Source organism: Erpetoichthys calabaricus, chromosome 2, assembly GCF_900747795.2.
Source record: "Erpetoichthys calabaricus chromosome 2, fErpCal1.3, whole genome shotgun sequence".
NCBI classification, from domain to species: Eukaryota; Metazoa; Chordata; class Cladistia; order Polypteriformes; family Polypteridae; genus Erpetoichthys; species Erpetoichthys calabaricus.
Genome location: NC_041395.2, coordinates 268,033,551 through 268,094,593, shown reverse-complemented (window position 1 = coordinate 268,094,593; position 61,043 = coordinate 268,033,551). Strand labels below are relative to the sequence as shown.

Below are 61,043 nucleotides of genomic sequence, written 5' to 3'. Positions count from 1 at the left end.
TGACTTGTGCACGTAGTGTTTTTAACGCGTGTAAGACGTGCCTTGAGACATGTAAGCCGCAGACCACCGATCTAATTGCAGACTTCCGTATAGCACTGTCAGAACAACTACACGTGATCTGTTGTGATTGGCTAGTATGTTTACGGGTAAGCGTAGTAAACTAAAGCTGGATAAATGTCAGCTGCATCATGAGTATTTGTGTGCCTGGGATTTAGATCACAAACCTCACCAAGACGATACCATAAAATGCACTTTAAAAACGTTTTATAGCTTGCGTTAAATAACACATCACACGTTAAATGTTGGGCCCGTTTACATTAAAATACAGCCTGATTACACTGAAGGGCAAAAGTGAACACAAAGCCTCACTGACAATGCAAGATGTTTATTTATGAACATGAATGCAACGTTGAAAGTGTAGGCCTTTAGATATTTGTTATCTAACAAAAAATTCGTTTTATCCAGTTGATGTTCAATCTTTAAACATTTATTACATCGTTGCATTCGGCATAGATTCTCATTCAGGTCTTCTAAGACAAACGTTATATTTAAGCGACACATCACAAGTTAAATGTTGGGGACATTACACTGAAACACAGCTTGATTACACTGAAGTGTATAAGTGAACACAAAGCCTCACTGACAATGCAAAATGTTAATTTATGAACATGAATGCAACGTTGAAAGTGCGGGCCTTTAGATATTTGTTATCTAACAAAAAATCGTTTCATTCTGTAGATGTCTTTAAACAATTATTACATCGTTGCATTCGGCATAGATTCGGCTTCAAGTCTTAAGACGAAACAGACAAACTGTCACCTAAAGAATAACATTTTACCGAATATTTTACTGTCAATAGCAAATGCACTTGAGGAGCACGTCACATCCTTATGACAACAAACGTGTATTCGCTTTCTCATTGGCCAATTAAATGTGACAGATGGCAGTACCAACCAATTAAACACTTCAAATTATTGTACTCCGCCGATTCCGGAATTTGAGCCAATAGGGAGTCCCGTTTTTTCTGGTCGACGGCAAAGAAATATTGATTCCCCCCCTCCAGACAAAATATTAGTCTGAATGTAACCGAATTGTATTGTAGGCTTCTTTCATGACAGGTGAAAATTTAGGCGGCACGCCACGAGTTTGGTGCTGTTAACAATGGAAGGAGGTGAAAGTCGCAGGTATAATTATTTGTTTTTATCAATGTACGTAACCTAGCCGGTAGCTCTGAAATTCGCTGAATGACAACTAAGAAGGCCGAATTGGTCATAGGTTTGGGTTGCCGGTAACAAATGATGCATGCTCTTAACGCTCTTAATCGACTTGTTATTTATTAATGTGTACGTTGAACGTTATGCGTACATTATGTTTATCGTTGTAGTTTCTCTTTTACTTAACGTTGCATTGTTTACATACAGTATTTTGTTATAGCTATTCATTGATATGTTGCAGCGTTGAACTGCTATTAAAGTATTGATAATATTTAATCGTGGGATGCGTTTGATAGCTGTTTCACATAATAACATAGGGACAATAATTTTGAAGACAACAGTACGTTAATTGATAGATGTTTGTCGGTTTATCAAATGCAAACTCGGAAGCCAGGCCGAAGACCACTCGGACTCTCGCAGGTGAAAACACACACACACATCACTGGGGCAATTTAGGGATGCCAGTTCAGAAAACCAGGCTGTGACACTTTTTTTGTGGGTAGGAAAACAAAAGCATTCATGAGGAGAACGCCAAACTCTGTACAGACAGCATTTAAAATGAAGGATTGTGGAGAAGTGAGATAACCGCACGCAACAAAATAAAATATGCATATCCAAGACGCTATAAATTACGAAAATAAGTCGAGGTTTATATTGTGTTGCCTGTTCCATGTCCAGCGTAACATCGCTTTAAGCCTCCTCCGTCAACGATGACATTGTTATTATAGGTTGATCAGACAGATTTATAGCACTGATTTTGTTAGAACGCCTTGAAGTCTCATGAGTTGGCAGAAATCAAACTAAAACAAACATTGAACTTGATTGTATAAATGCTTTTCATTGATTACTACGCAGTATAGTTTTAAATTTAATTACCATGGTGTACCCTGTCATAATTTAAAGGGATCCTTTTCATAATTGTTTTTATAATTCTGTTTTTCTATTCTTTTGTACTTGCATTATTTACAGGATGGCTGATGCTACTAATATTGCTCTGAAGTTTTAAATAATAGAAACGGGGGTGCAATGCAATGAACCGACATCATGCCTTTCATCAAGCACAGTGATAGACTTTGCAAAAGTGAAATGGAATGGACAGATTCAGGTTGATTATGTGTACCAGGAAACTATTTGTTCATATTTTCTGCTGGTATTTTCACATTAATGGCAAATAATCTAAAAAAAAACCCTTTGCATTGATAAAGGTATGGTATGTTCATTCTATGCTTTTAGAGTCATAGCCGAGATGTAACTGAATGGTACAAGTTAAGTGCATTAGGATATGTCCATTTAAGTTACTGCTGTCTTAATATTAACATTTAACAACAATTACAAGAATTTGTAAATTATTAATTTATACTAAAAATATCACTTCAGAGGAACAATTGGTGGATCATGCATAATTGTTATTTAAATTGCTCAACTCAAATAGTTTTTTTGCAATAAGATTGCCAGTTAAGTGTAAATTTAGATACCAGCAGTGCAGTTTTGTTGGAAAAAGTACACAATTTTTTTTTTTTTCACAAAGCTGAAAAGTTTTGAGCACAGCATTGATAGTCAGGGCGAGAGGGTGGGAGCAATCCCTTATTTTGACAGGAGTCTTTCTGGAATTGAAGGGAAAAGTTTATGAAAGCTGTGTGAGGAGTAGTTTGCTCAGTGGGAGTGAGACATGGTCTTTGGAAGTGGAACATGCAGCAGAGCTGGGAAGAACAAATTTGAAAATGATCAGATGGATGGATATCTGGAGTGACTCAGAGCAAGATTAAGATGAGTGTCAGATAAACAGAGTCTTTGTGTGGAGACGACAAGTGTTGTGGTGAGGTGGGTTAGGGATGTGGAATGAAAGGGAGAGGAGGATTGCGTGATGCTATGCATCAAGATGGAGGTAAACGGGATGAGCACAAAAAGTAAATGTCAGTGGAGGTGCTGTCAGTTAATAGGAAAAGAATGGATCTCATACCAAATGATGCCTAGGACTGCAAAGAGTGGAAGAAAAAGATTTGTGGGGCCAATGGCTAAACTGAATAAACCATTTAAAAATGGCCATTAAACCCGGTGAAGATGTTCTTGATCTTCTCCGGTGTCCTCCCTGAGCAGAGCATGCGAAATACACCTCTGGTGGGACAAAACACTTTACCTTGTCCCACTCATTTTCCAGGCATCTATATTACTAAACGACAGTTAATTTATGCACGGCAGATGCACCGAAGCGCATGTGCACTGCGGCGCGGCACCCCAGAGTCAAACGCAGCGGCTTCCCAGAGTCAGTAGGTGGCGCCCAAACAATATGGATAAAAACAATGAACAAAGGCGCCCACACAAAGAAACCGCTTTAGTTCAAATAGGGTTATTGAATTAAATGGAAACTTTACCATGCCTACGACCTGTGAACTAAACCTGAGGTAAAGCGTGCACGCCAGGTTGTACAGCCGCCCGGACACAACCGCGCCACACCACCGCATATACGACAACACAGCCATAAAAAAACAAAAACGAGACTGCATAAAGAAAAACAATAACAGAAGCGCGTTGAAATGAACTGTCCCAGACACACCCACCCTCCATGATATTTCATCACGCAGTGGCTTCCCACCGAGGCGCATACGTACTGCACCGTGGCGCACGCCCCAGAGTCAAACGCAGCGGCTTCCCAGAGTCAGTAGGTGGCGCCCAAACAACACAACCTGTACACTACACTTGCTCTAATCCACTGTACCAGTAATATAGATCACATAACGGTTACAGACTCAAACCCAGCGGCTTCCCAGACACAGTGGCTGGCACACGAACACCGCAACCTGTAAACTAAACTTGCTGTGCTCCACTGTGCCAGCAGTCGGTGTCAGCAAAGGCAACGGAATCATGTCTCCACAAAACGAAACCGCTTTAGTACAGATATGCTTATTGAATTAAATGACATTTCCCCAGACGCACCCACCCTCCATGATATGTCATCCATCCAAATATCGGACGGAACAGAAACTGATTGCCATTCTTGGATTTACGATTCTCTACAGAATCGCGGGCTTACTTGTAATGGTTCTAGACTGAAGTTTTCCCAGTGTGTTGAGAGCAACACTTGCTAATCTGAGGCCATGGTCCTCCTGGAGAAGAGAGACTTCATCTCTGGAGGTGCTGGGAGAGCAGCTGCTTACAGTGCAGGAGACGAAGCACCTCAGAGGTTCTCACATTAGTGAGAGCTTGTAAAATATTTCTGTAATTGAATTTTCGAGGTGTTCTCTTTCATGTTTTCTTTTTAATTCTGAATCATGGGAAGGCATGTAGATTAACTGGGACATGGTTGTGAAAAGTATAGAATTTGCATGTTTTTTTAAAATATGTTCTAAGTGTTTATTTGATAATTTCAATCAAAATTTCAGTGCTTATTTCTTTTTACTTCAAATAATTAAAAATAATACTTTTTTTTTTTCTTAAGACTATATCAAATTTGATTTTTGCTAGAAACATTTACTCCTTATTTAGTTAACTGGATGTTTTTAAAAAGAGCTTCCTGTTTTTATAAAGTATAGCAGGGGTACTCGGTACTAACTGTGGTGTAATAAAATGAAGGTGTAGTCAATAAATATATTCATACCAAAATTTCACTGACTAGTTATCATGGAGGGAAACTTTGCAAAAGTCCCAAAAATGCATCCAGAAGCACATAGCCTATGGTTTTGCCATGTAAAAAAAAAAGGAAATCTGTGCAAACGTTCATGGAGATTGTTTGTCTGGTATGCAGATCCATATCATTGAACCCCACGCACAAATGCACATTCAGCTTTACATAGTAAATTAAGGTGAGCTCCTCAGCGTCAGTGTCAACTACTTTAGATACTTGTGTCTCACTTAAGTTAGCTTGTTACATCAAAGTTCATTTTCTTGAATGTTAGCCTTATCACATGATCTCTGATCTTTAGTCTGGTAGTTTGTACGTGTTTCTATAGAACCAAGAGCAATAAAATCTTGGTCTTCAAAAACCTGATTTGGTCAAAGAAAAAATACAATCATTAAATAATAATATAAAATATAAGTTTGCACCTTCTGTAATTTGAATTAAAATAGTGAGCATACCAGGAGTGCTTTGATAATTAAGAGTTAAACCTGAAATGTTTTTTGCAGCAGTCATACTGGCTGTGTTTATTAACAATTTGTTTTCTGTGTTTTTCGTCTCCAATCTGGTGAACCTGCGTCTGTCTAGGATGCCTGGTGCAGTTACTCAGGCAGCACTCTGGCCTATTGGAAATACTGCATCCACCTTTTCTGTTCCTTCGATTTTTCTCCACACTTACAACCGCCCAGGCAACATTAGTGGAGCTGACATAGTCATGCTTAGAAAGAGCCTTTAGCCTTCGGAAAAAGTTGTGAAATGTCAAATGAAAGTGCTGATTGCTGAACACTGTGATAATTGGCTTGTGCATATTCATTTCTGTTAAATATGAAATCAAAAATTCTATATAATGCCCAGCTCTAGTTACAAGTTATTCTTCCTATATCATTGTTAAAATTTAAAATATAGGATACATCAACCCCTTGAAGGTAGAGGATAGAAAGGCTGTACAATGAAAGTCAAGAAAACTAGATGTGTTTTACTCGTGCACCTTTGATACTGGTTGTATGTGAAGAGATGTAATCTTGTATTCAATGTATTTATTATGTCTTAGTGTGTAGCTGAAATATGTAGCTGATCTGAGTTGTGAATAAGCACAAAACTATGAAGTAGAAAAGAAAGCAATTACAGTTTATATCTGTAACACTTAATGTCCACTTCATATTACAGTGTTTATTAGATATCCTGAGATTTCAAAGTCTGTACCAGTTATGTATACCTCCTCAAAGTGATTATTAGAAATTTTAAAAGAAACCTTATTGAACACTTTATGTTAACATACAAAGAACCATAGGCATATGGGATAAATTAAAGTAGCATGGTAGAACGTAGAACTTTAGGGACCTCCAGATTTTGACCAGATGTTATTTTGGAGAGTACAGTATAGGTGAGTAAGATGGATGACCTTGTTAAACTGAAATTCTTGTTCATGTCAGTAAGTTTCATTGCTTTCTAGTATTTTCTCATCTACCTTATTTTGACATAAACGTAATATTCTTGAACTTGGATAAAATTAGTTAAAATTTGTGCAAAAATTTAATTTTAAATGAAGAGGGTGTTGCTTTACACTTTTGATGGTTTACCGTCGTTTGTTTTCTTCATTCATCCATACATGTTTACACTGTTATCCCAGTGGGTTTGTAAGACATGATCTTGATGAAATGCATGCTCATTGGGGATTGCCCATAAGTTCATTTTTTGTAAACAAGTCAATTCAAGGCTGATAATCAGCCTGTTAGTTAAAAATTGTCTGTTTAAGTAAATGTCAGCTCCAACTAATTCTACAAAATTAAACATAAACACTGTTGATATGTTAAAAAGTGTTTTTCTTTTTTCTATGTGTAGGTTTGAATTTTTAGATTTACCATGGGAGGATATTCTTATTCCTCATGTTTTAAGTTATCTTCCACTGCGCCAACTTCTGAGCTTACAGAGAGTAAGCAAACAATTTCAAACACTTGTCCAGGTCTACCTGGCCAACTGCCGGACATTTGATTTTTCACAGGTAAAAATCTTTAATTTTCTAATAAGTTTAAAGCTTTTAGAATAAATCTGCATGTTCCAAATTATTTTGCGTAGATCGTCTGTCAGTCTATTCATCCATTCATCCATCCACTTTCTAAATCTAACTTTTAAAATTGTGGGATCACAGACAGGTAGAATGTACCTCCATAAAATTGGCCATAACAAATACCAAAATAAATAAGACAGAAGTTTCAGAAAATGAGACAGATAGCTAGATAGAAGTCTGTGGCAGGGCATACTCACCAATTTACTCACACTCACTCATACCTCAGGAAAACTACACCTACAAGCTAACATTACGTTCATGTCTTTTGGAAATAGGAGAAATGGGGAGAGCCTACAGAAAACCCACAAGGAACTACAGTAATCCCTCCTCCATCACGGGGGTTGCGTTCCAGAACCCCCCGCGAAAGATGAAAATCCGCGAAGTAGAAACCATATGTTCATATGGTTTTTTTATATATTTTAAGCCCTTATAAACTCTCCCACACTATTATAAACATTTCCCGCACAATTATACAGCATACACCCTTTGTATTCTCTTAGATATTAGGTAAAATTCGTTGAAATTATGTATGTAAACACAGTTTATATACAGTAAAACCTAAATATTATTTTAAAGATATCGAGCATCTCCGATATCACATATGTTACAGCCATTACGACAGACAGGCCACCAGCAATAAATACGTACAATGCAAGAAAAATTGTATACAGTAAAATGTGTGTACAGTGACACTAAACTATGTACATGTAATAAGTACTGTACGTAGATAATTTATTATGGTTACTCACCAACAATGACACGACGACTTGTCCGATAACGATGAGTTTAATTTTACTGCACAACAAAGGAGAGTGTTACAGCTCTTCTAAAGGAGCCTCTTCAGGCGATTGTGTAGCATCGCCGTTGTTCTTCTTCTGGCAGTTTTCAATCCAAATCCCTAAAGCAGATTCCATCCGGACTACCGCCTTATTACATCCACTTACAACTCGGTTTGCGCCCTGGTTAAAGGACACTGTGGCCGTAGATTTTATATGCTTTTCCTCCTTTTTAAATAAAAAGAATCGTGGACTCATTGATTCCATAATGGTGTCCTGCAGCTGTGTAGCTGTTCCCTTCCTTCAACATATCCAAAACTTTTACCTTTTCTGCAATCATTTGCATCTTCTGTTGGCTCTTGGACACGGCCCCTGAAGCAGTAGCAGGAGCACGTTAATGCTGAATGAGTGAGATGAGACTTCCTGGTTAATGCAGCACTCCGTCGCTGAGCCAATCAGCACACAGGAACTTTAACTGTATGCTCTGATTAGGTATCTTCTCAGTCATCCGCCAATAGCGTCCCTTGTATGAAATCAACTGGGCAGACCAACTGAGGAAGCATGTACCAGAAGTAAAAAGACCCATTGTCCGCAGAAACCCGCGAAGCAGCGAAAAATCCGCGTTATATATTTAGATATGCTTACATATAGAAGCCGCAAAAGTCGAAGCGCGATGTAGCGAGGGATTACTGTATGTGGCTGTGAATGGACTGAATTATTAGCTTTAGCCCCAGCAGTACACACACACACACACACACATATATATATATATATATATATATATATATATATATATATATATATATATATATATAATATAATGATAATGCATTTTATTTATAGGGCACTTTACATTAGCAGTAAATCTCAAAGTGCAACATAAAAAATTTAAACAAAGGCAAAGCAAGATAAAAACAGAGATAAAACAACAATAATTATAGCATTCTTGTTAATAAGCTTTCCTAAATAGAAAAGTCTTTAGCTGTTTTTTAAAACAGCCCACAATCTAAATCTATATACACACTGTATATATAATTTAACATGTAATCATGTCGGTGCTTACTTACTTGAAAATGTTCAAGTTTCTAAACAAACTGAATTTTTCCAGGTTGGTCTTTACCTTCCCAAGCGTGCATTTTGTCACATGGTGAGAGAAAACAAGGTGATTCAAAATCTCAACATCCACAACTGCTCTGAATGGATCACTGATAAGGAATTGCTGCCTGTTATTGGCCAAAACTGTCATCTTCACCGGATAAATATGAAAGGCTGTGTGAGACTGAGCCGCCATTCTCTAGTTACAGTTTGTCTCAGCTGTCCCCATTTGCAACATCTTGGCCTCGCACATTGTGAGTGGGTAGACAGTCTGTCTCTACGCAGCTTGGCAGATCACTGCCCTCATCTGGAGTCCATCGATCTTACTGCCTGCCGCCATCTCAAGGATGAGGCCATCTGCTACCTGGCTAGGAAATGCGCCAAGCTGAAGTCACTCTCGGTGGCTGTTAATGTAAATATCACCGATTTATCTGTGGAGGAGGTAGCCAAGAACTGCCTGGAATTGGAACATCTGGATCTCACCGGATGCCTCAGAGTTAGAAATGAATCAATTAGGTACTATTAAAATTTATTTTCCAACCTCATGGGGTAAGATTTTGTTTTACCAAAGTCATACTAAACCTCATTTTACTAGCATACTAAATACAATAAATGTATTTACAGGTAAGTTAAATAATTTTCCCAACTATTATTGTCTTTTATTTCAAAGCTAATGTTTGAAGTTAAACACAAAATGTATGATTTTTAAATAGCATTTAGGACATGGAGTGTCAATTGGTTATGAGTGAATGAATTATACAGTAGGTGTCTGGAGTGATGTCAGTGTACATAGAACACAAATGGCAGTTAGGATATAAAAGATTTTCAAACCAAGATGGATGCATCAGAGGTATGTTTCAACTTGATTGCTTTTTGCTCTATTGACAGGGCTGGTGACCAGAGATGTACATGAGAGAGTGTTAATGGTGATTTAGTATTAAAAGCTAAAAGTAGAAATGAAGAAAGAAGATATACTGTATATGAAGGCTGGTATGGAGGTAAAGGAACTAAGTGCAAATCCTAAGAAAATCAAGGTTTGAGTAGTGTGGAATAAGATGGTGTAGGGCTGAGAAATGAAAGGGTGTCTGGAGGAACCCCTAATGTCTGGGATGGTGGAAGTGGCTTAATAAAGGATATAGTGTTGTGAGGGATAAGTGGTGAGTTTTTGGGCCACTTAACATCACCAGGGACGTGTTTCAGATTAAGTAGGAAAGTTCTGCCATTTAGATGTCATGCAAAATGCAGATGGAGGAATAAACGCATTCGTGGTAGACAGGAAAGATTTTCCACACTCTGCATCTAATTCTGACCTTTAAAGGAATATCCCTGGCATTGATGAGAAAAATATATGGATGTATATGGTCTTTACTGCCACGTATAGAGGGTACAGAAACATTCTCATTTGCATATGGTAATCACCATGATTTATGCAAGCAGTGCAAAGACACGAATGGGAATAAGACCTGTCTGGCACAGGAAAAACAGGAAGAAGATCGAGAGGAGAAGGATCTAGTGAGTGCAGAGACCGAATTTGTGGTGAGGTGGTAGTCACATGATGAGTAGCTAACAAAACAAAGGAAACTGCTAATTAAGTGAGGGATACAAATTCTGTTGAAAACAGGGGTAGTCAGTGAAATAATTAAGCAGTTAACATCACATAATACTTAAAGATCATGTCATAAATATTGGGCAGACCCATTCACTCATCATGTTGCTGATGAAGAACTGCAGGGATCTCACTGAATTTAATGGTGATTAAGGGCACAGATGGCAGGAGATTCATTCAAAAAGACTACTCGATTTCCTGTGATTTCATGGGGAACTATGATTAGGATGGTTTTGGCAAGGAGGTTATAGAGAGAGACCAACATCTTCAGGTAACTGGATAAAAGCACAGACTCCTTTGCTTGGATAGTTAGGCAAGAAAACACAGATGACTAACTTCAGCTTGTTACACAGCATTAGTCAATACAAGGCAGGAGTAGGATGTTTCATAAGGAACAGCCAATCAAACTTGGCAGAGAGGAATACCATGGGTGAGTTGCATTGTTTATACTTTTTTAGTACTGTTATGAATGTACTTTTGCATGTGAAGTGGTACAAAAACACAAAGGATGAACAGTGGATAAACATTATATAGCCACAATCATTCTACATGTTGTTCTTGAAGAACAGTTGAGCACATTAATGGTGCACACATAAACAAGTCTATAGATGTAAGTGCTCCTTGTGAAGAGATCTGGTGGCTTTTTTGACATGTAAGATGCATTTTTTGCCATATTTTACATATATTGATTCTCTTAGAATGCAAGATAAACTCAAATACAAAACACTTCTGAGAGATCATGTTCATACTAAAATATAGCATTTCTATGCTAATCGACAGGCCACATTCCATAATAGGCCCACATTTTCAACAAAAGGCTTGACAAGCATGACCACTGTAGATAGATAGATACTTTATTAATCCCAAGGGGAAATTCACATTCTCCAGCAGCAGCATACTAATACAAAAACCAATATTAAATTAAGATTGATAATTATGCATGTAGTCGCCAGATCTTAATCCACTTGAACACCTTAAGAGATTCTGGAGGGATTCTCAATACATTTTCTACCATAAAAACTTAAAAGAATTTTTTATTAAAGAATGATACTGCACCCACCCAGCACACTTCCAGACATTTGGTGTATGTGGGCTGAAGTGACTTTAAAATACTTGTTTACCGTTGTCCACAAGTGGAAGTTTGCTTTGATGCAGTCAGCAACATACAAAATCACACTCCTATTTAAAAATTATAATGACATATACTGTATATAAACAGAATTCTATAATAGGCTAAATTCAATTTTGTTGATATAGGTAACTATTTAAAATATGTTGTATAAACCTGGTATAAAACTATATCTACTTATTTGTTTTAAACTTGGTAGCAAGTATCGCTTTCCAGATGGTAAAATTTGGAAACATCTGTTCAAGCAATTCTTTGCCTTTCTTTTTGCTGTTTTGTTATACAGCTCTTGAAGTCCTAATTGCAACTGTGCACAGAAAGCAGACCCCATTTGGACTGTTTTCCAAAGTTTATTTTTCTTAGTCAGACAGACTACCAGACAAGGAGTGAAATATCAGTATGCTCCCAATATGACATGTATAATAGCTCTGTAGGATGCTAGTTGAAATGTTCATTTTCCTCAGCCTTGTTAACAGATAGCTGCACTTGTGACATTTTTTTTTTGTTGATGTATTGCACTCTTTCATTAAAAATTCAAGCTGTTCTCCAAAATGGTTCCCTGGTACTTAAAGCTATTAACAATCTCAATTTGTTCCACATTGAAGACCAATTGGTTCTACTGGTTCAGCATTTTATCTGAAGTCAATGAGCAGCTCTTTTGCATTCCTCACATTGAGTTGAATGTTCTGCTCCTCGCACAGACTGTGCAGCCTCTCCCTCAAAATGTGCCACATTATTAGATGTGTCAGTCAGAACTGAATCATTGGCAAACTTGACAACTAAACACTTGCTGTTCTGTCCTCTCAGGCTGGTAGTATAGATAGAGAAGATGATCACTGTGCATTCTGGAGCTCCTACTGATGAATGATGAACTGCAGAAATATAATTGTCAATCTTCACAAACTGCAAACCTGTTAGGAGAAAGTCCATAATCCATAGGGTGAGATAGGGGTCCACTTGTAACTCCTGTAATTTACTGCAGATGATATCAGGTTTCGTGCAGTAAAAGACTACATTTAGTGCTGTCTTTGTTTTATGAGTTACTTGTACTTTGCCCATGTGAAGGAGAAAACAGATAGATGAAACATGACAGGTGGAGGAGTGCCCTTTTGGATACTAGAAGAAGAATGTGTCTTGCTGTTAAGGATGACAGGATGGTGAAAAGTGAATGTATTAGAATTGTGGGGCAACTAACCAAACTACCAATGATTTTTAAATGTCTTTTGTTTATTTAACAAATTTCCATTATGTTATTTCATTAGCACCCCTTCCAGGATTAGTCCTTGCCTTACACTCAAATCTCTCTGAATAGAATCCCAACAGTAATTTGTAAGTTGTAAAGTGAATGGGTGAATAGTTTGAAGTTAATTTCATGCTATTATTGCACAGAAGATATTATGTACTAAATATACTATGATGTTCCCTTGGTTTTTAGGACTGTCATAGAGTATTGCTCCAACCTTCGTTCACTAAATGTTAACCACTGCCACAATGTCACAGAGTCAAGTTTAGGATTACTTAGAAAAAGAGGTGTGCAAATAGATGTTGAACCACCACTCCAGCGTGCTCTTGTTCTTCTGCAGGATGTCATCGGATTTGCACCCTTTATTAACCTCCAAATCTAAAGCACTTCTTTGAGGTAAATGTTCTTTTTGTCTTGGTGATAAAATATGTATTCATGAGGTGTATTTTCATTACAAATTCAGATCTGGATCCTGTGGTAGTAGTCTTGTTTAAATGCCCATGGTAAAGTCAAAAATGTTTTTTTAAACTGCAGATGGTGAAATTTCCAGTTTATTATTCTTGTTAAAAAAAAAAAAAAAAAGTCCACATTTTGTTAAACTTATTTACAGCATCATAAATGAGTGGCAGTAAGTTTATAAAGATAATCAATTGGAAAATTAATGTTTAAATGTTATTTATAATATGAATTATTTGCTCATCTGTCAGCACTTACTCAAATATGATGTCATGCCCAAATGTATCTGCTTTTTTTTAGTTTCTCAAGCCTATTACAATTGAACAACTAGAATTAAGATACCGAGGAGAAACTAAGTAACTCTATTTTTGTACTCTTTAAGAAGTGTCAGAACATTTTAGATGGCCACGAGAAACTTGTTAAACAACCGTGAAGCAAAAATTATAAAAGCCTACATTTGACCTGTAGAAATAGGAGGGACAGTTGGGAAAATACTTAGTGTAGCATATGAAGGACCACAGAGTAAAGGTGATGAGGAGCCTGGTAAGAAGCAGAGTGACGTTAAGACCCAACCGGACTAAGCAAGTGTTTGCTATTAAACTCCAGTTTTAATTGGATGCCAGCAGAGAAAGCGTAACAGAGGACTAGTGTGGTTTAAGTAAGACTTTACATTAACAAAGTGTGCAGCAGTATTCTATCAGTCTTGCCAGGGGAGTTGTAGCACAGTATAGAGAAATAAAAGCCTGAATATGACGTTGACTTGCATAGATAATGTAAATTAATTATGTGACTGGGTAGATGTCAAAAATGATGATTTAAAGAAGTGGAAATCTTCCAAGATCACAAAAAATTACTGGTAGTAGTCCATCCATCCATTGTCCAACCCGCTGAATCCGAACACAGGGTCACGGGGGTCTGCTGGAGCCAAACCCAGCCAACACAGGGCACAAGGCAGGAAACAATCCTGGGCAGGGTGCCAACCCACCGCAGGACACACACAAACACAGCCACACACCAAGCACACTAGGGCCAATTTAGAATCGCCAATCCACCTAACCCGCATGTCTTTGGACTGTGGGAGGAAACCGGAGCGCCCGGAGGAAACCCACGCAGACACGGGGAGAACATGCAAACTCCACGCAGGGAGGACCCGGGAATCGAACCCAGGTCCCCAGATCTCCCAACTGCGAGGCAGCAGCGCTACCCACTGCGCCACCGTGCCGCCCTACTGGTAGTAGTTTTAGGTGAAAATGTAATTCTGTAAAGTACAGTCCTTGGGGAAATGCAGTAGTGTGAGAAACAGAAGGTAGGAATAAGATGTGTAGCTTAGAAAGGTTAAGTCTATGCAAACATCTAAGGATCATCTCTCTGCATTGAGGCAGAAGGGAAAGCCGTAACAAGATGCAAGAGTACCTTGGGAATGAATATTAGAAAAAGAAGAGGTCAAAAACTCATTCCTAGTGACAAATCTGTGGAGTGCATAACAGGTTATGTCACCAGACACTGAACAACTGGCTAGGAAGGTAAAAATTCTTTGAATTGTTAACTGTATTTAAACAGTCATGAAAGGTCAAATTTGTCCATGTCCAGTGTGTCATTCATAAAATACCATTTCAAGTATTGGTACAGAAATACAAGATATGCTAGCACCACAGATCTTCACTGAATGCAGATAACCAGTATTATTCAGTTATTTTTGACTTGCTTGATGGTAGAGGTGGTTTACACTTCACACATATCTCTCTCATTATATAAAATGACTTGTCATTATGTGCAGTGTGAAAATGCTATATGATGAATTGACTATTTAAAAACCTTCTGTAGTCTACATATTCATAGAACACATGGAACCACCAGCATCTCCTCATGTGAGAGACAGAAGGCCAACTTCTGCATTAATCCAAAGTACTGTACCTTTACGCCAATTTTCCATGTAATGAACAGCCAACATCAGAAGATATTTTTTTCTAATTCTACCTGTGCATTTTTTCTGAACCTGCTTTTTTCATCACAAGGTCATAGAAATTACAGCGTATCCAAGCAGCACTGGGCACAAGGCAAGAATCATTGCTGTACTAGAGGGTGCTAGACCATCACAGGTCTGAAAATTTCTCAATGTACAGCCGCCAGTAAGTGTAACATGCATATATTTGTCATGCGGAAGCAAACCGAGTACTTGCAGAAGACTACAATGTTAGCAAAGCTGGCAGCTGAACCCAGCTGTGACGCAGTAGTGCCAACCACTACAGTACTATACCACCCTGTTGCCAAAATCTACCTAAGCAACTTGTTAGAGAACACTCTGTAAAACTTAATTTGCAAGCTTCTACATGGAGCTCTAGGACTCCTATTTTGATCATGTCTAAATATATTTAGAAACAATTATATATTTTTTTTGATGGGGGACAAATTTGAATTGACCAATGAAATTTTAGTGCATTATTTCTTACTCTGACTTGATGTCAAGACAATTGCAAACTTCATACCAGACCTCTCAGTGTTTATGATTTAGGTGTTGTTCATTTGTTTGTTATTTGGAAAAGAGCTCTTCTAATCACTAACACGCATACATTTTCCTTATTCTCAGTACATTTTATGGCTAACATTACATTCATATTGTTCCCATGGGCTGGTTTCTCATGTGCTGACCTCAATCCACAATCACTCTTGTAAGCTTCAAGAGACGGCTTCAACTTTGATGCAGTTTGCCCGTTTACCCAAAACCTTTGCAGGTTCTGAGACACTGGATATTCAGGAATAACTAGTATTTGTATGCATTTGCTACACTATTTGTGAGTTAGACTCTTTAGGGATATGTATATATATTTTGTTCACTATATTAACAGATTTCACTGTTAGCAAAAACTGCTGTACTTTTGTGGAAAGTTACTTTTTTCATTTAGTGTTTTTGAGAAAGTCCTAATTTACTTACTAATCCTTAATATATTAACTCTTTGAGGGCGGAGTATTTTTTCTAAAAAACTCAGTTTTCTGAGCAGCGCATAAAGCAATTGTTTCACACATAAATCAACATACAACATCTGTTGCTACATGCCGTGGCTGCTGTTGGCGCATGTTCGGCAGATCTGGCAGCAATGTCTGCGTGGAGGCACCTCAATGGACAGCAGGAATGCACGGTGGGCCTGCAGCCTGGCTTTTTTCACACAGCAGATGGGTGGTTGGTGATGGTCGCAGTGTAATGCAATATGTGGTGGTCCTCCCAGGCAAACGCTGCTGTATGAGCATCAGCTACATGAAAGTGTTCAGCACCACAGTCAGCTGGGGACCGATCAGATGATGCTGGTACCTTACTTTCGTTCATCTCCAGATCACTTGTATCAAACTCGGAGTATGTCAAGTCAGAGTCCTATTCAACGAAATTATGTAAAACATCCATGGAGTATTTTGCTTTGCACATTAGCTTTGGTCTCTTGCCAGATGTCGATACTATTGTAGAAGGTGGTTTGCTCTTCGCTACTCACGGACGCGTAGAGAATCAAGGTCAAATCAACAAAGCTATGTAACATTCCTTCTAGCAAAGAGAGTCTAACTAAAACGCAAGGGCGAGTTTTGTCGCAGCTTATAGCCCTCTACCCCTGAATTTTAACAAAAGTTGACATCAGCCCTGAAAGAGTTATAACTTATTTACAAAACTTTTCAAATACAACAGAATGTTTTTTTTTTTATTTTAGACTACCATCCAAGTAGTTATTACATCATATTACAATTTGATCTAACAAACATACATATTTCACATAATTCATAAAATGTTAAATACCAAAAAAAAAAATCAAATTGTTAGTCCAAGGCCAAGTCCATCAATGAAATCTGTATTTCCTTGCAGGCTTCAGGTTGATGTATGTTTTTTTCAGATCTTCACTCTCTTCTTTCTTAATCTGCTGGTAGCGTTCCCCCTTAGTGCTAACAACACGATTGTCCAAATAGCGAACTAATTTTTTAGGTGCCTAAAAGACACAGTTCATTAATATGAATAAATAAAATTACATTTTTTTTCCTTTTAGGTGGACATTTTTTGGATGACATTAGTGATTTCATCAAAATACCTCTTCCTTGTTGGTGAGCCATTTATCATTTTACTACATAGACTATTCTCCCTTCTATCCTTTAATAGATCAAATGGATCCACCAACTGTTCAAATGTTTATTTCTTATACTCATTGTTACATTTTTAGTATTGTTGCTAATATAGTTAGATGGATTTTTAATGTAGTCATTAAGGTGAGATCAGTACAGACAACACCCATTAAGTCCAGCATAGCTTATCAATATCTACAGTGTTAGTGTAACTTTTACAAAACACTGTCAGGTTGAGATTTAAATGTCCCCTAGCTACTATTATCTACTACACTATTTCGGAGCTTATTGTCTATCATCTGTGTGTGAAGAAAAACTTTTTAGTTATGCAAACCTTACTATTAACCAGCCCTTGTGCAGACTTTTCTTCTAGTGGAAAAATTTCCTTTTAAAGTAACAGTTGGCATTCACTATACATAGTATTCAGAATTTTTGAACACCTTTTGATGTCTTCTGCTAATCTTCATTTGCCTAACATTACACAAGAGATTCATTTTTTTTAATCTAATACTACTCAGTCCTAGAAGGCGGCTAGACATGCTTCTCTGGACCATCTCTAATACAGTTAGTTTTTTGTGATGTAAAAATCTGGACTCTACATAATATTTCCAGATGAAGCATCACATGCAATGTATATTTTAAAATCTGCTGTGTCACCTACTTTCCATTCGCTTTCTTAATGGTTTCTGTGCATGACAAGTCTTATTACGACTCCCATGTCTTGTTCTTAAAACTCCCTATTGTGTAATGATTTTGTGCTTTCTTTTGGATTCATTTCAGTTATCTTCACTGTACAGTTAAATATGACACATGGAAAGACATCTGTACATGCATAATGTTCTGCAGAAGCAATTTGGCTTTGAGTGCTGCTTCAGTATCTTTCCCCATCTAGAAGAATGCAAGAATTGTTGTATGTACTGATATTGTTAGCACCTTGAGTACTTTGAAGTGGACTTTACAAAATTAAGATGCCTAAATAAACAGTATTGCTTACTGAATGGATGTCTACCTCTTATTCTTTAAGCATCTCAAGTCATAATCTCATCTGGAATGTTTAGGACCTATCACAGTGGATCCTCACAAATCTACAGATTAATTTTGTGCAAAAACTCTTGCTGGTCATAATGAAAAGATGCTACACTATTAACTTTCATAATGAATATATATTAGCTTCTCTGTAAATAATGAACGAATGATCCTCCTTTGACCATGAATGCTATGGTAATAAGTCTATGCGTAACTAACTATGGACTTTACTTCTAATCAAGTTATTTTCAACAATAATAACATTGTAGTCACCTCTTTAGGAATAAAGGGCCTGTGGATTTTGTTGTCATCTTCATCCATCAGCATGTACCTAATCAACCAAATAAAAAGAAAGTGTTTAGTAAACTAAAGCAATATAAACTTTGTTTACAAATTGGAGTTAAAAATGCAGAGGAGCTTTATATAAGTGTAGTTCTCAAACAATATACATAATTTCACATATTACATCTTTGCCAAAAGGAGATTAAAGTCGGTTGTGAAAGTTTAAATTTGGTGTAGTCAAAATGTTATTAAGGCAAACACTTTAATTTTATTCTAAATCTCTATAATCATCACCATCCTAAGAAGATATTCCCTATAGACACCCCATATTCAGCAATAATTTTATTACTGGTATACAATTGGGTTTTAATTAAATGGTATCTGTCACAAAACAAAGGACAAGAGCATAGAGATCCTTAAAACATCAATACACTTACAATACATTAATATCTTTATTTATGGCCTTTAATGTTGTGAATTCTTTATATTTGTACATTTCTCGAGTTAACATCAATATCTGGTGAGAATTTCACATGAATAGCAACATTGGAAATACTGTATATTCACTGAAAAAAACGTATGTGTTCAGTTCTCGTTTCCCCCACTGTATGTACATTGATCAGATTCAAGGAGCAATGATAACTTCACTCCATCAGCATGCAGTGTATTTTTTCCCCCAATATACTATTTACCTTTGCACAGAATGGAACACAATCCACCAAAAGTATATTAAAAAACATCAAAGGGAAAACCAAAGCATAGAGAATATTTATTTATTTTGTTGACATTGATAAGTGTAAGTATCATCATGGAAAAGTAAATTATCCAGAATGATGTGCTCTTTCAACAGCTATGTGAACAGATGTAGAACTGCAGTAACTGAGGTAGGCTTTGATTATTGACTTGAACAATACTCAAGAAAACCCGTGTTATGGTGGCTCGACTGTTGACTGATGAATCCGCAGATACTAATACTTGGCCCCACCCACACTAATGTTTTCATTTAAAATACAGATGCATCAGCCTACATTTTTACTCCTCGTCCACGCTATCCTGTCATTTTCAAACCCTGAAAACAAGATTTTTAAAAACGCTCACCAGAGCCATATGCTTCAGCATTTTGGTATGGATGGGTGCAAATGTAGTTTTACAAAAAAACGATACTCTAATTACACTGATTGGTTTGTGCTTATTTCATTGGCCCTTCCCTGATTGGATCCTCATTACAATGGCTCATTCCCTGTTGGATAACTCTTCATCGAAGAACAACATTTTCCAACATATCAGCCATAAAAGAGTTGCTTTCCATGACTCTAGTGAAACTTACCTGTATCCATCTAAATTGTGTTTTGTATAGTTTGAATGCTTCATAAATGTTTAAAAAGCTAATTACTTACTAATTATGATACAGTTTTGTCATAAATCCCATACCTGGCAGCATTAACATTGTAGTGAAAAATTCTGAGCCCTGTGAAAATCAGATTGTACATAACACAGTTGACAAACTCTATACAACATTTACTGCATAAACCTAAGACACATGCACACATTTATTTATTTCCTCTTCTGAGTTAGTTTTACAAATGTTGTTTGGCACAAGATGCACTCCCGATTGCTGTGGACTGCTTATAATCAATCACCTTCTCAAATGAACGTAGTCGACAGTCACCAGTTCTGAAGACTTACTTTCAACTGTAGTCCGCACATAAAAATGACAAGGGGGCAGTTTGCTTCAGCTCCTTAAGACTTTGTTTTTCTACGCTGTGAATATGTTATCACAGTCCTGTCTGCGCTGATAGCTTTGAAAGCGCATAAAGCACAGAGGACTTCGATTTTCACGGGGCTCTGACTTTTTTTCTACACAGTCCCTTCAAGGAGTTTGTTGCAAATATGCGCATACCCAGTGTAGGTGAAGGTCACAGTTTTATGCATTTTCAGGCATAAAACTACGTACAGGAAGCCTTTGTAAATGATATTCATATGCCTGTGTGAACAGAGACAGTTTTCATTTAAAAGCTCAGTTTTTAAGTGAAAATGGGATAGTGTGAACGTAGCCTTAAATTTAGTTTTGCAAGGTCAAGCAGTCACCATCTCCTTTACCATTGTATCATGTCATCCCCTAATTTCTATATAAGATGTAAATATTCAGCTGCTTCAATTATTTCCATACAACTTGTACCCCACAAGTATAACTTTCTTGTACAGCTTAGACAAACCTCCACTGACTTGCACTTTACACAAAATCGCATTTGCTTTAGTATAGTGTATCAACAGTATGCATGTATTAGACTTTATTTTGCTATCAAATTATAATTTTCTGAGCAGACATATTCCAATACAGGGTCACATGGGGCAGCAGCACTGAGTGCAAAGCAAGAAGATGTGGAACGGGACACCATTCCATCATAGAAAACATTCACAAAAACACACTGAATACTCCAATACAAGATAAATAGCACACTTACTTTTCTAGAATGCCAGCTTTCAGTGTCTCATCCCGTGGTGGTGAAGAAGACTTTAATGACCAAAAAAAAAAAAAGTTTTAATTAATTCATCTTAAGTTTATTCATTTTCTGTCCATATTTGCTTTGCAGTGTGACTGTTGTAACAGGTAAAACAGAGCAGATTAGATTTTCCCTTCAGTCTCTAGCTACACTGGGCAATTCTACTGCAAATTGAGAGATTTCAACTCTTTGCTGTTTCAAGGGTATCTTGCAAGAGATCTGTGCCCATGGAGTTAATTCTTACCAAAGGCTGAACACCCTTCATTCACAGTAGCAGTGACTCTGCCCTAATGTTCCCTCCTCCCAGTGTGACCTTACTGTATTTTGGGTGCTGTACAAGCAGTATATTTTTTTGGTCATCACCCAAAAGTCAAGACCATATGCAAAAATGATAATGAGTGCTTAGTCCAATGGACATTTTTTTTTGTTGTTTTTCTTTTTTTTTTTTTTTAATTCCTCTGCCTCATTTAACAGATCCAATCAAAAAAAAAAAAAAAAACTTTAAATACCACATCACATAGTGAGAGGGGCAAGTTAGAACAATACTGTCAAAAACTTCTACTCTTTAAAGAAGTGTATTGTCTCTTTCTGTATTACATTTTTTCATTTTAAATGCACAATACGAAAAGAGCGCCATTGATTGTAACATGTAAACCCGAGTACCAAATATCCACAGTATTACTGCTGGTGGATCTGTATTCACCGATGGCGTAAGGCTACTCATATGGACAGCTGTCGCAGTGTGTCTTCTTATATTGGATATATGTTGCATTAAATGTGGTGCTGTTTTTTCTGGTCTGTTGTTGGTATTTTATTAGTGTCACTGCTCTGTGGGAGACAAAACAATTTCACTGTAATAAATACTCATTACAATAAACTTTAACAATCTTTTGAATTTACTTTTAATTTTTTTATGTCATTCATTCCTTAGTCTAAAGCAAAAATGAAAGGTGAAATTATTGTAAAGTGGCACCAAGTTGGCAAGAGGGCTCCAGGGGAAAGGACTATAGAACCCCACTACAGAAAGATACAGTGCATCCAGAAAGTATTCACAGCGCATCACTTTTTCCACATTTTGGTATGTTACAGCCTTATTCCAAAATGGATTAAATTCAGTTTTTTCCTCAGAATTTTACACACAACACCCCATAATGACAACGTGAAAAAAAGTTTACTTGAGGTTTTTGCAAATTTATTAAAAATAAAAAAATTGAGAAATCATAACTTTGCATATTTTTGGAGGAAAACATTTTCACTAATCCAAGCAAAGTTACATAAAAGAGATCCCAAGTATGGAATTTTCCATTTGTGAGGTCATGCCGGCACTCAAAGTTTCAGATTTTCGGAGGAATTCAGATTAGGGATATTCAACCTGTACTAGTGGACCTGTAGCCAAAGATGGGTTACTGCCAACTTTGGAAAGTGAAGAGACTGCTTGGCCAGAAATCACCTAAGGTTGGAGCTTAACGTCACACACACAGACTAAGGAATAGGCAAGTCAGGAGTACAGGTAATAATATGGGATGAAGACATGCCAAGGAAAATGTAAAACAGAGGCATGGAGATACAAACTGAAAATGAAGTGCTGTAAGATGGGCATTTGTATGAGCTATGCCTTCAGACAGACTGGATCATCTGTTCTATTTTATTTATTTATTTTTTTTTGTAAATTGTACAATATCCTGGAATGTGTTTTATTAGCCAAATAAACATATCAGGTGCCCTCTCAAGTTGGAAGATTCATTGTTCCCACAGATATTGCATCTAAAAGAAAATACAATAACAAATAAACAAGCTAAATATTACCAAAAGTGTAATATTTCAAATTAAAAAATTAAACAAATTTTAATATTGAATATCAATACAGTTATCCATTTTAGAATTTTCTTAATCCAATTTAAACTGATGAGCACATAGTATGGTGAGAACATTAGATTGTCATATATTTCATGTACTAGAGGTTATTATTATTATTATTATTAGTAGTAGTAGTATTAAACCCTCACTGAAATTAGTTGCAGCTATACATGATTATTTCTGTAGTTCTACACATGTACAGAAAAGGTAAATAAACTGCAGAAAAGGCTTAAAAATACAACCTGCGATCTCCCTAAAAACTATTAATCTAAAGCAGATTTCGCAATGACAATTAAGGAACTGTGATAGGCTGAACCTAACCAAACCTATTCTGATTGGTTGTGATGAAAAGACCAGTCTAGCCCAAGACTGAAATTATTAGCCATCAGTAATAACCAAGCTTGAGATTTTCAGTGTATATGTCCAAAACTTCACAGTCTGTGAGCTCTAAATGGATACTCAGTTCTGCACCATATAGTGCCACAGTGGTTAGGAATCAAAATTTCTGCTATTTTAAGAGATTAATATTAAATGTCTTTTTTGGCATAAAGTTGAATCTTGTCAACATTTTTCAATCATTTTGTGTAATTCACTTATTCATCATTCCAACCCAAAGAGGTCATAAGAGCTCAAAATTATCCAGCAACAACAACAAAAAAACACAAGGAGGGATAAATACCACAATGCAGCAAAATGTATGAAGCAAAATGTAATAGCACTGCCAAATAGGGCATAACTACAAAGGTTTTGAAGTCTCCCTCTTTCTCTCTCATCTGTGTTGCTAGCCTTCGCCTAAACTCATCTTCCAAATCTCGACTGCCTCAGGAAGGGAACAGCCTTTAAACACCATTGTGTTTCACAGTTGGGCAAAGTCTTGGAATTAGTTTTGAAATGGGGCTGTGCCAGTGAAATCTTATTAGCATCAACCATGCCAGTCAGGCCTTATAGCACCAACCCAGGCCCTGATGGGGGTCTTTCTGCTGCTGGGAAGGATTGACCTAGCTTTGTTCTTTCACTCACTAAGGCACCCTAATAGATTTATTTCTCATGATCTGTTTAGGTATCACTGTGCCCTCTTAGGTATTGATGACAACAGTCTGGGATGAGACCAAAGCTGCTGGAATTACCTTCTTTTTTTAGAGTGTGGATAGTTACACTGTATTTTTTGTTGTTTTTGTACAATTAATATCTTAAAACAATTTTATAAAACAAATCATAGAATAAGCATAATATTTTATGTCATCTACAGTCCACTCACTTTTGCATGACAAGACATTCTCAATTTGCCAGTGTGGGTGTGTTTTTTGATTTTATGTCTTTAGGTTCTTTCAGTCTCTTAATATCGACCACGATCATCCAGGAGCCGATCATTCCATTGACAAAAGATTGCCAGCAAGATAATACCTTACAACCACATGTACACTTTAACACACCAGAACACAAAAATGACTCAACTGTCCTTGTATTTTCTTGAATATATAATTTGCAAACCTGTAGTCTGAACTATTTATTTAGCATATAAATTAACTTATTTCACGATTACAAATATTATAAATGTGTGTTTGTACATCATAATGGGCTGGCAAACACAGAAGATAAGCGCACATAGTCAAGCTAATGTGACAAAGATTAAAATATGGTACCTTAGAAGAAGTGTTCCCACTGAGCTCAACATCTCCTGCTATTAACAGCTGCACGGCTTCCTCAAGTTCCCATTTTGCAATAGAAAGTGCTGTCTGGGCTTCCTTCACTGAGCATGCAGGAAACATTTCTAAAAGCAGCTGCACTTGCTCATCCTCCTTGCTAAAGGCTTCCTAGAAGTACAAAAACCAATTCAAACATCTTGATCACTTGTGTGCCACCAAAACGTTAATAAGTCAAAAAATTAAACAGAAAGTGGCCAATTATTTGTAAAAAATAAATTTAAAACCTATATGAATATGTAATCATTTTAGATACAACTTTTATGTTTATGTATAGATTTAAAAATAATGCATGTTGGCATTCAATTCCAGCAAACTTCCACACCTTACTGAAAACTCCATTATTTTTGTGCTTTACTCAAAATAATACAAGATTGGTGTAAGGTGAGTAAGCAAGAGCAGGTACTTTTCATTGCAGTCTGTATTGCTGAAAATGATGTTAAGATGTACTTTGTTTAATATATTTAATCTTTCTCAATATCACTATTAAATTAAGTCAGTGCCATTTTTGTTATCCAGCATATGATATAACATTACTATAGTGATTGATGGTTTCTATGCTTTGGGAACATACAGTATGTTTATATGCTATTCCAAAAGAACTAGAACATGTGAGAATAGCAATTATGGATGAATTATAAATATTTTTGTATATATGGTCTAGGAAAGTTTCATTTTCTGTTGTATATTTAGTATCATAGTTCTTTTTTGTTTTTCCAATTAGAGTACAGGCAGGTGATGAGACTACCTCATGGCCACATGGTGTCAGTAGTGGGATTTGAACCCACAACCTTAAAGTTTTAAGCTCAAAGTCTTAACCACTACACCACATTTGCTGCCTAAACATAAAAGTCAAAACTAATGAAAATATTGATCAAAAATGTAATTTCTGCTAATACTGCAAGCCTGTTAACATCCAGAATTTTTTATTAAAATCTGTTATTTCCTTATTGAATGTTATTTTATTTTTTAATTTTATTATTGTTATTAATTATTTTGCAGTACACATTGTAATATTACATTTGTATGTAATTCTGTAAGTCATATTGTTTTAGTTATGTTTTAAACCCCTCCCCCAAAATCATGCTTTAAACATAATATACTGAAATTGTGCTTCAGTGGAAAAATGTTAGTGGTTTCAGAATAGGTGTCATGCTAATATTAAAATCACCTACTTTGAGGGTTGAGATGTTACAATACAAATGCCCATTTACAAGAAGTACAATGTCATCCAATCCTAGCATTTCAGATTAATGAGGAGAGTTGTGGCAGTAGACCCCAAGACTCCTCTTGCACATGGAAAGTATGAAGAATGATCACATTGAGCAGTACAGTGATCCCTCGCTATATCGCGCTTCGCCTTTCGCGGCTTCACTCTATCGCGGATTTTATATGTAAGCATATTTAAATATGTATCGCGGATTTTTTGCTGGTTCGTGGATTTCTGAGGACAATGGGTCTTTTAATTTCTGGTACATGCTTCCTCAGTTGGTTTGCCCAGTTGATTTCATACAAGGGACGCTATTGGCAGATGGCTGAGAACCTACCCAACTTACTTTTCTCTCTCTCTTGCGCTGACTTTCTCTGATCCTGACGTAGGGGGTGTGAGCAGGGGGGCTGTTCGCACACCTAGACGATACGGACGCTCGTCTAAAAATGCTGAAAGATTATCTTCACGTTGCTATCTTCTGTGCAGCTGCTTCCTGAAGCGACATGCTGCACGGTGCTTCGCATACTTAAAAGCTCGAAGGGCACGTATTGATTTTTGACTGTTTGTTTTTCTCTGTCTCTCTCTCTCTCCCTGCTCCTGACGGAGGGGGTGTGAGCTGCCGCCTTCAACAGCTTTGTACCGACGGTGCTTCGCATACTTAAAAGCCAAACAGCCCTATTGATTTGTTTGCTTTCCTCTGTCTTTCTGACAGTCTGTGCTCCTGATGCGCACTCCTTTGAAGAGGAAGATATGTTTGCATTCTTTTAATTGTGAGACAGAACTGTCATCTCTGTCTTGTCATGGAGCACAGTTTAAACTTTTGAAAAAAAGACAAATGTTTGTTTGCAGTGTTTGAATAACGTTCCTGTCTCTCTACAACCTCCTGTGTTTCTGCGCAAATCTGTGACCCAAGCATGACAATATAAAAATAACCATATAAACATATGGTTTCTACTTCGCGGATTTTCTTATTTCGCGGGTGGCTCTGGAACGCAACCCCCGCGATGGAGGAGGGATTACTGTAAATCACTGCAGCAACCATTCTGGGTTAGGCAGTACTTGTGTCCAATATTAAAAAACTGTGTTTAAAAACAAGGTAAAATATTAAGGCCCACTGAAACATGTTGCCATATTAAAACAAGTCATTCACATGCTAATTTACCTTTGCTGTTGCTCCAATTAAATCTATTGATGTAGTTTTTTGATTACATCTGTCTTCATTGTGCACTCTTGGAACACAGTCTTTGCTTTGATTATTTTCAGATTTTGACTCTGGACTGCTATTTCCTTTAGTAAAGATAAAAATATACAAATATAAAATTTCTATGAAGGAAATAAAATGAACTCAATCCCTGCCTACCTCCTAAAACATGAAATTGTTATTAGTTTTCTTTGGGCAGTTTCTTGTCGTTTATAATATTACTTCTTATCTCTCTTAACATATTATTTTTCTTTACTTCTTTTCACCATGGCTTTTCCTTTATCCAGAGTTGCTACAGTGAAAGTGCTTCTTTTACATGGCCTCCTATTTCTGGCAATCTCCCTAGTACAACCAATGCCATGCATACTGCTTATTATCACATCTTTCCATCTAGTGTTTGGTTTCTGTTTCCTTACTTCTCCCGACAATCCCATCTCTAATACTCTCCTTCACACAATGTTTTCCTTTCGTCTCCATACCTGTCTTCATCCACTACACTTTCTCCAGTTTTTCCATCGTACTCCAATCCCCTGTCTAATTTCAACCAGTAGCCTTCTGTCACTTTGAATCATGGATCTTAAATACAGAAAAGAACATCACTTATTCTAACTGATCTGCTCCCAGCTTCAATTTTTCCATTCTTATCTTCCCCATTATAGTTGCAGAACATAAATTCATTTTTTTCATCTAGCTACCTTTATCTAATGCCATCTAAAAGATATGCAGTAACACTAGCTAGCACATTGTTTACAGACATGCTTAGATTAAAAAAAAACAATGTGCATCCATTTTTAAAAGGCATTAAGAATGCTGGCGGTGGGAGTTACATTCCACGTGGTCTTCATTGGTTTGTCTGAATCAGCTGTTGAGCACAATCTGTCAGCAACTATACCTTATGCCAAATGGACTCTATGTGACTGAAAAAAAATCTTACTTGGAAAGTTTCTAATATGCACATGACAAGAAAATAACACCACAAACTCTATATTCAACTAAGCAAAAATATTGTTTTATGAAAACTGGTAAAATGTTCCTATATTTGTCTTGCCACTAATTACTATTTGTGTATTTTAAATATATTTTAATAAATCTAGTGATTCCAGACATAATTCTTCAATATTTCAAGTATTTCAGGAAAATATATTGAATTACTAAGAATATATGTTGCATATACAAATAAATGTATATTGTGTACATAAAGTAAACATTTTACTTAAATGTACTTTTTCATATACTCCTTTTACATATCACACTGATCTCATATATGCAGTAGATACCAAATATCTACAAGCTCTTAATATTTTATTTTAGCTTTTGTTGATTTACCTAGGGTACAGAGACATATTACACAAACATAACACACATTATTATGAAGCAAACAAAAAAATGAACTTACAATACAAAACAAATGGCATAAACAAAAACATTTTAGCTGTGCAATGTGGGGAAAATGTGACAATTTGGAAGATACTGCGAGACTAAAATCTGCAGGAGTAACAAACTTCTCATGTGGGGACTAAACAAATGGTGTTAATAATTATCTTTTAAAAGAAAGATTGAAATGATGAAAGAATGGTTTTAACAAAAGTTTTGTTTTTTGTGTGCGTGTGCAGCAGTCTTAACTGGGGCAAGCTGTTTTGAAGAGTATTCCTCTTAAAAGGAGCTTGTGTAACACAGGTAATGATGAATTTTGAATAACCAAGTAGTATTGTATTAACTAAAATTAAAAGCAGGACAAAGTTACACATCCGTTTAAATAAAAATACAACTTTTAAAAGCTGCCAACTCCCCTCTCTAGGTGTAGCCAAAACAGAAAGGATATAATTAGGGAAATGTTGCAGTTTCAATCTATGTGCAGTGAATTCAATATCATTTATACTACATTACAAAAATCATACAGAATGAACAAAAGCAATGTGACCACACTCAAACATTGGTTTCACCTACCTTTTTTCCGGGTGGAAGCCAGTGTTTCTGCTAATTTAATCATCATCTCATATACATGAACACTGCAAATAAAAAAAAAAATTAAATGAACTTTCACTCTCATAAGCCAGCATTTTTCAAGGTTTTAATTATTTAACCTTTTTGTGGATAAAGGTTTTAACGAAAACAGAAAATGGGATAGCAAATAAAATGTTACACGCTACTTATATCAACTATTAAAAATGTCAATATCTAGAACAACTACCTTTCAATTTCAGCAAACCCAGGCACGTAGGCCTCGAGCATTTCTACAAGCATCTCAACATCAAAAGATTCCTCCTCTCTTTCTGGAGATCCTAGATCTTCAAGAACACCAGTGATATAGGACAGAATGACATCATCAATTGTGCTGTTGGAAAAAGAAGTTTGGAATCATTACCATATCAATCTGCTTTACATCTCCCCTATATTAATGTTCAATTAAGTCTGCAGCTATTAAAATATATATATTTTATGGCTAGGAATAGAAAAAGTATCTTATTCATTTAGAATAATGCAGCTTATGCTATTACAAATTTTCATAAAATTTACCCTAAACCAGGTTTCATCTATATCCTCATGTTCTTATTTAAGAAAAAAAGAAAAAGTACTTTTAAAAGGAACAACCATCCTGCATATGTAACTTTAAGCACACATCTAGCATGTCACCACATAATATTAATTTGCTTAAGATAAAAAGTTTTCAAGTCCTTCAGTTATTCTTCATAGCTCATAACATCCAGTTCTGCAACTAGTCTATAGCTGTCCTCTTGTCTTTGAGTGCTATTATGTTCTTCTTAAAATATGGAAAGCAAAACAACATGTAGTTCTCTACAAGGAACTTCACAAAATAATCTGTGTAGCTGTGGAGAATGGCAAGCTCACTAGTACTAATCCTTAAATATGTTTAACGTGAGCTACAATGCAAACAAGATCCAAAATTCATTGTCTTTGTTGAAAAAAGATAAGTACATAAATCTTTATATTTAGTAACTGGCAGTATGTTCTTGAATAGCAATGGTTTTAACCATGTTTCTGTATCTTGGCTAATTCCACCTTTCAGAACTCTTTTAGTCCATTGATATCTTTTTTGGCAGTCTTATATCAGCTGTGTGTTTTAGACAAGACTACAACGCTTTAACTGAGGTCTTTGAGTCATCCATTCATTTTCTAATCATTTTATTCAGTTCATTGTTGTGGTCCCTATCCTGGTAGCAGTGAGCTCAAGATGAGAACCAACCACAGATGAGACACAAGTCCATTGCCAGACACAATCACAAACACACCCACTGACACTAACTCATACCAGACTAATTTATAGTTGCCAACTAAATTTATCCTTGTCATATGAAAGGAAAACTGGAGTATCCAGAGGAAAATACAATGCAGAAACTGGGAGAGTGTGCAAATGCCACATAATCACATATTCTACTCTAGAACTCTACGATGGCCAATATCTACAGTATAGTGTACTGGGTTGGTAACATCACTTCAAGAGAGCCCCACTGAATTAATAATAATAATAATTCTTTGCATTTATATAGCGCTTTTCTCACTACTCAAAGTGCTCAGCAATTGCAGGATAAGGGCCTTGCTCAAGGGCCCAACAGAGCAGAGTCCATATTGGCATTTATGGGATTCGAATCGGCAACCTTCCAATTGCCATTGTAGATACCTAGCCTCAGAGCCACCACTCCACCTAATAATTCTTTACATTTATATAGCGTTTTTCTCACTACTCAAAGTGCTCTCCACACAGGGAGGACCTGGGAAGCGAACCCACAATCTCCCACAACCTCCTTACTGCAAACCCACTCTCAACCCACTGGAGGTATTAGTGGAGGAAAGCTTTAAAAAAAAAGACAAAACTGAGCGCCATTATGAACAATGCTACACATCCTCACTTGGGCAACACTAAGGACTTTCTGCCAACAAATGATTCAGCAGAAGTGTGGCAAGAAACGCTACTGGGGTTCCTTTATACCAATGGCAATTCACTTGCATAATGCCTCACTGTGACTGCTCTTTTATTTTTAGCCAGGTTTTTAGTAATTCTTGTGTTCATTTGTTTGTTACAATATTTATGTATGCAAGAGTTTTTTTTTTTTGTTTTTTTTTAAATAAATTGAGCTTCTGTATAAAGCCAAACCTCCCCCTTAAACAAACAAAGATCTGTCTATCTATCACATCCTAGGCTTGAGATTCAAACCCAGTTCCCTGGAGGTGCAACCCATAAGATTTCTAACCACTGTATTATCCATCCAAAGTGATTTGGTAAATCCTGCAAGAAGAGTTTACCACATGACTACTTAAAAAAATTATACAGCATTGTTTTCACTTACTGCTCAGATAACTTAAAAATAATATTGATGGGTGGCATAACACTTTTGCACAGTACTATATGTATATACAATATTTTTAATATGAACCATTATCATTTAGGTTATTGTTTGACAACCCTAATACAAACATAAAGGCCCATTTATGTTGATGCAAATGTATAATTTTCCATTCCTGATTTCCCCCCAGTGTTCCAATAAAAAAACTCATGAGAAATTTAATATCCATCACACACTACTGTTGTTCAACTTATTCTTCACAGAATACTCATCAACACTGACATTTCAAGCAAAGGAGGCATTAGCTATTATCCAGGGGCTCACAACCTGTATTGTAAACTTTCCTCTTGAGGGACTACTACTCCCTAAATGAGCAGAGATGGTGTTGAATCTTTTCAATCAGTACACTTTCCACCTGCACCTTGACTAATGGATACAAAAGTGTTAATTCAGTAAGCAACTTCAATGTCCTTGGAAACCTTTTACTGGGGCATCACTTACCTCTGGAAGTCTGTACTACAAAGAACAGATTGGTGGTTATGGCCAAAGCCATTTCAATTAACCCCACAAACTCAACAGATTAGAGCACATGATTCAAATAAAAGACATGTTTATCCTACAAGTTCATGTGTTTTTTCCAAAAAAACACATTTAATACTGGATGAATGCATTCAACAGACATAATTCAAGCTTTCTCATCACTGTACCATGTGTTGGTAACTTAAATAAAGAGGCTTATTTATTAGGTATGATTTACTTATATACTTGGATAGTACAGATAAAACAGTCACTTATCCTCTTACATTGAGGGGAAAAAAAGTCAGGTCTACAGAAGAAAACTATATGCTATCTTACCTGAGATCTGCATTAGGGATATGTGATTTAATGAAGTCAAATAACACACTTTGAATTATTTTGTCTGCTTCCATGCTTTATAGTCAACCTATCATAAGGAGAGAGATAACAAATTGAAATAAATACAGCAATTTGGTTGGCCTATTCTACATGAAAAATCTTTATAAAAAAGAATTAAAATAATTATGCTTAATCCTTTTTAGCATAGTGTTAAAGCAGTGAGAATTAAAATACATTTTAGATGAAAATGTGTAAAGTTAAACCATAGAAAATGTTAAATGGTTGCGGTCATGTTTATTTCACTTATCAAACCGTGTTTTACGAATGTAATGAATTAATAAATGGCACTGACTGAAGATCTTTATAATATGCAATTACAGCATATTATAAATTGTTTTTGTTAATCATGCATCTTAAAAAACATGTATTAACAACCACAAGAAATATCTGCAAATTACTAGTAATTTCCATATACTGAATACTAAAAGCCTGGACTGCATAAACTGTTGTATAGGTTATCCTATCCTCCTGCCAACCCCCATCCTAATACTTTCTAAATCACAAGCCCTCTAGATGCATGTTTAAGCTTTAGTATGCGATTCGAGAATTAAAAACATCCACCTACTTTTATTTAATTCTCTATTATCCCCTCTTCCGCTTTTCTGAGGCACCCACTATTTGTAAAATTCAAACTGAAACTAATCCTTAACTTTAGTAATCTGTTTTGCCTCCTTTCTGCACACCTATTGTTGATTTACTTTGAAAATATGTGCATTACAAGAAGGTATAACCAAACAATTTGACAAAATGCAAGAAAGAAAAAAAAAAAAAAAAAAATCACATTTCAATATTTTCCTCATTCTTTGCATAACTTTCATTCTCATGAAAAATACAATAAATTGTTTTTAATATTATTAAACTAAAGTATTGTTGATTGCTATGTTCTCACCTTAAATAAAGAATGGTTGATACTGTATTAGCGCAATTAGTATACAGCACATTAATTTGGATACCCTACTACTTACCCTGTTTTACGTTTGCTCTGCGGTTTGTTGACTTTTTATTCTTGAACAAAACTTAACTAAGAAAAATCAGGAAAGTGACATCTGCAAAGCACACAAAAATACTGTAAGATTAAAAGGCAAACCAAAATGACTAAGTTGGATTTTTCCAAATACTAAAAATAAAAGAGCAGCCTTAAAAACATTATCTTGCTGCATCCTAAGGATTAGAAAATGTGAATGGGAAAGAAAAAATTGTGAATTACTGCTCAGGAAATTTCCACACATTTTGTATTCTACACCCAAAACAATTGCCAGTACAACCCACATATGTATATTTAAGTTACATATACATTAATCAGGTCCTATCCATTTTATCAGTGTATAAGAAATTTAAAAATATTAAATCAAAGTAATGAACTCACATTCTGTGAAAATCAGGAGGGACACATGTTCATTTCCACATTTCCAGACACTGGTGAGCAAAGTTATTTATACAGCTAGAAAAATTAAGCAAGGCAGAAACTGCATCAGCTCCATGTCGGTTTTTGAAATATCTTTCCTTGTCTCGCTATTTAAAAAAGTTGACTTTACTAAGTAAAACCCTGAATAGTTGCACAGTCATGCAGCACTGAATTAAGACTTGTACCAGTTTCAAGTCAAGTCAAGTGGGCTTTACTGCTATACCGTTTATAAACATACCTCGGTACATTATACAGTGGTAGAAAATTATGTTTTCCAGGGCCACCATGCAATATTTAGACAATAAATATGATAATACAGATGGGTGAGTAACTTTACATAAGAGTATGTAAGGGCCTTTGTATCTAAGATAATAGCACTTTTAATTCATCAGTGTTAAAGTTCACTATTTTCCAACTTTGCACTGCCTTTCTATTTTGCTCTGAACTTTTCTGTTGTTAATGGGAGCAAAGAAGGAGCCAGTGCTGAATTAGACAAAAGTCTATCACATGATAAATCTAACATACACATGAAGCATCAAAAACAAACGTATCCATACTGCCACCATGTGGTTTTCACTGCAAAGAACAGAATAACAAGTCATGATTGTCTGAAATTAAATGGAATGCACTTCATTCATCTTTCATTTTTTGTACTTGCTTTGAAAGCCCAGAGGAGAGGGATTCCCACAAGCCAAGAGGGAGCTTGCAGTTACTTCCTATCGGCAAAGTTAGTAAACTTACTTCGTTATATTTCACCAGGGAAAAAAAATACTTCTTTAAGTGATATTTATTTGTATTTTAAACATTATACAATCATACTTGGGATCAACAGCACAGAGTAATGGGGATTGTGTAAGACAGGTGAAAAGAGAGTGCAGGCAGGGTGGAGAAGAGTGTCAGGAATAATTTGTGACAGATGGATATCAGCAAGAGTGAAAGGGAAGGTCTACAGGACGGTAGTGAGACCAGCTATGTTATATGGGTTGGAGACGGTGGCACTGACCAGAAAGCAGGAGACAGAGCTGGAGGTGGCAGAGTTAAAGATGCGAAGATTTGCATTGGGTGTGACAAAGATGAATAGGATTAGAAATTAGAGGGTCAGCTCAAGTTGGACAGTTGGGAGACAAAGTCAGAGAGGCGAGATTGCGTTGATTTGGACATGTGCAGAGGAGAGATGGTGGGTATATTGGGAGAGGGATGCTAAGGATAGAGCTTCCAGGGAAGAGGAAAAGAGGAAGGCCTAAGAGACTGTTTATGGATTTGGCGAGACAGGACATGCAGGAGATGGGTGTTAACAGAACAAGATGCAGAGGACAGAAAGATATGGAAGAAGATGATCCGCTGTGGCGACTCCTAACCGGAGCAGCCGAAAGAAGAAGAAGTCTATGCACTAAGATATGTATTACGAAATGGGCATCATCAATCCATTTTGTGAATCCACTTATTCCAATTCAGTACTCCACTTTTCTCCTAAATCCTAAAAACATAAAGATTACCTGGTGACTCTAAATTGGTTTGGTGTGATGGACTGGCAAAGATGCCCTCTGACAAACCCAACTCTCTGTGGGCATGACTATGTTAAGAATATATTTCACTAAATGCAGATCTGGAGTCATGTTCATGTCACTTTATAAACCTGTGTAATGCACAACTGGACAATCACTTTATTATTTTTTCATCTCAACCATGTTTTGATAGCTAAACAAGTCATTATAATCAGTATCAGTAAGGGTAAGTAAGTGCATATTCCAAAAGAAAACAATTTTTGGACCCTAACACACATGCCCTTTATTTTATCTAAGTGTTCCTATAGTAGATGATTCTGTTGCAGTGTGTACAACTATTCACACAGACTTCTACAAAAAGAACACAATGAGGTTAAAAGATATACAACAATATTCAGATTTTACTTTTATCGAATTATGCCTTAAAGATTAATGATGGAAGAAAACTCAAATCTCTAGTGTTTTTAGAAATGATTTATTCAGCAGTTACAGTTAAGGCAGAACAAGACTGTCATATTTAATTTATTCGTCCAGCCTTGTATGCAGAACCGGCGACAAATGACTGAATAAGTGATGTATCGGGTGTCCAAACCACACACACGTGTCCATTTTCGATTCGGAAAACAATGTGACAGGAAGTGAAATGAAAGCCCACTGCGAACACGGGGAGCGCGTGCGAACTCCACACCGCAGCGGCGAGCTTCGAACCCAGCGTCCCGAAGGCGTGAAGTGTCAGCTGGGCTCCAGCCATCGCGATGTGATACGTTTGGTGTGCTTCAACACAACCTACAAGAAACTACCAGAGGTAGAAATGTCTTCCAAGTATAAATACACTTCTAAAAATGTAATAAATAATAATTGTGTATTATTTGGGAATGCATTTAATAAATTCCCCATCTGCACTGAAAACCGGATGACAATATTACGTGAAAAAAGGCCTCCCGAGTTCATTTTTATTTTTTTGCGTGTCTACTTACTGTAACAAAAGGATGGGATGTTTGCTTGATCTGCTCGTTATTTATAGCAAATTTCTCAATCTGCCTAAAGTATACAGCTTTATAAAAAGTATCAATAGCAAAAACAAACGTTTAAAAGAATATCGCAGATATTTATCGGACTAGGAATATGGGCTCTCTGCACAAAAGCAGCATATTTTATCAACTATACAAGATACCCTAAAAATGATTTTGGTTAACACAGATCTCGCGCTTTTCTTTATCACAAATGTGCCTAAAATACTCAGCTGTCGCGTAAAAATGCAGACTTCTATTGCCCAAAACGCTGTTTAATGCACATTTAAAAAATTAAATACAACTTACATTAATCTTTTCTTGCACCCCCCCCCATTGTTTACAATCCCACCACGAGTCACGACCTTACCCGCCATCCCTCTTTTGACTTGAATACTCCTGACGTCACGCCACTTCCCGAAAGCTTTTCGGAGATCCGTTAGCGCCATCTACTGGACACAAGGCTCCACTGAAATTTCAGTCTGATTTAAGGCGAATGGTTTGGACCCGTCTTTGAAGATATCCAAACTGCATTAAATCATTTATTTTTATTTCTCTGTTTCGTCTTCTGCATATCATTCCCTTGTTGTGTTTCTTTCATTTCATTAAGATCCGGTGCCCCTTCATTATCGACACGGAGTCCTGGGGAGTAGGAGAGTGTAGACTTTATCCAGGAACTGAGTCGTTATGAAGAATCGAGACTGTCCATATGATATAATCCCTCATTGCATCTTAGGTTTAGTCACTTTCCAAATGATCGTACCTAAGACATATTCCCAGTAGATGTCTATACCACCTCACTTAGCTCCACTTCATCTGGACGGAACGACGCCGTCAATGAAAGCCTTCCATCCAGACTACCTCACCCTGTCAAGGAGTTATCTGATGAATAGTTTCCCAGCTGAAGTCGTCCATTTTTCTACTTTTACAACTTAACAAATTAGGTTTGCAAGGTATATTAAGGTGGCAGTGCACTATTAATATAAAGAAAAGTTTCTCCTTGTAAAGAATAGTGTGATTGATCCAAGAAAGCCCTATCTTTTGATGGAAAAATTTGGTAATGGTACATCTTTGCACATAAATTTCATATCCCACAACACAGTTCCTGTTGTGCTGATTTTTAAGGACTGTTTCCTTATTTGAACTGTAAAAAGGGCGTCTGATTTGTTAAGGTATGCACTCATAAAATAATGGTTCTTTAATGGCACTTTAGGGGTCTTTGTTGGGTTGTGTAGTTCCTCATAGAATTATTGCTTGACCAAGCTCCATTTCATTCTGGGAAGGGTTCTTTGCATAAGAACTTGGTTCTTTGTGATTTTAAAACTACCTAATATGTAGAAAAAACAGAAATCTTTAACGAATGATAGGTGGTTTGGACATGTGCAGAAGAGAGATGCTGGGTATATTGGGAAAATCTTGTTAATGATAGAGCTGCCAGGCAAGAGGAAAAGAGGAAGGCCTAAGAGGAGGTTTATGGATGTGGTGAGAGAAGACATGCAGCACTGCCCACATGCAGGTGATGAGTGTGACAGAGCAAAATGCAGAATACAGGATGTTATGGAAGAAGATGATCCGCTGTGGCAACCCCTAATGGGAGCAGCCGAAAGAAGAAGAAGACTACCTAGCAGGCCACTAACAGAGTGAGAAAACCTGGACTTAGCTTGTGGTATTGTGTGCAGCCAGAGTCCTTTTAAAATCATTAGCCATTGGTATTTCACAAATCTGTTACCATCTAGTCAAGGTTATTTACTGTATAGAGACTATTAAGGATCCAAATAATTAAAAAGGTTCTTTCTGGGTGTTTTGGGAACCAAAAATGGTCTTCCTTATATGATCACTCTCAAAGCTTTATTTTTAAGAGTGTGCATTGTTGAAGGTCCTCGCTAAAATTAGAATTTGCTTTCACTATAAAGCCAGTATATATTACATGGTAAATTCTTAATTAATGTGATTTAGTGATTCCAATTTTCCTTATATTAGGTCTTTCAGAATTCCCTCCACATTTTGAACTTGCCTTCTTCTTTACTGGGGGCCTGAGCATATATCCTTTGTGTGTGGATCCAGACAGGAGACATGTGGTTTCCAGTAAAACTAACACCTTTGTGAAACATTAATAGAAAGCAAAGTATTTGGACACAATCCACAGGGGGGAGTGTGTAAAATTTAAACAGGCCAGCATGTGAATCTTTGCACTAAATGCAATGCAGGAACCAACGTTGAAACATGATGAAGATCAATCTCAGGGCGCATCTAAATTATTGTTTAGTTTATTTTTAAGGTTGTTACTGTATAAGTAGCTATCCTATATCAAATTTATGCAGTTTTAAAAAGGCAACTGAAATTGTGTTACCCTCTATATTGCAATTTTAAAAGTAAAAAGGAATAATTTTATTGCAAAAGAATGCTAACATAATCTGAAAAAAATGGGATTTTAACTTTGTGGAAAGGTAGAAATGGTGGACTTTAAAATTTATTGGATTTATTTATTTTTTACATTGCTATATTTCACTCAGAATTGAAACCAAATTACTGATTTGATTTTGATGAGTCTTACCATCCCCTTTATTCTTAACTGATTTGTAAATAGTGCCCATGCTGTTTTTTACATGCCGACATCTGCATGGCCATTTAATAGGCTCTGAGTTGAAGATCACTTACCATAAGGATTTGTCTAAATAAGCAGCCCTCAATATAGATTTGGCAATAATCATTTAATTACTAAAAATGTCCATAAAAGGGTCAGTAGAAGTTCCTTTTCTAACCGGGGCCTGCTTTACATGAGAACAAACAGTGTCTCATCAATTAGAGCGACAAGACACACGAGGAGCTTCAGCGATGACAGTCAGCAATCACTTACTCACCCAGGTGTAAATTTGAATTGCACACGTAGTTATCTCCATTTTTCCATCTACTCTGCCTTATTGACGGAGCACTCAATACATCGAAACCCTGTCTGGTATAATAGGGGTTTAGTAATTTGTAGGAAAAAATCTTTAGATCACTTTCATTTGGTTTTTGTGTTAATGATGCCAGTGCTAGGTGTCTGTGAAGGGCACTTTGCTTAAAGAAAGACGTGTGAACAATTGTTGTATTATATTTAAAAATGTTTGCAAGAATTGTAGTACTGTATAAAATTATTAAGATACTTATGATCCTACTGATAATGACTCTATTGCTACTTCTTATTATTACTGTAATTTTACTTTTAAATTTATTGTGCAGGTTAGGTGGATTGGCGATCCTAAATTGGCCCTAGTGTGTGCTTGGTGTGTGGGTGTGTTTGTGTGTGTCCTGCAGTGGGTTGGCACCCTGCCCAGGATTGGTTTCTGTCTTGTGCCCTGTGTTGGCTGGGATTGGCTCCAGCAGACCCTCGTGACCCTGTAGTTAGGATTCAGCGGGTTGGAAAATGGATTGATGATATGTATTATGCAGTGAGTCTGCTATATGTTGATGTTAAAAGCTTTATTCAACATACACCATTCCATTCACGTCTACAGAACATAACTTATGGATGATAATGGAGAATATTGTACACTTTTTCACTCACTGTGTTAAAGATAATACTGTTGTTTAGATTAAGGAGGTCCTAATTTCTTAAATTCCCATCATAGTATTCATTAGGGTTACTGTCAGGAAAGGCATTCAGCTGTTAAACCTAGCCAAAATCTTAGTGATGAAACCAACCCAATCAGCTTTGGAAAATGGTACAGTGTATGCCGTAATTAATATGTAGGGGCCTCATCTGACCCTTTTGGAAAGTGAGTGAGGGATATGAGGCCAACAGTGGGCTGAGCTAAAGAAATTAGTACAGAAGAAGAACAAGAAGACACGAGAGGGGAAAGAAAAGAGTAAGATGATGGGAATGGCAGTACAGGGGAAGAGAAAGTGAGCGAATCCAAAGTGGAGGAGGATGGAAAAAAAAAGAAGATCTGAAGGAAAAGTGCTTGACATAGGAGGAGGTGCAGGACCAAGCGATGAAGGCGATGAAGCACATCGACACGACATACGAGTAAAAGAGAGAAATGATGAAGAAGAAGAAGAACTTCTCTTTATGACTGCATCTCCTTAGTTAAACAAATGGAGCACAGTCTGTACAGTTCTTACTGTAGCAGGTCACATCTTACCATATTGTACCCCTTTAGTAAACTTGTCTATCTTAATTTTAGGATTGTGGAGGACCCAGAGCCTCCTTCGTATTGCTTCTATTTTAAATTTCAGAGTACCGATAAGATCCAATAAAACAAAGAAATGATTGTTCAGATTTCCTTTTGATTGGCTCTTGTATGTCTTCACCTACAAAGTTTGAGAACATATGGTAGCTCACTGCACGAAATCTGGACACCCTTGAAACTGTTGTGGAAAAGAGGATGGTGACAAAATAGGATGCCATCATTAAAAGTCCCCTCCATCCCCTACATGAGGAGCTCTCGTGGAGCACTTTTAGCCACAGGCTCATTCTACCATGCTATGCTAAGAAGCGCCTCTGGGGGTCTTTTTTGCCCAGTGCTATCAGGCAATTCAATGCTTCCTCCTGACGTACATTAAGTTAATTTTGAATTTTCTGCACAATATACATTTATTGATTAATTCGCTGTATTATTTGTCCCATGAATCTGTATCCTTGTTTTTTTATGTTTCAACTGCTGTATGCTGTATTCATCCCAATTTTCCCTTGGGATGAATAACATTTATCTAATCAAATCAAATTTTTTACCCTTTAAAACTTTCAAATGTTGCTGAATTCTAATGACACTTACATATTTTTTCCTGTCTGTATTTCTACTTCAATCTCAAAGGCTCAAGAAACATGAATAAATAAATGTAAATGTAAATGTAGTAAATTCTCAGAAAAAAAGGCAAAGCCACTACTTGCATAAGTATTCAGACTGCTGTGCCCAGGTAGCTCCCACTGCCCAAGTGAGGATGTAATTGACTTACGACTGGCCTCAGCACATGCACTCCTGTAGTCACTGTCACATTTTCTGGACAAAACTTAAATCTGTTTTGGAACCATTGGTCACGTATTGAACCTAATTGAAATGTATAAAAATAAATAACACTCTAAGGAAGACAAGCATACAGGTAGATCACATAGATTCAGAGAAAGGCCATAATCTTACAGCAAAGTCTTTAAATCTATGGATGAGCACTGTGGGCTGAATAACCAAGAATGTTAAGCAACTATGCATCAAACACTGCTTTGAAAAGAGTGTCCGTCAAAACACAGCATTCAAACTCGTAAGAGAATTCTGCACGAAGCCAATAAAAAAACAGCAGTTATCTTGAAAAACATAACAGAAACCTGCGGCTAAGGGTGGAGTAAAGGTACATCAGTCAATTATCTCAAGAGCTCAGTACAATCACTAGATGTGGATGGATAAAATGCAGTATTACTTAAAAGGAATCATCTTCACGCTTGTCTTGTTGTTGTCACAAAGCACAAGGTTGAACCATTTCAGTTCTGGTGAAAAGTATTCAAGTCCAAACATTCTCCAATTGAACTTTTCAGTTGGAGTTCAAAGCATTATGTGTGGCACACGCTGAACAATTCTCAAGCCTGAAGAAACACATTGCCGTATTATGGTGGGAGCATGATCCTGTGGGGTTGGCTTCTCATCATCTGGGTCTGAGCAGCTTATTAGAATGATGGAATGGAGTACAGTGCTAGAAAATATTCTAGCTTGTTTCAGCTAGAAAATTTGATTCACCTTTCGGCAGGACAATCATTCCAAGATCAGTGAAAAGAAAACATTGGAGCTTGTTGGTGAAAAAGTGAATTTCTCGAGTGAGCATAAAATAAAATCTGACCAATGCAGACCTGTTGTTTCCTATTTCTGAACTGTTCTGGGTACATTTTCTCAAGTGTTTTTGGATCATTGTTATGTTTCAACGTTGTTTTCCAGTTCATCTTCAGCCTTTTGACATATATTATGTGGTATCAATGGTAAACTTAATGATGGCAAGATGACCATGCTCTGAAGTAGCAGTGTTAGTCCCAAACCATAATGCCCATGATGCACAGCAGTTGGTATAAGGATCTCCTTCTCAAAGGCAGTTTTTGCAACATAATTCAATTCAATTCAATTCTTTATTGTCATGTGTACAAGTACCATGTACAATGAAATGCTTGCTTGCATGTGCCCCCACAGACAGTGAACATAGACAAAAAAACACACAATAAATAAATGAATATAAATAAGTAAATAAATAAAACACAACCCTAGGAATAAATAGAGCCAGTGGCAGAAGTATACTGTATGTGCAGGTAGCAGTGGAGGTGACACAAGGTTACTGATTGTTCATGGGTCTGATTGCAGTTGGGTAGAAACTGTTCCTGAACCTGGAGGTGCACGTCCGAATGGACTTTAGTCGCTTCCCAGATGGGAATGTCTGACATCATGGCAAAACAAAACAAACATATCTCCATCTATGATACATGTATGCATCACATCTTTTTCCTAAAGACTTTCTCTACACATAGATAATCTCTAGAATCTCAGTTGTGCACAGATGTTCATTTTTGAGAGCAGAGACTTCATCCTTCTGACAAGTATGACAGGTTTTTGTAATTGCTTTGTGACAGCCGACATGTGCAACTTCATCTTGATTATATTGACAGACTACTTTAGTCTTTGGATGTTAATCTGGAGGCCTTGGTGAATTATCCAAGCACTCAGATGTGGAGTGAATTTGTTGGAAAATGTCCTCTTGACTGATTCACAGCAATCTCAGAGTTTGTCAGTTTGTAGATAATTAGTTGTACTATACAATGATTAATTTTAAATTTCTGTTACTTTGTGACCTCTTCCATACACATGCCCATCAGTAATCTTTCTTCTGTGGAACTCTGGAAAGAAAGCAGATCTTGACATTATGTGTTACCACTCACCAGTATGGTTAAGATCAAACTAGATGAAGTTTCCATATTACTTGTATGTAAAGCTGTGCCATTCAATCTTTTATTTAATGATTTGTTACATGATTTCTTAATTGAGGAAGAGAAGATATCTGATTGGAAGGGACCTAAATAAAATCTTAATCGTAAATTACACCAAACTTAAAGTTGTAAACAAGAGCTTAGTCAAAATCTGTAGTTATTCCCTAAACATTTTCATTCTTTTCACATTGTTTTCCTGAGTTTCCTTTGTTCTAAACAAATGCTTCAACCTTATATACAGTAGATAACCAAGCTAATTGTCACATCCCACAAGGTGTCTGACTCGGGTGCCTAGCAGCTCAGCACCCAGTTCACAATATAGTGCTGCCCATAATGTAACATAAATGCTACAATTATCTCTAAAATTGTGACCTTTTCAGTTTCTTTTTTTTTTTTTTTTGCTGAATCAGGTCACAGTAAATATAAACTGCTCAAAAAAAATTAAAGGAATTAAAGGAAAACACATCAGATCTCAATGGGAAAAAAATCCTGCTGGATATCTATACTGATATGGACTGGGTAATGTGTTACGAATGAAAGGATGCCACATCGTTTGATGGAAATGAAAATTATCAACCTACAGAGGGCTGAATTCAAAGACACCTCAAATATCAAACTGAAAAAATGATGTGGTAAGCTAGTCCATTTTGCAGAAATTTCATTGCAGCAACTCAGAATCATACTCAGTAGTTTGTATGGCCTCCACATGCTTGTTTGCATGTCTGACAATGTGGGGGCATGCTCCTAATGAGACAACAGGTGTCTTGGGGGATCTCCTCACAGATCTGGACCAGGGCATCAGTGAGCTCCTGGACAGTCTGAGGTGCAACCTGGTGGCGTTGGATGGACAGAAACATAATGTCCCAGAGGTGTTCTATTGGATTTAGGTTAGACGAACGTGGGGGCCAGTCAATGGTATAAATTCCTTCATCCTGCAGCAACTGCCTGCATACTCTTGCCACATGAGGCGGGGCATTGTTGTGCAATAGAAGGAACCCAGGACCCACTGCACCAGCACAGGGTGTGACAATGGGTCCAGCGATTTCATCCTGATACCTAATGGCAGGCAAGTTACTGTTGTCTAGCCTTTAGAGGTCTGTGCGTCCCTCCATGAACATGCCTCCCCAGACCATCAGTGACCCACCACCAAACCAGTCATGCTGAACAATGTTACAGGCGGCATAACATTCACCACGGCTTCTCCAGACCCTTTCATGTCTGTCACATGTGCTCAGGGTAAACCTGCTCTCATCTGTGAAAAGCACAGGGCACCAGAGCAGGACCTGCCAATTCTGGTATTCTATGGCAAATGCCAATTGAGCTCCACAGTGCCGGGCAGTGAGCACACGGCCCACTAGAGAATGTTGGGCCCTCAGGCCACCCTCATGAAGTCTGTTTCTGATTGTTTGGTCAGAGACATTCACACTAGTGGCCTGCTAGAGGTCATTTTGTAGGGCTCTGGCAGTGCTCATCCTGTTCCTCCTTGCCCAAAGGAGCAGATACCGGTCCTGCTGATGGGTTAAGGACCTTCTACGGACCTGTCCAGCTCTCCTAGAGTAACTGCCTGTCTCCGGGAATCTCCTCCATGCCCTTCAGAGTGCGCTGGGAGACACAGAAAACCTTCTGGCAAGGACACGTATTGATGTGCCATCCTGTAGAAGAAGTTGGACTACCTGTGCAACCTTTGTAGGGTCCAGGTATCACCTCATGCTACCAGTAGTGACACTGACTGTAGCCAAATGCAAAACTAGTGAAAAAATAGTCAGAAAAGATGAGGAGGGAAATGTCTGTGGCCTCCACCTGTTAAATCATTCCTGTTTTGGGGGTCGTCTCATTGTTGCCCCTGTAGTGCACCTGTTGATAATTTCATTAAGACCAAAGCAGCTGAAACTGATTAACAACCCCCTCTGCTACTTAACTGACCAGATCAATATCCCAGAATTTTCATTGACTTGATGCTATACTCTGATTAAAAAGTGTTCCTTTAATTTTTTTGAGCAGTATATATATTGAAAACAGAACATTATTTAGGGGATGTGCTTGCTCTCTCACCAAATTTATATGCAAAGAAACAACTGAGTAAAATTAATTGTTCATTTATACTGTATAACATTACTGTAAGCAATTCAAACAACAATCAACAGTATTTCATAATCTTTAGCCATTTTCAAATATTTTTCAATCGACAGTCAAACTCCCCAGGACAAACAAAGACTGCAATGATTTCAATGATGCAGATCATCAGTCTGAGGAGGGTCAAAAGACCACTTCCAAACTATATGAAGTCCACCTGTGAACAGGGCTAAGACTTGATTTTTTTGACCACTGTTAAGCTGTGCTTGAAGCTGTTGTGCTGTGAGGCACCATTCACGTAAGCTGGTGATCATCAGAAACTTGTCTTCTGTTTGACTTGTGACTTTGGGTCTACCAGATCTCTTCCTATCAAAGTTTCTTCCAATTTCCAATTACCTTTGGATGTGTAGGACACTGTAATCACTGACACATTGATTTTTTAAAAATTTCTGTAAATGAGTGGCCTACACTTCTAAGGGTAATAATGTTCTGTCTCTTTTCATTTGTTAATTGATGTTTTCTTGGCATTATCTTCAAAATTTACAACTTTCTAGTTTGTAATGTTGTCCAAGTAGCACTTTAGACAGTGTAGTCACACAGTCTGTTCCAACTCTACCTTAATACAGACAGAGGATTTTTAACTAATCAACAAAAATTTTACTTTAACCTCCAAGGCTTAATTTACTTTACTAGCTGCAGAACATCTGTAGGTTGTAACCTATTAGTTGTTCCCTGAAGAAGACCCATTTGTAATATTCTGAAATTTCATTTTTTTCAGTTTTTGCTAACTTAAACTTTAAATTTAAACCTCTGGCAGTTTACTGCTTACTTTTTCACCATTTTAGGTCATTCATCACATTTCAACTGATTACATTTGAAGAAAAACTGGAAAAACTGAGGTGTTCTAATATATACAGTATATATACAGGTGGTGCACTGCATGAGTGTGGTGCACAAACCAGGGTGTTTCTTTGTGCCAGGCCCAAGCTGGGATAAATGGATTGGTAACAATGGCTGCCACCAGTACTGTTAGCCAACAGGATACTGGAGGAAATTGGGCTACTGTTGACCAAAGGAGAAGAAGAGGGGGAAGGTGTGGAGGCAGGAGGAAAGGTAGGAGAGTGGAAGTGAGGGTAGGAAGTTTGAATGCTGACAGTATGACTGGTAAAGGGAGAGGGTTAGCCAATATGATGGAGAGAAGGAAGGTTGATATACTATGCATGTAAGAGGCCAAATGGAGGGGAGGTAAGGCCAGGTGTATCAGAGGTGGGTTGAAATTATTCTACCATAGTGTGAATGGGAGGAGAAATGGGGTAGGTGTTATCCTGAAGGAACAGTATGTCAAGAGTATTTTGGATATGAAAGAGTGTTGGACAGAGTAACGATTATGAAGCTGTAAATGGAACGTGTGATGATGAATGTTGGGCGGCACGGTGGTGCAGTGGTAGCGCTGCTGCCTCGCAGTAAGGAGACCTGGGTTCGCTTCCCGGGTCCTCCCTGCGTGGAGTTTGCATGTTCTCCCCGTGTCTGCGTGGGTTTCCCCTGGGTGCACCAGTTTCCTCCCACAGTCCAAAGACATGCAGGTTAGGTGCATTGGCGATCCTAAATTGTCCCTGGTGTGTGCTTGATGTGTGGGTGTGTGTATGTGTGTGTGCCCTACAGTGGACTGGCGCCCTGCCCAGGGATTTGTTCCTGCCTTGCACCCTGTGTTGTCTGGGATTGGCTCAAGCAGAGCATCCTGTGTTAGGATATAGTGGGTTGGAGACTAACTGACTGATGACTGATGAATGTTGTTGGTGCATACACCCCACAAATTGGTTGCGTAATGGATGAGAAAGAAGATTTCTGGAGTGAGTTGGATGAAGGGATGAAGAGTGTACCCAATGGAGAAAGAATGGTGATTGGAACAGATTACAATGGACATGCTGGTGAAGGGAACAGATGGAATGAGGAGGTGATGGGTAGGTGTGGTGTCAAGAAAGAAATGCAGAAGGTCAGATGATAGTGGATGTTGCGAAAAGGATGAACATGGCAGTGGTAAATACATATTTTTAAAAGAGGGAAGAACACAGGGTGACAGCCAAGAGTGGAGGAAGATGCACACAGGTGGATTATATCCTATGCAGGAGGGTCATTCTGAAGTAGATTGGAGACTGTAAAGTGGTGACAGGGGAAAGCGTAGTTAGGCAGCACAGGATGGTGGTCTGTATGATGATGTTGGAGAGTGAGGGCAGAGCCAAGGATTAAATGGTGCAAGTTGAAAAAGGAAGACTGTAAGGTTGGGTTCAGGGAGGAGGTCAGACAGGTATGGCGTGGCAGTGAAGAGTTACCAGATAGCTGGGCAACTACAGCAGAATTGGTAAGAGAGACAACTAGAAGGGTGCTTGGTGTGACATCTGGTTAGAGGAAGAAAGACAAGGAAACCTGGTGGTGGAATGGAGAAGTACAGGAGAGTATGCAGAGGAAGAGGCTGGTGAAGAAGAAGTGGGATAATCAGAGAAAGTAGATAGGAGAATAAGGAGATCAGGCATAAGGTGAAGAGAGGGGTGGAGAAGGCTAAAGATAAGGTGTATGATGATTTGTATGAGAGACTGGACAATAATTATAGAGAGAAAGACCTGTACTGATTGGTTATGACAGAGGGGCTAAGCTGGAAAAAATGAGCAGCAGGTTATGGTGATAAAAGATAATGATGGAAATGTACTTACAAGTGAGGAGAGTGTATTGAGCACATGGAAAAAGTACTTTGAAAGGGATGAAGAGAAAGAGAGAGAAGGTTAGATGATGTGGAGATACAGTAGTGAACCAGGAAGTGCAATGGATTTGCAAGGAAGAGGTAAGGACAGCCATGTAGAGGATGAAGAATGGGAAGGCTGTTGGTCCAGATGACATACCTGTGGAAGCATAGAGGTGTTTAGGAGAAATGGCAGTGGAGTTTTTAACCAGATTGTTTAATGCAATCTTAGAATGTGAGAAGATGACTGAGGAGTGGTGAAGAAGTATACTGGTTCCAATTTTTAAGAATAAGGGTGATGTGTAGAGCTGTATTATCTACAGAGGGATAAAACTGATCAGCCACAGCATGAAGTTATGGGAAAAGTGGTGGAAGCTAGGTTAAGAAGGCAGGTGATGCTTAGCGAGCACCAGTATGGTTTCAAGCCAGGAAAGAGCACTAAAGATGCGATATTTACTCTGAGGGTGTTGATGGAGAAGTATAGAGAAGGCCAGAAGGAGTTGCATTGTCTTTGTGGACCTGGAGAAAGCATTTGACAGGGTGCTTAGAGAGGAATTGTGATATTGTAAGCGGAAGTCAGGAGTGGCAGAGAAGTATGTGCGAGTGGTACAGAATATGTACGAGGGAAGTGTGACAGTGATGACGTCTGCAGTAGGAGTGACAGATGTGTTTAAGGTGGAGGTGGGATTACATCCAGGATTGGCTCTGAGCCCTTTCTTATTTGCATTGGTGATGGACAGGTTGACAGACGAGATTAGACATGAGACCCGGTGGACTATGATGTTTACGGATGACATTGTGACTCTGTAACAAGAGTAGAGAGCAGATTGAAGATATCCTGGAGAGGTGGAGATATGCCCTGGAGAGGAGAGGAATGAAGGTCAGTAGAACCAAGACAGAATACATGTGTGTGAATAAGAGGAAGGTCAATGGAATGGTGAGGATGCAGGGAGTAGAGCTGGTGAAGGTGGATGAGTTTAAATACTTGGAATCAACAGTACAGAGACTGCAGGTAGGGTGGAATGGATGGAGAAGAGCATCAGGTGTGATTTGTGACAGATGGGTACCAACAAGTGTGAAAGCGAAGATCTGCAAGAAGGTAGTGAGACAAGCTATGTTATATGGTTTGGAGATGGTGGCACTGATGAAAAGTCAGGAAGCAGAGCTGGAGGTAGCAGAGTTAAAGCTATTAAGATTTGCATTAGGCGTGACGAGGATGGATAGGATTAGGAACGAGTACATTAGAGGGTCAGCTCAGGTTGACACTTTGGAGAAAAAGCCAGAGAGGTGAGATTGCATTGGTTTGGACATGTGCAAAGGAGATATGCTGGGTATATTGGAAGAAGGACAGTAAGGATAGAGCTGCCGGGTAAGAGGAAGAGGGGAATGCCTAAGAGAAGGTTTATGGATGTGGTGAGAGAGGACATAGAGGTGGTGGATGTGACAGAGTAAGATGCAGAGGAAAGGAAAATATGGAAACAGATGATCCGCTCTGGCAACCCCTAAGGAGCAGCCGAAAAACAAAGAAGAAGAGATTTTAATAAGACCTGCATCTGTGCTACATGTCATGGAATATCATTTGAAAGGATGCTAGTTTGTAGATGGCCCAGATACTGAGGCAGATGAGGCAATTTCAGACATTGCAACACCTCCTGATTGCTAGATGACCCATAAGAGAATGCATGGAACTATGTTGTCTCTGACAGAGCAGACTTTGGAATAGCTTAGCCGTCTGGCACTTAAACAGTGACACAAGGCTCAAATGATGCAGATACACTAGATGAGGCTAGAAAAAGTTCTTTGCTCATGAACCTTGAAGTGTTTGTAAAGGTTAAGCTGAGAGTGAGTCCAAGATGGAATTTAAAGCTGCCTCACACCAAATGTAGTTTGTAAAGTTGGGAGGTGAGCTATGGCCAAGCACACAACCTGTGAGTGAGAATAAGCTGAGAAAGAGAGAAAAAGAGAGAGATAGAAGGAGAGAGGTATGTTTGGTTTTTGTGGTATAGTACTTTGAGGTGGGACATTAGGGTTTGTGATCATGAAAGATCTTCTAGAGTGGCTGCAGTTGCCTTGTTTTTGGTTTATTTTTGAACTTTCCCTGTGTTTATCCGCTCTAAAAACTTTATTTATGTAATAAAAATACAACTTTTTGTACATTTTGGCTTCCTTGACATTATTCTGGGTGAAGAGACATTATAAGAAATATTCCTATTGGTCACAGCATATTGCACAATGTGGGAAGAATAGTAGTAAACAAGAGCAGCAGGCTCTTTGCCTCATGTGGACAATTCACAATAGTAGCCAATAGAGACTTCCTCATGGCCATTATTAGAGCACTGAGGTTTGCAAGGTCCACAGACAATGAAGCAAAAGTCTGGCAGTCATGCTGCAGACTAAGTAAACACCCACTTTTATTTAGATAAAGTAAAACAATGTTAAAACCTTAGGAGCAGGATTCACAAACTGATTACTGGAGCCAACGCACCGCAGGAGGCTCAAAACCTTTTCTTATGTCATTGAATGACAGAGCTGTCTTCATATTGGCAGACATGTGCAGGCATCCACAGTGCAGGCTGTGGTGATAAAATGTCATATACTGTAACAGGAATTTGTGCAAAATCATTTATACCAAATATAGAAAGAAAACATATTTTATAAATAGTTTTGCTTAAACTCTACCACTAATTCTAATAGTGTTCACAGAGTAGACTGAAATATTTCATTTGGAATCACAGTTAATGGAGTTGTCCTCTGTTTTCCAAAGGGCTCTTGTTATCAGAATAATTCACAAAAATGTAAAGAATCAGTGTGCATGCCAAGTTAGAAATTAAAATCCATATACATTTTAAACTGTTTATCTAGTTCAGGGCCATGAAGACTCGCTGCCTATCTTAGCAGCATTGAGTGCAAGACAGAAACCACTCTGATCAGGGTGCTTGGAGTGGCCAATCTGCCTAACATGTATGTCTTTGTGATGTGACAGGAAAAGCCATACAGACACTGGAAGAACATACAAACTCTGCACAGTGTCTGGGTTGGAATTTAAATCCAGGACTCTGGAGCTGGAAGGCAGCAGCAGTACTCCACTGTGCAAACATACAGTATAATAAACACATTCAGTCTGAAATTGCTGGTAGTGGAGTTATCAACTCTTATCAGAATATTTCACTGGAATTTCAAGAATCCACAGTATATACTTAACAAGTTAACAATTACGATGTTATGTATTTGTGCATTTTGGCTTTTAAGTACACTAAATCTAACAGAGTGCAGTGTTCCTGGAGAATATAATTGGTTCTTTTTTTAATTAAGAGAAATATAAAATGGCCATTAATTTGTTTTGATTTTAATATATTCTGAAAATAATTCCTTTTGTCTAGCAAATTTAGAGCTATTCAGCTATGTTGTGTTTCATTAGGAATCTGAGGGTGTGCTAATAGCTTTCATTGGAAGCTCATTTAAAAAATTATTATTATTAGCCTCATTATTTTTATTTTTACTACAACACCATTTTGTGGCTGTGCTATTGTGCAATGCTCTGGTGTTGCTATTGACTTGTCCCAGAAGTCGCATCTGATTACGGCATGAGCACGACAATATAAATAGCTTCCTGTCGGATCATTCCAGTGTCCAACTTTGTGGATATCTACAAGACTTTCGCATGTGCTACTTTTTATGTGGTCAGTCCTTGCTTATAAATTATTAATGTCATACTGTCACTAGATCCTGTTTGAATTTCTGGTTGTGATCTCAGCTAGTCCTTACTCCATTCACTTCCTGGTCTGCGTGAACCTTTTGACTGCTTATCTTGCTGATAGTTAAATAGAAACACACAAATGAAATGTAGAATATAGGCTAATTCCACTCCATTTGACTCAATTCAATTCAACTCTGTAAACATGGGTCTTTTTTAAATAAATACCAACATACATTACAACAACAACAACAACATTTATTTATATAGCACATTTTCATACAAAAAGTAGCTCAAAGTGCTTTACATAATGAAGAGAAGAAAAATAAAAGACAAAATAAGAAATTAAAATAAGACAACATTAATTAACATAGAAAGGAGTAAGGTCCGATGGCCAGGGTGGACAGAAAAAACAAAAAAAAAAACTCCAGAAGGCTGGAGAAAAAAATAAAATCTGTAGGGGTTCCAGGCCACGAGACCGCCCAGTCCCCTTTGGGCATTCTACCTAACATAAATGAAATAGTCCTCTTTGTAGTTCGGGTTTTTCACGGAGTCACTTGATGCTGATGGTCATACAGACTTCTGGCTTTTAATCCATCCATCATTGTTGGAACATCATGGTGCTTTGGGTAGATGGTGGTGGCGCACGCCACCACCAACAGGACACCGGAAAAGGAAACAGAAGAGAGAGTAGGGGTTAGTACAGATTTTGAATGAATAGTTATTATAATGAATTAGATATACAGAGTATCAGGATTAAATTACAGTGAAGTTATGAGAAGGCCATGTTAAAATAATGTGTTTTCAGTAGTTTTTTAAAGTGCTCCACTGTATTAGCCTGGCGAATTCCTACTGGCAGGCTATTCCAGATTTTAGGTGCATAACAGCAGAAGGCCGCCTCACCACTTCTTTTAAGTTTTGCTCTTGGAATTCTAAGGAGACACTCAGTTGAGGATCTGAGGTTACGATTTGGAATATAAGGTGTCAGACATTCCGATATATAAGCCGGGGCGAGATTATTTAAAGCTTTATAAACCATAAGCAGAATTTTAAAGTCAATTCTGAATGACACAGGTAACCAGTGTAGTGACATCAAAACTGGAGAAATGTGTTCGGATTTTCTTTTCCTGGTAAGGATTCTAGCAGCTGCATTCTGCATTAGTTGCAAACGATTGATGTCTTTTTTGGGTAGTCCTGAGAGGAGTGTGTTACAGTAATCTAGCCGACTGAAAACAAACGCATGAACTAATTTCTCTGCATCTTTCGATGATATAAGAGGTCTAACTTTTGCTATGTTTCTTAGGTGAAAAAATGCTGTCCTAGTGATCTGATTAATATGCGATTTAAAATTCAGATTACAATCAACGGTTACCCCTAAGCTTTTTACCTCCGATTTGACTTTTAATCCTAATGCATCCAGTTTATTTCTAATAGCCTCATTGTATCCATTATTGCCAATCACTAAGATTTCGTTTTTTTCTTTATTTAATTTGAGAAAGTTACCATTCATCCATTCTGAGATACAAGTTAGACATTGTGTTAGCGAATCAAGAGATTCGGGGTCATCAGGTGCTATTGATAAATACAGCTGTGTGTCATCAGCATAGCTGTGGTAGCTCACGTTGTGCCCTGAGATAATCTGACCTAATGGAAGCATGTAGATTGAGAAGAGCAGTGGACCCAGGATAGAGCCTTGTGGAACACCATATAGAATATCATGTGTCTTTGAGTTATAATTACCACAACTAACAAAGAACTAAAAACAACACACTACTATAGGAATGTTTGGACAGAAAAAATAAAGCACACACAGCTGGATGAACATGGGGGAAGAGAAAATAACAAAGTAAACCAAAAACTAGACAAGTGCAGCCACTGTAGAACATCTTTCACAAGTCCTGAACCCTGTATGCTTGGTGGGTTGGTTTGTCCTCTATCCCACTTCAATGTACTGCACCACTAACACCACACATGCTTCAAACCTTCTGTCTCTCTCTGTTTCTCTGTTATATCTGGCGTCTCTTCCCCCCACAGGTTGTGTGCTTGCCCACAATTCACCTCCTAATCTCTAAACTTTATATTTGGTATTTGGTACACTATTAATCCCTGAGAGGAAATTGCCTTTTCGCATGACCTTTGGGGATGTAGTATCTGGCTGAGAGATGGCTTTAACTTCATCTTGGAGTCACTTCTGGCAACAAATCAAGAAAAAAAAAGCTAAAAAAATACTGCATTACAATTTTTCATAGCAACTGCATTAATAAGCATCACATCAAATAAAACGTCATCTAGTAAAAATTAAAATGACTTATTAAGTAAGCAAAAGAAATGTGAAGTAATTCCCTCATATACAATACGTACATTTTTTTATAGCATATTATAAAGGCATGCATGAAAAATATTTACCTGTCAGGTGCAGTACACAAAGTTTGTTTCACAATTTGTAACATAAACAGCAATGTGTCATATGGCTAAACAATGGCCTGATTAAGGTACACTTTTTTAGATATATGTTCACAGAAATAACCATGACATGTTCATGTGTTCATGCAGAATTCTCTTTGCTGGGTTGCACAAGGCATACAATCTCATACAGGTTGTCATCATCAGCTGGAAATTGTCCAAGTATAGAACATTTTTTTTGTTTAGCTTCCCACTGGATATTTTCAGTTCTTTCTTATTTATGGTATTGATGCCATTATGCTTGTTACAAATCTTTGGCAATTAAGGACTGATGACTCTGACTTGGTCCTGTCAGTATATTATTATATAATTTTACTAGCTACATTACCTGTTGAAGACAGGTAAAATAATCCATTTCAGAATATTTGATTTTTGATATCTCTTGCCTTATGTGTACCCTGAGTGTTCCTCCTATACCATTCCTTAGATTTGTGGAACTTGACCCGGACACAGACAGGCAGACACGTTAGGATTACCCCACACACATTTATTTTGGTGCTCTATATTACAATAAGTCACTCTCACAGACCCCAATACCCCACAGTCCAGGCCAATACACAATGCCTTTGCTACTCTGTCTTCAGACCACCTCCTTCTCCCCTCCAGAGATCTCGTCCACTTCACTCCCGACTCAAGTCATCCACTGAAGGGAGGTGGCCCCTTTAAATAAGCACCCGGATTTGCTCTAGGTGCGTCCCCGGCAATCTCCCACTGACACGCCCCAGTGTGGCGGAAGTGCTGGCTGTATCCCTGGAAACACTCCGGGTGTCCCTGTTCCTCTTCCCCCCAGCACTTCCTGGTGTGGCGGAAGTGCTGAGGTCCAGGGTCCTCCAGGTATTGGGGTCCCCCTGGTGGTGACCACGGGCCCCTACAGGGTCGAGCTTCCCAACTCTGTACTCGTGGCCCCCAGGGCGGTAGCCCCCTCGAGGTCTGGAGGAGGCACAAGCCCTCCTCCAGTCTTCTCGGGCGTCCAGGCTGGGTACCACCCCCATCCGGGTACCATAGATTCCTCATGTGTTTCAAACTCTCATGCCTGATGCTTCTTCTCTCAGTTGTGTTCCTCTAAAGCCTGTTTCTCAGACTTTGTGATATCAAGGCACCTTGCTCACCTCCTGTCCTCTTTTTGACTACCACCAATATAAGATGGGCCCTCACTATCTGCTGTGAAAACATTATTCATATTCTTGCAAATATTTTCCAGCTTTGAATGTGACTCTCACTGTTCCTCCTTCATTTTTCCTTGGAATCCTGGTGTGTCTGAACCCTTCTTGTCTGATTCTTCCTCTTTCAATCTTATCCCTGTAATGCCTGCTTACCAGACTCTGTCATTTTGAGCCGCCTTACTTGCCTGCTGTCTGCTTTTTGACTACCACCAATGGTAGATGGGTTCCCCATTACCCGCTGTGAAAACATTATTTGTATTCTTGCAAATACTTCCCTTGTTTGAAGGCAACTCTCAGTGTCCTTCTATGCTTTTCCTTGGTATCTTCATGTGTGTCAACCTCTGTTGCCCAATGCTTTCTGTCTGGATGATGATTCACTGAGCAATAACAGTGAAAATGGCCTATCAGAATAAAGCCAAATTCAAATGGAAACTAGACACACACCCACACACACACACACTCACATAGTAGCATTTTATTACATAGTGGATATTGGGTAGTGTTTAATCCACTGTCCTAAGTTTAAATCCTGTTTCTAGCTGCTCTCCATGTGGAGCCTGCACATTCCCTCTGTGCCTGCATGGATTTTCTGCAGATACTCCAATTTTAATCCCACATTGTTAGAGATGTGCTGTATTGGTTGATTGGCGATTTCAGATCGGTTTATTATGAGTGTGTGTGCAGGCCCTGTGATGGCCAGGTCTCTCTGCCCAATGCTGTTTGGACAGGCTGCTGACCCATGAAACCCTGCATTTGAATAAGCCACTCTGTACAGAGGCCCAGTCCACTGCAGGGCCCACTAACACGCACACACACACACGCACACACCTTCACTCACATTTGGTGAAGTTGACATTCTGAGAATGGGTTACCATACCAACATACTGTGTATTATATTATATTATATTATATTATATTATATTATATTATATTATATTATATTATATTATATTATATTATATTATATTATATTATATTATATTATATTAGTCCTGCGGTGGGTTGGCACCCTGCCCAGGATTGGTTACTGCCTTGTGCCCTGTGTTGGCTGGGATTGGCTCCAGCAGATCCCCGTGACCCTGTGTTCGGATTCAGCGGGTTGGAAAATTGGATGGATGGATATTATATTATATTATATTATACCAGTAACGGAGGACTGCACGATAACGTGCAGTGAATACACTTGACTTGAGCATTCATAGTTTTTATCCTCTTTCTCTATATGTTTAGCATTTGTTTGCTCAGATGTTGATGTGTTTACTGCTTCCTGAGCAGCTCTTCTTTTCTCCACCCTGGCAGCCTGCTTCTTCTCTTCTTTCATCGGTATCTTTTCACGTTAAAACTGATTTGTTGCAATGACTTAGTACATTTTCCTTAATTTTTCACTTAAGCTGGCACTTAAGTCTTCAATCTGCCTGATGAATGATTTCATATATGAAAAGGTAGGGGAAGTGACAGACTAGGTGACTATGGATGAGAACGGCACCCATACGCATGCGCTGTATGGCCGCCCTGCTGCAAGTTGATTCTACAATAAAATAAAATAAAAATGAAAAGAGGAATAATCTTGGTGGTCCGTCATCACCTCGAAAGCAGACAGTACGTAGTCACGTAGTATATGAGTACCAAATTTCAGGATAATAGGTCAAACAGTTTGTGAGCTACAGGTGATTTAAAATCCAGGACAGACAAACGAACAGCCACAGTAGAGTATTATATTATACTAGCCAACCCGCGGCGTAGCATACACCTGGTGGTGCCCTTCCGTCAATTTAAGTTTCAGCTTTGCAACCATACTCCCCCCAGAACTCAACGACTTTGGTTGCCCGGCGGATCATGGGAATAACTCCGCCAGATCGCCAGTCGGCATCGTTTATGGTTGGAACTACGACGGTATGTGATCGTCTTTGAACCTCCGACTTTCGTTCTTGATTATTGAAAACATTCTTGGCAAATGCTTTCGCTCTCGCACAAATTGTTGGTGGGCGGGGCTCTGACGTGCGTGTGCCATGGTCAGCTGCTTAGTGAATTGTTGGTGGGCGGGGCTCTGTGAGTTGGCGTGCGTGGCTCCGTTGTGCGTATCACACGGTCTGTCTTGCATGCTGCTTCTTCCGTGCCCTGGTCGACAAACAAACTGTTTTACACGCTGCATACAGAGATTCACATCCGCGACAAACATGCCGGCTACCCGGTGGGTCATGGGAATAACGCCGCCGGATTGCTAGTCGGCATCGTTTATGGTTGGAATTACGACGGTATGTGATCGTCTTTGAACCTCCGACTTTCATTCTTGATTAATGAAAACATTCTTGGCAAATGCTTTCGCCCTCACGCGAATTGTTGGTGGATGGAGCTCTGTCGTGCGTGTGCCATGGAGACGAAAGTGACTTTTGCGGTGTTTGTTGCCTGGAGAGCGAGGGTGGACATGGACCGGGGAATAAGGAGTATTGTGTAGACAAATGTTTTCCGTGTTCCTGCAGGACCATCTAAGAAGAAGCATGTTTGTTGTGGATGCGAATCGCTGTATGTTTGCAATGGTGGACGCGGTCGTGTGTCGTAACTGAAAAGTCAACGTGGCTCAGAGGTGCATATGGACTGTAGCAGAGACGAACGTGAATGACGTCATGTTTTGTGAGGTGTTGCATCCGAGTTGGTGGGCGTGGCTCTGTGAGTTGTTGGACTCCGTGTTTGGTGAGTCGTCTCGTCCGAGTTTGTGGGCGTGGCTCTGTGAGTTGTCGTCCTATCCCATTTGGTGGGCGTGGCTCTGTCCTGCGCGCTCCATGGGTGTCTTGCTCGCTGGCGGCTTAGTGAATTATATATTATATTATATTATATTATATTATATTATATTATATTATATTATATTATATTATATTATTTTAAGCCCTGTACAACACTGGTTCTTGCTCTGCTCTTAGAAATTCTTACATATATTCTGTCCTCTGAAAACTCCCCAAGTGAAAAGGTCTCACCAGAATAATTATTTACTTATCTATTAATTTTTTTTTCACATTTTAATAATTTCCAACTTGAATTAGTCATAAGCCTTTAGGTTTTAGTATTTTGCTTGTTCATACTGTTGGCTAATTATACACAAAGCTTTCTTGGGGACATATTATTTCCCTTTTCTTGTTCCTTTGCTGGAAAACAGCCAGAATCACTAAAGTTACTGGAATGAAAGAAAAGCAAGGTGTAGTTATGTGGTGCTGAGAAATCAATATAATACAGAAGACAATGTTAATGTAAAAGTTTGCATTAAGTAATGTAGTTAAAAGTCAGTGAAGTTAGTTCCTTCCTACTGCGCTCAAATCACAGAGGGCTGCTTTGCTTTTTATTTTTATTTTGAAGTCAAAACTTGAAGACTTGAAAGGAAAGGATTTTCAGCCTGAAAGCTAACATTAGACACTATCTATCAGTAATTGTAAGAGATGTCATCACATACTTCTACTCTACAAGAGTAAAGGATACATGCAAGTAATTAAAAGTTTTCTTATACCTTGTCTTTATAGAAAGCATTTTTTATTATTCTTCAATAAACAGGACTCCAGTGGATTCTTTATACGTTTTGAATATTATGTACTGAACCCTACAGAGCACAGAGTACTGCTCAACTTACAGGCTAAATGTTTATGTTTATAATTACAAATTAAACAATTCAGACATGATTAAAGTGCACAGACTTTAAGGGTATTTGCATACATTTCGGTCAAACCATGTAGAAATGACAACACTTTTTATCCTTGCACCCCCCTGCCCATTTCAGGGCACCATAATGTTTGGGACATAGCAATGGCAGGCTGCATGCAATGACTGCTTCAAGTCTGCCAAAGGTGTCTTTGTCCCAAACATTATGGAGAGCACTGTAAGTGCAACACTGCTTTTAGAGTACATGATGCCTTTACATGAGGGCTTCCAAAGCTCAGTCCTGGAGGGCTAGAGTGTTTCAGCCCAGTTACTTAATTATAAGCTAATTATTGCTGCTATGGCTCCAGCATATTTTTCTGCTTCATTTTAGTTAAGGCGCTTGTTAAATTCTCAACCCTTAATTGCTTCTTTTAGCCTTAAATAGTTGCATTATCTGTTTTAAATTGCTTCAAATCTTCTTAACCAGCTGTTGAATCCCAATGAGATGCAAACAACAAAGACGCCAGCAGCTCAACATCTAACTTGGCCCCATTTGTATACCTGTGTGTTTTCATCATAGAATATCTATTTTAACAAATCTGCTCCTGGCCAAAAACATTTGTAGGGGAAAAACTACGATATAAGAATAACCAATGTGGCAAAATGAAAACACTAACTAGCCAGAATATTAGATCACCAGTTATGTTATCTGCAAGAATTGACTTTAATGAAACAATTGGACTGAAACAAAACTGACAGCCACTATGGCCACCTCTGCTTTATGTGGCTTTTGACATTATATGGACATAAAGTACCTCTCTGGGTGTCACTGAAATGTAGTGGTTTTGTGGATCTTAAACTGAGGATAATCAGGTAAGGGACTGGCAAAGACAAAGAATGTGGTCATAAAGAAGCTAGGAGCTTAAGAGGAAAAACCAAAGAAAAGACTGGGGCACATATTAACAAGGAGAAAAAAAACAAAGATTTATAACGCATTAAATTAAAAAAAAAAAAACAGAAAAAACTGAGACAAGGGATAATGAGGAGAACTTAGAAACTGAGCTCTACTTGAATGCTTCATCTTTATAAGGGTAATGTACTGTATCACATATTTCTAGACACAAAACACTTTTAGTAAAAAGGGATGTGGTCATTAATGGAGCAAGGCAAGCAGGACCTAAAGCACATGTTTGAACTGCTGAATTGTCAAGACCCCTAAGAAAAGGTACAAAACGTATTGGTCTGCAGAGGAGAAAGGGTTCATCCTCTCAAAATAGAAGAAAACCCTCAGGAAGGAATTCAAAGTCCTGCTAAAATGAAGTTTGCTTCACTAATGTACTAAACCCTTTCAATGAAATAATGACTAGTAGCTAAGTATGTATTTTGTGAGGATGCAATAAGCACAGTGTCAAAGTGAGAATAATTGCTTGATTATTAACAAATACTGTAAATCAGATTACACAATATTTTATTTAATTAACTGTAATAACAGTAACCTATAAAAACAACTGTAAAATATTACAAAGTCTTCAACTCATATTCACTCCGTTTATCCGGTTCAGGGTTGGGGTGGTAAACATGCTGAGGTGGGCAGACAAGATTTTATTCTTAATAGATCTTTTTGGATGTTTGCAATACTCCTAGGCCATTTGAATGATAAACCGTAATCCCTCCATCATTTCCTGGGTGTACCCCTTGGTCTACTGCTAATGGGCCATACCTGAATGTCCTGCTCACAAGGAAAAAATGCCTAATAACAAGAAAAGTTTTCACCAACAGGCACTCACAAAAACACACCAGTACTTGTACGGAAGACCATCTAGGAAAATGCTTGGGTTGCTGCTAGAAGAGGTGTTGGTAAGGCCAGCAGGGGCCACCTAGCCTGTGGTCCGAATGTGGATTCCAATGCCTCAGTGCAGTAAAGGGGGACACTGTTTTATAAAAATGGCACTGTCCTTTGGATAAGATGTAAAACCGAGGTCCTGATTCCCTGTGGTCATAAAAGATCTCTGGGCATCTTTCGTAAAGAGCAGGCTGTAGTCCGATGTCCAGGTTAAATTGCTCTACAAGGCCTAGTCATTCTGGCCCCCTGTCTCTAATTGGCTATCTCTCTCTCACCACTTCACCACCTAACAGCTAAT

The 61,043-nt window shown here is 38.0% G+C and overlaps 2 protein-coding genes across 6 annotated transcripts; one reads left to right on the top strand and one right to left on the bottom strand.

Moving 5' to 3' along the window:
• Positions 1 to 1,017: 1,017 nt before the first annotated feature.
• Positions 1,018 to 18,536, top strand: fbxl15 (F-box and leucine-rich repeat protein 15). Its single transcript, XM_028795495.2, has 6 exons — positions 1,018 to 1,184; positions 6,670 to 6,829; positions 8,780 to 9,282; positions 12,934 to 13,137; positions 17,220 to 17,274; positions 18,073 to 18,536. Exons 1-4 carry the CDS (start codon positions 1,162 to 1,164, stop codon positions 13,121 to 13,123), a joined length of 876 nt encoding a protein of 291 aa, XP_028651328.1. The 5' UTR covers positions 1,018 to 1,161; the 3' UTR covers positions 13,124 to 13,137; positions 17,220 to 17,274; positions 18,073 to 18,536.
• cuedc2 (CUE domain containing 2) lies at positions 16,839 to 36,656 on the bottom strand. 5 transcript variants are annotated; one of them, XM_051922941.1, is made up of 10 exons: positions 36,585 to 36,656; positions 33,258 to 33,340; positions 32,235 to 32,312; positions 29,267 to 29,410; positions 29,023 to 29,084; positions 27,037 to 27,161; positions 24,605 to 24,775; positions 21,066 to 21,115; positions 18,592 to 18,649; positions 16,839 to 17,162 (listed from the first exon to the last, which is right to left on the bottom strand). In XM_051922941.1, the coding sequence occupies exons 3-10, from the start codon at positions 32,306 to 32,308 to the stop codon at positions 17,016 to 17,018; spliced, it is 831 nt and encodes a 276-aa protein (XP_051778901.1). In that variant the 5' UTR covers positions 32,309 to 32,312; positions 33,258 to 33,340; positions 36,585 to 36,656; the 3' UTR covers positions 16,839 to 17,015. The 5 variants fall into 5 exon arrangements, with proteins under 5 accessions (XP_051778901.1, XP_028651332.2, XP_051778900.1 ...); XM_028795499.2 differs by having other exon boundaries at positions 32,235 to 32,322; positions 33,260 to 33,340; positions 36,585 to 36,655; XM_051922940.1 differs by having other exon boundaries at positions 36,524 to 36,637.
• Between the last annotated feature and the right edge of the window lie 24,387 nt (positions 36,657 to 61,043).

Excerpts from the sequence above, each read along its gene's own strand:
- cuedc2 (XM_051922941.1), bottom strand. The coding sequence starts at position 32,308 with ATGGAAGCAGACAAAATAATTCAAAGTGTGTTATTTGACTTCATTAAA. Across the intron at positions 29,411-32,234 it reads ATCCCTAATGCAGATCTCAG|CACAATTGATGATGTCATTC; the intron begins GTAAGATAGCAT and ends TTTTTCCAACAG. Across the intron at positions 27,162-29,022 it reads GGCTTCCACCCGGAAAAAAG|GAAATAGCAGTCCAGAGTCA; the intron begins GTAGGTGAAACC and ends TCTTTACTAAAG.
- fbxl15 (XM_028795495.2), top strand. The coding sequence starts at position 1,162 with ATGGAAGGAGGTGAAAGTCGCAG. Across the intron at positions 6,830-8,779 it reads GGACATTTGATTTTTCACAG|GTTGGTCTTTACCTTCCCAA; the intron begins GTAAAAATCTTT and ends GAATTTTTCCAG. Across the intron at positions 9,283-12,933 it reads GTTAGAAATGAATCAATTAG|GACTGTCATAGAGTATTGCT; the intron begins GTACTATTAAAA and ends CTTGGTTTTTAG.